The sequence below is a fragment of the Protopterus annectens genome, chromosome 10.part0, assembly GCF_019279795.1.
Source record: "Protopterus annectens isolate FY-2018-M chromosome 10.part0, PAN1.0, whole genome shotgun sequence".
Taxonomy (NCBI): Eukaryota; Metazoa; Chordata; order Ceratodontiformes; family Protopteridae; genus Protopterus; species Protopterus annectens.
This window is the reverse complement of record NC_056744.1, coordinates 674,189,834-674,261,922: the sequence shown is the minus strand read 5'-3', so window position 1 is coordinate 674,261,922 and position 72,089 is coordinate 674,189,834.

Below are 72,089 nucleotides of genomic sequence, written 5' to 3'. Positions count from 1 at the left end.
GTCTTAATATTTGCAGGAGGACTGTATTCATTGTATGTCTGTTCTAAGTTGCTGTGGTCAATTGTTACATTATTTGCAGATGTCCCCTGCAGTCACAGCTTTTGAGTTCTACTCACATGCCTGCCAACTAAGGCATGGCGGCAGTCTAATTTACTTAATGTACACAAACATACCTCTCAACTGTCACAATTTTTTGTAATGTAATTACAACTGCTGAATCTGTCTGTTCCATGATTACCAGATAAATGATTACCTGGAGTGCAATATATTTTCAAATCTATTTACAGAATACCTTGGTATTTATGTAAGTCCACATAATGTGAAACATTTCTGTATTGTTGTGTACCTGGATTTGTTAGTGCCTGGCCCATACTGTCCCATGCTAACAGCTTGAGAGGAATGTATGTGCTACATCAGCTATAGAAGAATAGTAGCCACTGTACTCACAACTGACACTGCACACCTGTAGAAGTATGTAGTAGTACTCTGTGTAGTAATATTACCTGTGAGGTAACTAATGGTATGTTTTTCTCTCTCTCCCCACCCCTTAATATGTATTTAGATTAATAAATAGTATGTTCCATTCTGTTAATACTAACATTGGTTTGGTTATTACTAACCTTAACTTATTGTTATAACTACTTTACTTCTGCATGTCAAGGTCGGCCTGTTGCTCATGATCCAACTGCCTTGCCTCCTCTGGCCATGGCACTGGGTCCCAACACCTCTGGAACACAGCCTTGTGGTGCCCCTCTCCTGCCCTTGCACTCCCTTTGGAGTTGGGTAGTACTGCCCCATGGGATGGAGATGCACCCCCTCTGGGAGTGGTGGTGGAGGTGAAGTTGTCAGCCATGATGAACTTCCAGGTTTGGTGCACAGGATTGTCTACCATGGCTTTGGACAATCCCTGTGTCGAATGGAGAGCATGCTGACCACCCAGGTGGGGCAGGATAACCCTGGAGCCAGCTTCCACCACTGCCATCCTCGGGGCAGTGATGGAGCAGGCCGGCAGTCTCATGGATGGGGATCTGAGTCATGCTGCTACCTCGTGGTGGCACATTGGACTGAGATTCAACAACACCCTCCCCATCCGAGGTGTTCACCCCATCTTTTGTCACCACCGCCCCTGTCTGCTGTCTTGTCTGTCTTGTCTGTCTGCAAAAGCTTCCTCTCTTACAAAACCTACCTCCCCCACACATACCTATGTCCCTTCCCCAACATTCCACTCTCACCTTAAAAAAAAAAATGGGCACCTGTCCCAAAGAAAAAATATTATCCCATACATAGCTCTCCATTTTGCATACAAGTCCACTGGATACACATCATTTGGTCCAATTGGCTTAACAATACAATTATGTTGTCCTCACCCCTGTCTCTGGGGGTGAAAGTCCAAAGTCATCTACAAATTATGTCAAAGTGCACAGTTGTTGCTGTACAAAAAATTGATAGCAATGTTTCTTTCCTACACCCATCCTGCACAAGGCTACCTGCCTTTCACTATGTTCCCCCCCGCTTGCATCCCATTTCACCACTTTACTATCTCCCTATTTTTCCTTTCTTTAAATACATTTAGCATGACTCTGCGTGATGCAACAGGATGCGCAGCTTCACTAAGCTCAGCTAAATGGAGCTATATATATATATATATATATATATATATATATATATATATATATATATGTATATGTGTGTGCGTGTGTGTGTGTGTGTTTTAAATGATAATGAACATGTACAAAATAAACACCTGTCCCCTATTTTGAACCTAAGACCATTGCACCTGTAGACCACTGCATTAACCTGCCACATCACACAGCTGTTAATTAAAACAGATGGTTTAAACAAACCATAATAATTGCAAGTTACAGGATACTGGATGTAAGTAAAGTCTGTAAGAGCAGGTAAATGTCCTCTTTTATCAGCAACATTTACAAATACACCTGCTAAGGCATTACTGGCAAAATACATGCTCAGCTGGGACTCTGGTACAGAAATGCATTCATATAAAGCCATACACGTAATGATGGCTGTAAAAAGAGTATGTCACAGCCTTTATGTGTGTACTTATATCTTGCAAATACACCTGAAGTAACAGCGACTCGGTAACTCAGTCTGTTAAATGCCTTGCAAACAGTACATTTTGCCACACACAGTCCTCATTTCAAATCCAGTGGTGCGTAGCATTTAAATTACATTATTGTGAAGCCAACAATTAATGACTGAGTCATGCATTCTTTAGCCACATAATGCATTACAAATTAAATGTCTGCTTTTCACTGATGGAAGTCACAGGTCTGCAGATAGGAACACACTTCACATATCCCTATAGCAAAACTATAAGTGCATAAAGTGTCACATCATGCATTAATATGCATTTACAGAGGATTTTAACTCAGATAATGCAAATGAGGCCCACTAATATCAGAGTGCAGTACAAAATCTTTTCAAACTCACAGTGCAGCTTGACAGATCTGCACAAATGGCATAGACATATAAAGCCCCTGCTTGTAACAAGGACTGCCAGCATATATTTTCAAAATAAGTACTAGACTGTAACACATGGCCTGACAGTTGCCCAAATGGTGGACATAATGTTATATTTATCCCCTATGTTACTCAAGGACACAAACATGTTGCCTAGTACTCTGTTGATGATACCATTGTCTGACATACTTAGCTTAAATACATGCCTTAATTGGAATGGAATGGGTACCCTCACTCTTGCTCTACCTCTTCAACAAGGCTGACACAGCTCCCACAGTTACTCCTACAGGGTGTTGTCCTCCAAAGTGTTCACACTTTCTGCCTATGCCTATTACCTGCAGCAGTAGCTGCAGCCTGTAGCACACACATCTCTATGTAAACGTAGCTGCTACAGACCTACCCTCTGCAATGATGAAGTCTCTTCACCCTAGTAATGTCCAGCACAACATATCAGAAAGGTCTTCTAATCTACATGAAGGTCTTGTGTCTTGTACAATGCTTGCATGTCATTGGCTGATGATAGTGCAAATTAGTAGTGTTGGCTGCAATTAGCTTTTCAGAACCACAGATTGGTTAAGAGGCAATCACCTGCTAATGAGAAGCATGTTAAAAGGCAAACTTGCTGGCTATGGGGAACCATTCTGCATGAGACTTTCTGCACAAAAACATGTGTTTGCAAAATCTTAAATATCACCACATATCAACAGTGCAGTTTTGCACTCATATCAACAGAGGAGTTTTGCGCTCCAGCAGATATGTAACCTTTTTGTTTACAACAAGATGCAATTGTGTGAGTATACTTGCGAGGAATAGGAATTACAGCATTAAGCCTTTCTTAGAACTCTGATAATGACATGTCACATCAAGGCTGGAATGTTTTTTGTCAATGTGGCACACTGGTCTTGTGGGACTGTCCCTTTATAGTGGCTGTAATAGCGCACTGCTATTTGTTTGGCACTGTTGTTTTTACATATTATCAGGGGGGCTGCCCCTAGGGGGCACACTACAATAGACTCCTGTTTTGGTTGTATGATCATAGAGCAGTATCTGTCATGACACACACAGGAATAACTGACTATTGCTATATCTTAGTTGTATCCAGAAGCTTAGTATGTTTTCACACTGTGGAATATAACATGTGTGATCAAGTAGTGGATACCGCCAGCTATTCTGTTCTTGCTGTATCTCTACATAGTGAATTTCTACATATGTGATCCTGACATGTGTTCCCATTCTGTTGTCTTTCAGGAAACATATACCAAAGATGCTGTGCACCTTTCACAGATGCAGAGAATGATATTATAATTGAAGGCCTCCGCCAACGCCATGAACTCCTACTGTCCAGGGGGAGGAAAAACAGGGAAAAGTGGGCAGAACTGTCGGCTGACCTTGTCCATGGTGTGAATGACACAGGTCATCAGAGCAGGACATATGAGCAGGTTTGATACCATGCAACAGACATAATCAATGCTGCATGCAGAAGAGCAACAGATGTATCCAGGGATTGTGGCATCACCAGTGGAGGGCCTGCAGTGGAACAATCACTCTCAGCCACTGAGGAATTCCTGGAGAACCTAGGCACACACAACAGCTCCCAAGCATCCATCACACTGTAAATTGTGGATGTGGGTGCCACAGTTTTCATGGTAGAGCAGCCTGCAGGTAAGCTTAATTTGAGCACCATTGCAATACTGTGGGATTCAGTGTGTCAGGGTATACATACTATTACATGGGTGTCAGGTCAGTGTTCTTTGGGGGGGGAGGGTTAACTGCAGTTTGACTCTCATGCTCAGATGTTGACCGATATAACAATTAACACAGTAGCTACTGTAAATGTGAGATATATGGGCATATTATCTTGTTGTGGTGCAACATGCAGTGTTACTGACATTACCTCTCCCTCAACTTTTCACAGGTCTGTCAGGTATCGGACAAGGCCATGGTCCTGCTCCTGGTAAGCACGACACTGTTTTGTTATAGATGTAGGTTTACAGCAATGTAATCCCTAAAGTGTCATCTCAGGCCTGCTCCCTGGATTGGTGTACTGTTGGCATGATTGCCAGTTGCACAGATGTTTTCTGACTGTACACGTTAGACTCATACATATGCCTTGTAGGTGTGACCCCTGATAGATGTGACAGTACCGTCACGACTTTGCAGATGTGACAACTGTGCAGAGACTTCACGAATGTCAGTACTGTACTTCATTGTTGCTGATGAGATTGCTGTGTAAAGAGCTTTTATTTACAAGTAACTACAGCTGTTTGTGGGAAAAGTAATGTCTTCTTGTTCTACTGTATGAGGTTGGGGTTTCAACAGATCTTTAATATTGCCAACAGTGTATAGAGCTGTACATATATTGCAACATAGCACTACAAAGCATAATAATGCAGGTATTAATGTACTGATTTTTCCTTTCTTATCACAGATGACCAGGGGATTTGGTCTCTGTCCCCTACACATCCTGATGTTAGTATCCCTTCAGACTCTGATGATAATGGTGGTCACAGTGAGACACAGGTGGGGATTTCAGGGGCTGACTTTGTCCCAGAGGTTGACATCACTCTTCTTCCCTCATTGTCACTGCACACAGTCAGTATGCCTGCACATAAGTAGTCCCCAGAGGCCAGAGATATTGGACAGTCAGAGGGTGGGGACATTGAACAGGAAAGTGTGGCAACTATGGCTCCAGTGAGTGTAGACACAGACCATATCAAAAGAACTTGCAAGGTTCCACACAGGTGGATTGCTAGGGGTGCTTTTAGGAGGCCTACTATCCTTCCACCACCTGTTGCAGGTGTCACATCATGGTTCACTCGGCATATGTTTCAGGCCATCATGGAAGCACAGGCATATTTTGAAAGGAACTCCAGATGTATGCACAGGGTTATGGATGCAGCACAATCTGACATCAGTGACTGCCTCCACTGCTTTGGTGACACCCTGGATTGGTTCATTGATGCAGTGGAAAGAAGGTGAGCTGACACAGTGTCTGTCTTGGAACGCACAGTGTCTGTGCTGGAATGTGTGGTTGGAGCTGACCGTCAGCCTCATGGATGTAGGTCAGCAGTCGCATCTGCTGAGAGTCCATGCGGCTGTGCACAATCACAGTCCATAGTGACAGTACATCCAGTGCTGCCGAGGGGAGTGTGCTGTCCACACAAAGACATGGCAGGCCATGGGCTCATGGTTCTGGGCATTCCCATAGAGGATACAGTCTCATCAAACAGCAGTCACCATCAGGTACAAGCACCACTTCTGACCATGGGCATGGAGGTGCCAGTTTAACTCCTGGCAGAGACAATTCCTGTGTTCAGGGGCAGACACAGCAAACTGTCAGCACTACCATGAATGGTTCAAAGCTGTCCAACATACACACATGTAGGGCTAGCACTGAGCTTGACTGTGTACACTCACACACTGCTGTCAAATGCAGTTTACCTACAGACACACATGGCACATTTCCATGGTCCATCTTGCCCATTTCCCTTCCTGACTCACACACATGCAGTCAATCCTTTGGGTCAGCCTAGGCCTACTGCACCCCCACACAACACCCTGTGCAAGTTATGATACCTGTGCCACATCCCTGTCATCCTTATCATCAATGCAGGGAAATGAAGCTATGTGTTTGATGCACAGGGTGACTATATATATTAACATGTACTTGTGCAATGCATTGTTGTTTTGCCATGCTGCTAGTAGTGGTTACTGACAGATATTGTATGCTGACATTTGTAATGAGTAAGCCACATAATTTTGTGTACTTTATGTTGTATGATGTAGTGGCTGTATACTTACATAATGAAAGGTGCGTCATGGACCTGTTTCTGTTTCAAGCTTCTGTTGGGAACACCTATGGATACACAATGGCAATAAAGCCAAAGACATCACAGCACAGGATGGAATGTCAGCACAGAATAAATATGTCTTCAGCAAGGTACAGCACTATAGGTGCATGGCTGCATATGTCCATATGTGTATAATAGGCTAACGAGGATAATGGCATCATTCAGTCTACTCATGCATCCCTAATCTGTGAAAAGGTCTGATACCCTTGATAAGCATCACCAGGGTTTTGGGAGCTAACACATCTACAAGCTGTGGTGCTGTTGATAACCCATCTGCAAATGTCCTATGTCTAGTACAGACATTTGCCCAACAATAGCTATGATTGTCTTGTTCTGCATCCCCCATTGTGTAACCTGAACATGATGTGTGTCACAGCAGATATGTGCTTGACATGCATGGGGGGCCTGTTACATATAGGGTGTAGTGCCTGTGTTACATACCTGTCTCTCCAGCATGTACTATTTATACCACAGTAATGGTGTAGGTGTGTAGAGCAGGTAAGAAGTGTTAGTCCTGTCATGGATACATGGGAGGTACACGGTAGGATCTGACACCACCATGTATGGCAGCCATACATATCCTCTCCAAAGCATTTAGGAGACAGACTACACATGTATGGTTTTCACACGGACTCCATAGAACGTGTTTTCTGCAATGTGTATTGGTGTACCATGAAACTTGTGTGGCTGCTACAGTTGTAAGGTATGCCTGTGTAGTGATATAGCAAGAGTGTCATTGTACACAATGATACGTGTGATGAGTGCTACATTTAGTATAGCAATGACAGTCTGGGATTTACATCATACACCTTTCTGTTTAGGTTGTACAACATTGAATGCATCTCCACATCTTACCAACCAGTGAAAGTCAAAAGCTACATTACTCTCTGTGTCCATAAGTCCATGAGTAATGGCTCAACTATGTGTAATGTGCAGACACTCCTATATTTTCCAGGGTTGGATGACTTTCCAAAGGATAGTGTTGTGCAATCCTTGAATTTAACATTTGTCAGTGGCTCAGACAATAACTGGATGCATGTTTCAGGCCATCTTCAGTAACTGTTGGTTCTGTGTGGGATTCAGTGACAACTCCTGATACGCTATCACCTGCTAATGCAGTCAGTCAGAGGTCACTGACAGTGGCTTTGACTGCAGAGAAGGAATGGCTAGAAGGGGTACGCCATTAATGATGTCTGGGGAAATCCACTTATCATCTCTCCATTCTGACCCCTTATTCTTATGATGTGAGTGTGGTAGTTAGCAGAGATTAAGGCCCTGAGCTAGTGAGCTGTTTTTTTGTAGTTCAAGATAAAGAGTTGATTTTTTCCACTTCCATTTGATTAATAACCAAACACTCCTTTGAGGAACTACTGCTGTCACAACTTATTTAGTAAATTCGTCTTTTATTGTTAAGACTTCTTCAAAATGAACATCCATTAAAAACATATCTATTTATAGCTCAGTTTACAGTCACATAATCACATGTAAAATCAATACTAGGGTTTATAATTTGGAGCTATACTCTTTAAAAATACAGTGAGTTTTCAAACTGTCATTTAACAATGGACTTGTTTGCTCCTAACCTGAGTTGCCAACTCAGTTCTTTTATTTTAGGCAACCAGTGCTGACTCAAAGGAGTGTTTGGTTATTAATTTGGATTTTCTTTGACATGCACATTGCAAAACTGATGTTTTTGGGTTTAGTAGCATTTGATAGCTTGCTGTGTGACAAGTTTACTAATCAGACAGTGCTACTACATTACACATGAAAAGAGGCATTCCTGTGCAGTGGGCTTACCTGAAATGATTTGTTAGGCATTTGATATGAAAATGTAAAAGATCAATACAAGTACAGAGATGGCACTCTGATGTTGATTTTGTGGAAGACAAGAAATTGTTGGATATACAAGCAGTTTTCAGAGTGCCATCTGTTAGTCAGTGGCTGATGACAATGAAGCATTTGATTTGCAAGGAAATCAAATACAGACAAATACAAACTGTAATTAAATAAAATGGATTGCTCCAATAAGGGGAAGCATAAGAAGAACATGGATTGTGTAGAATACTGGACAGATAGAATCCAGAAACTATACATGTTATCATGTGCTTGATGGCAAGCGTTCTCATAATTTCCAGAAAAAAAAATAATGCAGTTATTTCCAGTCATTGGTCAAGGTGACAGATATCACCAGCAGGCACACAGAAAACATTAAGCTATTTGAAGCTAAATTTTTGCTCGTAGGTGTGTGACTGCATAGCAAATATTTAGAAGGCAACAGACTGAACAAATGCTATTATCAAAACATTAACTGAATTCAGTGCTGCAATAGGAAAATCAAAGGAAAAGCTTTATGAGGAGTGAGTGATTTTTTTTTTTCTGATTAACAAAGACCTAAACAATTATCAGCAACTGCTGCAACCACCATCCATGTTCCCATCTGTGTCCTACAAGTAGGAACACTGCTGTTAATCTTCAATAATGGGACATACTGCATGCACTGACTGTAATATATTCATTAAGTAAAAAGAAGTGTGCACAAATGAGGACTCATTCAATATGAAATTCTATCAAAAAAATTAAAACTGAATGTAACAGTCAAAGCTTAAAGGAGGATAATTTAATTAACAAAATGTAAGCACTTTTACACTCAAAGGCACTTCTTCAGACAATGAAATACATTAAGAACAAGTAATGAAATAATTACAATATGTCACCTCTGTGGCATTGTGAGCTAATAACAATAATCATACACATGCATCTTACTTTAACAAGCTTTCATAGAAAATATCAATCATACGAACCTTTTTATAAAATGTTTGTTGCTTTTGGAATATATTCAGCATACTCCATCGATTACATTATTATTATAATTATTATCATTATTATTATTATTATTATTATTACATTAGAACTAATCACTTATAACAATATAAAACCACATCACAGTGATGCATTAATATGTAATAATAAACAAGACGACTAGGTGATGCATACCCCAGATAGGTCTAAATCGTTTTTATAATTTATTTTATGCATTATAACTTTGCAATCATATAGGATTACTTTTTGACACTGAAAAATAAGAACTATTAAACTGTATATGACATTTCTAATCCAATACACCCACTGTTTGTAAAGAGCAAGAAAAGTCAATTTGAATGCCTAACAACCAAAACTTAACATTATCATTACGAGGTGGTGTGTATAGAGCTCCTATTCTTGTGACCCTAAGCCAGAAGGGTATCACCTGAGGACAAGCCTGGATTAAAGGAAAATAATCAACTTCTTCTTTGTGACACTAACAGCCCTTACTGCTCTCTTTACTTCTTTGCAAGAGTTTAACTGGTGTTAACTGCAAACTATATATAATCATACACAGTGTAAACCAGCATAAGTATTGCTAAAACCCATTTGTTATTCTTTTAATACAGCTGTCACATACCTTTACTGAAATTTCCACATCTAGCCACATTTCTGACATCATTCACAATGCCTCCAACTTCGCTACAGGAAGTTCCAGCATCAGCATGTAAAAAGATCTGAGTTTAATTACTGCTCCGAACCACTACATGAATTCCTCTAAAGAGTAATAGGATTCTTTTCATATCACTAAGGAGGCCTTAATTTGTCCCTTAACTGAAAACTTTGTCACCAAAAAGAGTCACTTGTAGAAAATTAAAAGAAAATACTGTGCAAGAGACTTTCTGTTTATTAGCAACGTCCCATATGCCCCTTACATAGAGAAGCAAGCATGAGTTAATCCTATAATAACTTGAGATGGAATGTTCAGATTTTCTCATAATTAAAAGGATATAAAATAAATAAATGAAGGGATGAATAAGTAGCTAGAGAGAGCAAGAGAGATAGTACTCACTCCATAACAGTAACAACAAATGCCATTAGAAAACACTTGTTACCTCTTAATCTTAATGGTTCGTGTTTGCTACTCTAGACATATGCTTTTGAATTTTTGTCATCCACAAAAATGAAGAAAAACTTTCATATGTATTTGTTAATGAAAAGGTACCCTTTTGCCATGGCATCTTTGCCAAATACAGCTTTATACTGAGCTGCATTAGCTGACTTCTGTGTCATTATTATGATTCCATAAACATACTTAATAAGCATAAAAATATTTATGGAGAAATGTCCAAAGTATGCAGTAAATAAATCATTTATGCACTACGAGTAACAGACATGTGTCCAAGATGTAAGTACAGAGTTTAATAAATGAAGGAGTTTTATGATGATTAACAAAATGGCATTTCTGTAAACATTGCCTATTTTTTCAGCTCAGATGTGACAGAAAGGCAATAAAATAAGAGGTACATAATGATGATACTGAAGCCAGTATCATCAAAGCAAGACTTGCTTTTGTCACCTTAAATCCATTGTGGAGAAACAACAACCTCATTAAGCACACAAAACTGAGGATTTTCAACATCAGTGTCTCAAATCCATATTGATGTACTGCTGCTAGCATTCATACTCCTCCGAGAAAATACAAGTCTTTAGAAAAAGCTACCTTTAGTACATCTTGAGAAGTAAATACAAAACCACAAGATGGAGAAAGATGATGAATTGCAGAAAAGCATATATGATTCAAATAGAGTGACGTGGAGTATGTAATCATCAATGGTAAGGGTGATAGGTTTTGTGTTGATGTTTGCTTAGACTTGGCTAGAATGTCTGGTTCCTGAGATTTTACCTTCGGAAACAAACTTTGCCAGACAAGGGTAAATCCATCCTTGACCCACAATCCACACATAAATTACTGCTTCAGTAAAACACACTCTGGAAAGTCTCATACCTTTAGTACTAAATGACATTTCAAAAGATTACAGGCAGATAGACAGACAGACAAGATCATGCAAACATAAAGTGATTCAATGATATGATAAAAAAAGAAATAATACTAATCTAAACATATAATATACTAACTTGTGTTTGTACATGCAGTCCACTGTTACTGATTGGGATATCTTTTAAATGTGAAATTGCATTTTAGCATGGATTGCATTAAAAAGCCAATGAAAAAAGTGTTTACAATTACAGTCCTACTGGAACAAGATCTCCCTGCTGAATAAAGCATATTCCCTGTCTTGTTACCACATGTTGTTATTTCAGTGTGGGCAGCTGTGAAAGTCATATGCTAACAATAGATGCAGACTTCCTCGATAAGGCTGTATTTTAGTTTTAGAATCCATACATCTGATGGTTGTTACCAACAACAGTGTTTCCCAGACAACCAACTATTCAATAAACAAGCACAAACACTCCATGCCTCCATCCAAGTTCTTATTTTGATAAAACAACTCTGAACACACAGGCTTATCAGGCATATCAGAAAATTTGAGAGAAAAAAAAAACTTTCAGTATGGGTTTGAAACATCCGACATGATTAGCTAATGAAAGGCATAATTTCTACTTACTAGCACTGAGTAAAACATATTCAGGAACAATTCATCAGTTAGCCATGGCTGAAAAGCTTAAACAGGAATCATGCAACAGACTTGCTTACCAAAATTAAATAAAGAGATAACTGGAAAATGCAGATCACACAATGATATCAGTCTTCCAAATGGATTTTATACTTCAGCACTACTTTCGGGGGGTTTTAGAAAGTGTGCATACTGTAGAAGGTGAACTTGATTTGTTCTTATGCACACTATAATTATTTAGGAAGCAATTACAGAGATTATATACACAAAGTAAACATTATCAATATTTTTTAAAGAAAATGAATTCATGAAATATAAATATAAGTGAAATTTAAAATCCTTCAGTGCAATACAAATAAAACTTAATGATAAAAAGGAGAAATAAACATATTAAAGTAAACCTCACATTATAAGACACTCTCATGATTATTAAACAAACAAAAGGATTGTATTTCTAGATACCCATAGCCACTAACTACAACAAAAAGTCAGTTCCAGGGTGTTAGCCACTTAAGCTTTCATTATATAACTCAGGATTCATACCTGTGGACTAACTTGAACATTCATGGGTAACAATGGAAAAACAACACCCTCAGCTGAAAATAATTCATGGTCAGAAGAATGCAAACCTATTTCTGCAGAGATTTCATAACTTGGAGAAATGTATATAAAGCTACTGCAATTTCTGTACCATAACAGTGCATTTTCTTTCAATAATTTCAGGAAATCTGGTTGCTTGAAAGTATGTTTTTGTCTTACTGTTGATATTCATTTTTATTTCCTCTTCATACACACAAATATTTTAGCATGTTTCAGGACAGATAGCAGCTTTAATGAAATGTCATTAGTTCAGCACTGGGTATTAGTTTTAACTTATCATTCTCCACTTTAATCTGTTGTCTTTGAAGAGAGCATGACTGCTTGAAGTTTACTAGATGAGTTATGCCACACAAGCCTGCCATTTAAATTAACATTAATCTGCATATGGACAAGGTCCCATTCTTGAAGAATATAACAAGCATGGCTGCACATAGTTAAAATTATCAAGAAGAATGATCATGTATAGCACATAGCTAATGCATATGAAAAACCTGCCTAAATAAATAGGATTTTTGTCTTACTCAATAAATGCATTCACTGTCTTGCAATAAAAACAATGCTGAAATAGAAAGCAGTACTGATTAACAGATAAATTATGTAGTGTGATAAATGGTGTGACATTTTGTAGCTGGAATACAAATTAGCATCTAATATTATCTTTAGATTGAATATTTTCATCTCTGCCAATGGAAAGGTTTAAAGCTAGCTGACAAGATTTATTTAAAAAGTTGTGCATAAGACATTTCTAGCATACCTCAATTATTATCAAATCACTTTTTACTGACCCAGAACTTCAGCCAAATGAATGCATCTCTATGCAAATTTAGCAAAACAAATTTGAAATTTAAGAGAATGAAACAATTCAGTGAATAATACTGATATATGGTTGTACATTTTTTTACACATTCTTACTGTTCATAGCCATTGCTAAATTATGTCAGGTAGACACCTCACTGACAGTATAATTACACGTTGCACATATCCTATAAAAGTATTTTATAACATTAAGAAACAAAAGTTACTTATACCTCCAGGAGGTGTGATTTTTCCTCTTTAACATCTCCTAAGGCTTACACTAAAAATACAACTTTTTTTATTTTTGCAATTTTCCTTCACTATGCCTATCAAAAAATAAAACTGATACACTAATCATGATATACTACATGATTACTCTTCCCACTTACATTATTAAGTGTGTTATTAGCTGTGTGAATGAATAACTAAGATGACAAGAATTTAACATACCTTCTACAGAGACATATTCTACTTAGTACTAGCTTATTTAAAACTTTTACATGCTGGTCACCAAACTAGCATCTCATATCTCTTTATGTCTGAAACTAAATGCAATAGAGACTGTAAATGAGTATCTTCATTACTGTCTTTCTTAAATATTTTATGAACAGAATGGCATAAGTATAATTTATACTCTGTTGTATATCTCTGTCAACAAACATTTACTGAATTCCTCTTTATATCCTACTATATTGTCACTTACTGACTACTTTATTACACACTTTTCTGAAGAGCTGATGTTAAACTATAGTCTGTAAAAGTCCAGTACTATGACCTGCCTCTGTGGTGCAGGGGGGGGGGGTGGAGCCTTGACGGGTCTATATCACCACATCGAATGGTGATAAGTTTGAATGCCCTTTGTTCAAACCTAAAAGTCCAAAAACCCTAAACAGTGAACTCACACAACAGCGATTTTTTTCCCAGGGAAAAAAAATCACTGCTCCATGAAAAGACAAATCACAACTTTAAAACAAACTACTTAATTAAACCCCTACTTAAATATACCAACTCCGAGATTGCACTACAGTGCAGGAAATAGCAATGCCCCAAAGACGGCCCACCGATTTTTTTCCCTGGGAAAAAAATCGATGTTCCTTAACTTCGCGGTTTAGGGCTTTCAGACTTTTTGGTTCAAACAAAGGGCATTCACACTTATCACCATTCGATGTGGTGCTATAGGCCCAGCCCTGACTACTACCTAGGTGACTGGGGTTTGATTAGCAGCCTTGGAACTGAAGGAGCCAGACCCGGAGGAGGAGGAGTGAAGGGGAATGACCTGTTTGCCTCTCAAGAAGAGAGGTATGGTAACAGGTGCTTGATAATCACACAAGATTTCAGAAATTTCTCCAGTGGAGTCTGAGATGGGCAAACTACCACCCTTGTTCAAGGACTAAAAAGTAATTATACTTGTTGCTAATACACCTTGTGGAAGTGAGGGCTACTCAGCACAGTCAGCACATTGTATGCTTCCTTCATTCACAAACTGAGCAAGAGCAGGGGCTATAGCATGATTAGAATAAATAATAAAATAAATAAAAAATCTTGAACCCCCTCCACTGATGATCCCTCCCAGTCAACACTTACCTTAGTAATACAGAACAAATTGGCTAATTAGCTGGGGGGGGGTTAATGATTTAATGATTGGCAGTGAAGCTAAAAACATCATCAAAACAGTACAGCACTATAACAATTACTTATAGGTTCATATGTAAGTACTTGGCTAGCTGCCCTTTTTGATCATTTTAAGTCTAAGCAATTTTCCCTTCAAAGATGATAATCAAACCTTATGCCTTCTGTGTCTGAGATAAACAACTTAGCAATTGTACCAACACCAAAGAGTGATTCGTTCCCATACTGGGAGTAATGTAATGCATGTGTGTTGGTCAAAGATATAAATTAGTAAATAATAACAGGAACTGAGCAACAGTGAGGAAACCAAAATGATCAAAACAATGCACAAAAAACTCTCAAAAAAATATGGACCAACAAGCGTTAGTTCATAACTTATCTGATGTTATACTCACCTCTGAGGACATTCAGCTTTTGGGTAAAGGCTTGAATTTTATCCCCAAAAATCAGAGCAGATTAGTTGATACTATTGTTGACCTAAGAATTTTTTGTAGAAATGTCATGCTTAAGTTCCTTTATAAGGACTCTAACATTAATGCATCACAGGATAATAATTTTGTTTTTAAGAACTTAAGTGATTTTACACCAGCTCACCATCCCCTTTTGGAAGCTTATCTTAAATTAACAGAAGATGAATTGTATAGTTATTATGGCAGTAGAGATACTAGACAAGCATTTAGAATAAGAGATAATCTCTCACATAAAGAAAGGCTTTGTTTGAATAAATTACAGAATGATCCTAGTATCATTATCAGACCCGCCGACAAAGGTGGTAAAATAGTTATCTTGAATATGTCTGATTACATTAATAGCATGATTACTATGCTGCAAGATGATTCTTATGAAATTGTTTCCCTGGAAAGTGTACATACAGTGATCAAGTATGTGAGACATTCTTTGCATGATATTTTTAAAAGTAATTTAATAGATAAAAATCTCTACGAATATCTGAACATTTTGCATCCAGTCATTCCGATTATTAATGGCCTGCCTAAAATACACAAGGACCCCCTTGATCCACCGATGAGACCTATAGTCTTAGGTCGTGGTTGGCTAACAGAGCACCTTTCTGTTTTTATTGAAAAACATTTAAAACAAGTACTGAGTAACAACATTATAGTACTAAAAGATTCTAGACAGTTTCTCATTGACCTTTATGAATGTATTAAACACATTGGTACAACAATTGGTTATTTATTTGTTATCTTAGATGTACAATTCCTGTTCACTGTCATTCCCAATGACCTAGGGCTGACTTATGTAACTGAATATTTAAAGGAGCATAGTAATTATTCCGTGGTTTTAATAGACTTGGTAGTGTATTTTTTGGAGCTAGTCTTAGAAAATAACTTCTTCATGTTCATGACCACTGTTTATAGGCAAAAGGAGGGCGTAGCAATGGGCACACCATGTGCCAACAGCTACACAAATATGTTCCTTGCATATTGGGAAGAACATGTTCTTTTTCATGAGTAATTATTTAGGCAGCATGTAGTGTTTTATCGACGCTTTGTCGATGATCTTTTCATTCTATGGAATGGATCAATTGAACAACTAGAATCCATGTATTCCATGATGAACAACTTGACGACTTGCCTCAAGTTCGCCATGCTCCATTCCTCATGTAGGATAGAGTTCTTAGATTTATTCATTGAGAGATTACCTAATGATATAATTAATACAGGGGTGCATCGCAAGGTTTGTTACAGTAATACTTTACTTTCCAGATCTAGCATGCATCCCCCTTATGTTTTTAAAAATATTATAAGAGGACAGGCTATTAGGGCCTCAAGATTAAATCCTATGAACGATGGTTTTGAAATTGAGTTAACCAGTCTGAAAAATAGATTGGTTAATAGGGGCTATACCTATACTGAAATTAACTTTCATTTGGATGACATACACGAATTGTGCTCTACCACAGCGGCTCCTTATTTTGGTCCTAGAGAATTTCACAATCCTGTAGGTGGCAACTGCAATAATCAAAGTATTAGATTTTCAACACAGTTCTCTTCTGATTATTTTAAAATTAAGGAAGTCATCAATAAACATTGGGGTATTTTACATGTTGACAGTGATTTGAAACAGGTTGTAGGTGAGACACCTAATTTCCTTTATAGGAATAAGCACAATTTGAAAAGGATGCTCTGTTATCCCAAAATTATAAAAAGTAATAACAAGGGTGGATGTACCAAGCCATGTGGGCATTGTAACTTTTGCCATTTTATTGACAGTAATACTCAGTTTTTTCAACCAGACTTACGGAAAGTTTTTGAGATACAAGTTGATGCCAATTGTATGACATCAGATGTGGTTTATTTGGCTACGTGTCAGTCCTGCCCGTCATTCTATGTAGGCAAGACCAACCGCCCCTTAAGAGATAGGATGAGGGAGCATGTATACCACATGAAGAGAGGTACATTGCATAATGCTCTAGCTAAACATATTGTATCACATAACAATAAACATCACTTTCTATTTAAGGTGCTAGAAGCTATTTTTCCGAATGTGAGGGGAGGTGATATTAGAACTTACACAGAAAGCAAGGAGATGCAATGGATTATTTTATTAAGGGCTGATAAAGGTTTTGGTCTGAATGAGAGAGCTTCTATAAAGCCAAAATTAAAACAACGCAGAAATATTAAATGAAACATCACATACTGACACATCTACATTTTTACATAATAGGTATTAATCTATAATATATATATGTAGCTTTGTGTAATTTTAAAAAATCTCCTAGTTAAAATTTTTAGATAGTATGAATGCAATTCGGTGTTCTTCTGTAATTTATTTTTCAGTAGTGTTATATGATGAATCCTATACATATTTTTGTTTATTGTGTTTATATATTATCTGTTGCTTTAAAAATGATGGGTAGTAGCTTGTATGTTATCTAATTAGGAGTATGAGTCATTACCTGCAGGTATATATATATATATATATATGTATTCAGTATCTGTTTTTTATGGATCTGATGAAGCTACTTGCGAAAGCGCTAATCCTATTATTTTTATATTAAAAGTGAAGATTTTAATTTCTGCATTGTTTTGATCATTTTGGTTTCCTCACTGTCGCTCAGTTCCTGTTATTATTTACTGACTTTAATTCCTTTTACTGTGATTCTGAGCATTTACCTGCCCTAAGTGGACCCTCCTTGCTGTTTAAAGATATAAATTACTTTTGTATAAGTCTTGTGACCATATCTATGCCTCTATGCCATGATGAATGGCTTGCATGAATTTCATCAAAAGGTGACAATGACCAGTGAGTTAAATTTTTTTTACAAGCAACTGAGCAGACACAAAGAATAGTTTGGAACTGACTCATATATGGTATGTATTTTATATATATATATATATATATATATATATATATATATATATATATATTTCAGAATAGTTTAGAAATGACTTAGCTAAGTTTTTGTGCACGTATGTACTGTGAATATGTATGATAGCATTGCCATTTAAAAAAAATGTGTACCACTGTCATTTTAAGAATTACTGTATCCCATAATGCATTGAGTCTGGTTGCTAGTTGCTAGTGTGCTCATGATTCGCAAACTATTAACATAATTCTTACTATGCTGCCATTTCCTACAGTATTAAATTTGATGTTTTTTTTCTACAAATTGTTGCTGTTGTATCTCAACATTAACAGCACTATTTGCCAACATGATTGGATAACCAGATATGTACATTGTAACATTAAATATCACCCTACCAATATCAGTTGGAAAGAAAAGAATAAACAGAATGTTTTATGATTACTGAGAGTGCATGGTTTAGGTTAATTTCAAATTCATGCATGAGGAAACAGAAAATAGAAAAATATTTTTCAGAAACTCAGAATTACTAAGAATTAGAAATATGCTTTTTGGCCATTTTCTGTCTCCTCAAAGATAAATTTCAAATTAAATAATGTTATCCTTCAAATTATCTCAAGTTGACCTTACAGTAGCATTCCATGTAACACTAATATTTCCTAAAATAATGGGTAAGGAATGAATTCACCTCCTCCCAGTATTTACTAATACTTTTGGTCTGTTTACACTCTACAAATCCTTAGTTTCAAGGTAGGTGCATTATATGAAATTTCTGTTGTACATCTAGGAACTTACAAATTATTTTTTTCTATTTTCCATGTAAACATCACACTCTGATATGAATGGAACTGTTCCAGATTCCCCCACAAGACACATTATCTATAGCAAGGATTAGGACTGCTGTAATAGTTGAATAAGCTTGTGAAAAAGAAGCTCCCACTCAAACACCTAATAAACTGATGTGTAATCACTAAGCAATTAATCGGATTACCCTTTGAAAGAAATTAAGTGATTCTCACACAGTCTCTTAGATTTCTGCTGATGCAACAGCTAAACATGAAGGGGTATTCCTGTATTACGCTGTGCAAAAAACTGTACAAATAATAATATAATTAAACAGCCTCTCTGCTCAATCCCATTTAATATTACTCTAATTTTAATGTGTCATAACATGGCATTTCTACCCAACTAATCTAACTGTTAACTCAGTTCTAGGTGTCTCTGAATGCACTGAGGTGCTTGTAGTACTCCAGATGAGATTTATTGGATTTCTAATGACTGTAGGTTTGCTCCCTGATTTTTATTCCCCCTCGTCTCAGTTCACTATATAACTGCAATAAATCTGTTTGCACTCAATCTTGATTTACCAATTTGGGTTCTGCTGCTTCTTTCACAGCCAAATCAGTATTTTGATGTTGCTGAGCTAACCAACTTCTACCATTTAGAGAGAGCAGAGTTGGCTTTCAGGGTGGTGACAGAATGACCAATTAACTTTCTGTTCAAGTGCTAGTATTATAAATGCTTTCACTATACCCTCAATATTTAAAACTATGTATTTTAATATTTCTAGAAGAATAGTTAACTTGAAATAATTATAAAATGGCTATGGAAGTATTTACCAAAGTTGATGATATACAAATAGTTCAGGCCTGCCGGTAGACAAATTGTCACTCTGTCACTGGTGACAAACTCAGTGTGTTGACATCTATGGTTGCCAAGCTCTTAGACCAGGCATGGGCAAACTACGGCCCGGGGGCCACATGCGGCCCGTTAAACATTTTGATTCGGCCCGCCAAACTTGAAAAAATTTAATAAATTAACCTTGTTAATGTTTTATTTCCCCTGCAATTCTGATGTTTCCTCACTAGATGGCGAACTCTAGATATATTGGCTTTGTTGAGGTGAAGCGTAGGCCTATTACTCCACGTTTGCACTTTACCCTTTGACCCACTGCCCCTCTATGAAGATGAGCGGACCCAAGAAAAGGAAAGTGGACAGAGAATGTCGAGTGTTCAATAAGGAGTGGACAACTAAATATTTTTTCATTGAACACCGATCATCTGCTGTTTGCCTGATATGCCAAGAAACTGTGGCGGTTTTTAAAGAGTATAATATTAGCTGTCACTTTGCCACAAAGCACGCTAATTATGCTAGCAAGCTCTCAACAAAAGAACGGGAAGCTGCTGCTGAGAAGGTGGCAGCTAATTTGAAGGCTCAGCAAAGTTTTTCACCGTCAAACTGCCATTCAAGAGTCAAGTACCAAGGCCAGTTTTATGCTTTCATTCAAAATAGCAAAGGCCAGCAAACTACTGTCTGAGGGCGAGTTTTTAAAAGAATGTATGGTAGAGACAGCAGGTATTTTGTGCCCGGAGACCAAAGACAAATTTGAGAAAATCAGTTTATCACGGCAGACAGTGACTCGCCGTGTGGAACTAATAGATGAAGATATCACCAGCAGATTAAACAACAAGGCGAAGTCATTCACTTTTTATTCTTTAGCACTGGATGAAAGCAACGATGTCAAAGACACTGCTCAGTTCCTCATTTTTATCCGAGGAATCAATGAAACTTTTGAAATAACGGAGGAGTTTTTGACAATGGAGTCTCTGAAAGGACAAACACGGGGAGAGGACTTGTTTGAACGGGTGTCTGCTGCCATTTAAAACATGAAGCTTCCCTGGAGTAAGCTTGTTAACGTCACCACAGATGGATCTCCGAATTTAATGGGAAAAAACGTTGGCCTGCTGAGGAGAATCCAGAATAAAGTGAAAGATGAAAACCCTGAAAAGGATGTCATTTTCCTCCACTGCATCATCCACCAGGAATCTCTATGTAAATCAGTGTTACAGCTGAATCATGTTGTGAATCCTGTGGTGAAACTCATCAACTTCATATGCGCACGGGGACTTCAGCACCGTCAGTTCATTGCGTTCCTGGAGGAAACTGATGCGGATCACCAGGACCTACTTTATCACTCCCGTGTCTGCTGGTTGAGTTTGGGCAAAGTGTTTCAACGAGTGTGGGAGCTCAAAGAGGAGATTGGCGTGTTTTTGGAGCGGCAGGGGAAGACTGGTGAATTTCCTGAGCTGAGCAACAAGAGCTGAATGTGTGACTTTGCGTTTGCTACGGACGTATTTTCACACTTGAATGAGCTCAACGTGAAACTGCAGGGGAAGGAGCAGTTTGTGCATGACATGTACACAAATGTGAAAGCCTTCAAATCCAAGCTGGCTTTATTCTCCAGGCAGATTTTGAACAAGTCATTCACTCATTTTCCTAGACTAGCCACGCTGAAAGAGGCCGGAGCAAAAGTAAAGAAATACAGTGAGTCACTGGATGCACTGCATGGAGAATTCTGCCGTCGGTTTTTGGATTTCGACAAAATTGACAAGTCACTTCAATTGGTGGCCTTTCCTCTGTCACAAGACCCCGAAACAGCTCCAGAGGAGCTTCAGCTCGAACTGATCGACCTTCAGTCCGACCCTGCCTTAAAAGAGAAGTTCAGCTCTCTGAAACTAAATGACTTCTATGCTTCACTCAATGATGCCGCGTTTCCAAATCTAAGGCGAAAAGCACAGATGATGTTGGCTTTGTTCGGCTCTACCTTCGTGTGTGAACAGACCTTCAGCGTCATGAACATCAACAAAGCCAGCCACAGATCCAAGTTAACAGACCTACACCTCAGATCCATCCTGAGAATCGCCACAACAAAACTAACTCCAGACTTTGATGCGCTGGCTAAAAAAGGAGACCAACAACACTGCTCCCATTAAAATGTGTGTGTCTCCGTGATACGCACGTTAAAATAAACAGTGCGCGCAGATCAAATATAACGCTTCACAGACTGACTTGCTGCAACTGTTTCGTCCTTGCACTGGTCGTTGTTGACTTTTGGCACTGGGGAAACAAATTGAATAAAAGGAACAGGACAAGTACATCTGCATCTCCTACCGTTTTTGAAAAAAAAGACAGTCAGGAGGAGAGTGATAGTGATATCCTGAAGGATAACAGAACTTTCAGTGCTTTAAAATAAAATGGTCATTTATTTGATTTTCAGTGTTTAAAGACTCATTTCGAAGTCAGAGATTTTATTGTAATGTTTTTCTTCATTTTCATTGGAAATTAAAGCACATGTTTTCTCCATATCCCAAGATGTGTATTTTTCCCCCAATGAGGTGATGTTTTCAAAGCATGCCATCTATCTGCTCCTGTTCCGGCCCCTTTGTCAAATGTTAGAACTCAATGTGGCCCACGAATCAAAAAGTTTGCCCACCCCTGTCTTAGACAATACGTCTGAATTAAACAGCACAAAACAAATAGGAAATTAAACAAGTGAGTGATAAGGTAGACTTTTTTGGAATCAGAAGCTTTGTCTTCTGTTCAGTGACCTCAGTCTAGCCTAAGGATGGTACAGGATCCTCATGGCTGGATTAATGAGTTTACACCCAAAATTATAAATGTGCAAAATCAGTCACATTGGGATAGTCTTTGTCTAGTGGGCTTGAGCAAGTCAAGGGTGAAAACTGATTGTTCTTTTCTAGAGCTTTCCTTACCTGAAGCACTTGGCTGCAAGCATAATATTATCCTAGATAGAGCTCACAATGCTCTATGTACCTCTGCTAAGCTAGAGTAGCCAATTTGTAAGGCCAAGTTCTCAGCAGTACTTATTACCACTTGTTGGCAGAAACACCATTTGTTTGACTCACCTGAGGGGGCTCTGAAATTTGTACCACAAAGACTGTTATTATCATCCATGGTTAAATTACCAAGTCAAGTCAGATAACCTACCTACCATTGCTATGGATGTTCAGTAAGCAGATTTATTTATTTTTTTGCTTTTGTTGACCAGGAAAGATTTCCTCATATGTAAACGAGGGAGAAGCACACAACTGTTCAGGGAAGTTTGCAGCAATTATTGCTAATAAGGCTTCAGGCTCGTAAAGAAAATATGGTTTTTCAGCACCAGGCTGCCATGTCAAGGGCAGAATAGTCCCCACTGATTGTAAAGAAAACAGCAAATCAACAATTATTCTAGCCAAAGATCATTGTGCTACATCAAAGGGACAGGGACATAATAAGGAATATGCAGTTATGCAAACTGTGCAATGAAATCAACAAGGATTGCAAATGAATCAGTTAAAATCTGGAGAGAATAAAAGTATCCATAATTTTTTTAGCAGACCATCACTCATCTTCTGAAGCTATGCACAAGAATAATAAAAAGTGACATTTAAGGATAAACTTTCCAGTCTAGGGGGTGGAAAGACTTGAAGTATATATTTAGTTCAAATCACTAGTACCTGAGCATTATACCTCAGTGAATAATTTAGTAATTAGGTAGCCATACATTTTATAGCCTTTTTGTAGGTGATGGTATATACAACTGTTATTACCTACAATAAGAGATAAGTAATGTAAATACTCAGTTTTGCTTTCTTTTAGTCTTGTTCTCTGATAGTGTATTTTTTTGCTTTATTTTCTGTATTCTGATCTTGAAGTGCATTTTATTTAAGGAGAAAAATATTGTTGTGAATTGTTAGCTTGAACATAAAGGACATAAGGCATGCTTTTAATAAATCTGTACATTTATTAGGAACAGAGGCATTGTAGCTAAGAAACATATTAGATGCTTGCATTTCCATTACTATACTGCCTATTCTAGTTTGGCAAACTCCTCAAATGGGGTGGGTTTGCTATTGGTTTAGTAACAATGTTATGTGGGACACATGGAATATTGGATTTTACTTAAGGTACCAGTGCCCATAAGGATCTCCATTATATGCAGTGTTTATGGACCTAATTAGATCTCTCCACAATGTTTCCTTGATTTGCTTCAGTGGCTAGTATTGTTTATTAGTTAGAATGTACCTATGGTAATGGGGGGGGTTGATTTCAATGTTGTACTTGACTCTGTTCTGGATAGAACTCTCTCTCTCTTTCTGAGAAAAATAGAAAGTCCCAGGGGATAAGACAAAAACAATGATAGATTTCTATCTGTGTGATGTTTGCAGAGTATTAGCTCTATATAATATTGACTTTATTAATCTGTCTCCTAATGGTCTTAACAGTACTATGATTTTCTATAGGATTGTTTCTGGTACTTTATTATCTCATGTTTCTCAAGTCATTTCTCTGCTTTGTGCTTTGTCAGACTAGTTGGCATAATAGTTAAGGTCTTTGCAGCCTATGCACAGGGTACAAGGGCTGATCCTAACCTCAGACCAGTGTCTGTTTGGAGTTTGTATGTTCTCTTTATATATCTGTGGGGTTTCTCCCACCTCCAAACAAATGCTCAGTGTTTCCATCTCAAACTCACTAAAGAATGGAGCTATGAGCAGCAGCAGAAATGGTGCCCTATAGGGGGATATGCCTTGGGCATCTACTATGGTGCACAGTATCCTCAAGATAGGAAATCATAGATCATGGACTGCATGCAGTGGCAGGGCTAGCTATCTGACAGTGTAACATGTAGATTTAGGTGATTTGGTCATGTTGACTAATGTTACCAAATGGGGATGGGTATTTCCTGATGATAAGTGGGTTGATGACCTGGTCTAAACCACTGACCCATGCTAATAGTGGGAGTGGTGCATATTCCCCTATTGGTCAGCATGTACCTGCCTGCTCTAGGTCAATAAATTACTGGCTGGTGTCCAGTTGCCCAGCTTGGGTTACCTGAAAAAAAGCTGGAGATATAAAAGATGAACCAGGTTAAGAAGGAATATTAGCTAGATAACAAAGAAGTGAAGAAAGAAGTTGCAATAGCAAAAAACAAGGCATCAGAGGCACTCAACCAGCTTCTGAAAAATGAGTCAGTAGATGGCACAAATAAACCATATCAGGTTGCAGACAAAGATAGAATGATAATGAAAATAGTCAGACAGCCTTCAGGTGCAAGCAACAACCTGCTCACCAGTCCACAGGACATCAAATCCAGATGGAAGGAGGACTTCCAGCAGCTTATGAATGAGGAAAACCCCACAGAAGGTGCACTGCTCCAGACACAACCTGCAATGAGAGAAGAGGAGGATTCTAGCACAGAAGATGTAAGAACAGCACTAAGGAAAATGAAGTCAGGGAAAGCAGCACGCTCAGATGAGGTCACAGCAGATATGATAAATATGCTGGGTAACATAGGGGAGAAATTGCTCTTGAGGGTACTCATTTGCAGTGTGGAGATAAAGGCATATCTCAGATGACTGGAGAATAAGAATTCTAGTGCCAGTCTTCAAGAACAAAGAGGGCATTCAAACTCCTGCCACATTGTATGAAAGTTCTTGAGAGTAGTTGATAAACAAATACAGAGTAGTAGAAAGTAAGATGGGAGAAGAGCAGCTTGGATTTAGATCAGGATGCAGCACAATTGGTTCAGTGTTTGCGGCGAGATAGTAGAGAAGAAGTTGCAGAGGAGGAAAGAGTCCAACTGGGCATTCCTAGACTCGGAGAAAGCATATGATAAGGTCCCAAGAAAGCTGATTTGGGCAGTCTTGTGATGGTTTGAATTTCTGGAAACATTCATAGAATTAATGTAAGATATGTACAATGACACAGTGACTCAAGTGTGAACAGTGCTCAGGTCTCAGAGAGGGCTTTCCAGTGGAAGTGATTGTGCATCAGGGATCAGCTCTGAGCCCACTGCTGTTCTTACTGGTGACGGAATACATTAGCAAGCATTTTGGAGGGTACAGATCAACAAAGCTGCTGGATGCAGATGATGTGGTATTACAGGCAGACCCTAAGCAAGAACTTCTGCAAAGGACGGGGGAATGGAATGCAAAACTGTAGCACATGGGATAAAACTGAGTACAAAAAAGACAGTTGTAATGACTGCAAAGGGGTAGTCAGAAGAAACTGATAATTGTGATAGAAGGGAAAACAAAGGAACAGTCTAACAGCTTCAAGCATCTGAGGGGGGTTGTTTGGGGGAAGGGAAATCTGAATGAAGAGGTCAAATCTAGAATCAAGGAGGCTGCAGTGAACTGGCACACAGTGCCAGGTGTATTGTATGACAGAAGAATGCCAAAGAAGCCAAAAATTATTGTGTACAACACAGTGGTGTGACCAGTTCTCTTGTATGGTACAGAAACCTTGGCAGTAAAGGCAGAGCAGTTGAGGAAGCTAGAGATGATGGAGTGCCTGAGACTGGTGGGAGGATGCACACTGTGGGACAGACAAAGAAATAAGGACATAAGGGTAGAAGCCAAAGTAGCTCCAATTGCAAAAAAAGGTCAAAGAGAGCAGAGTATGGTGGTTCAGGCACAAATGCAGAAAAACAGAAGACAATCTGGTGAAGAAGATATGGGACAGACAGGAAAAAGACAAGCGGAAATGAGGCCATCCAACAAAGAGGTGGAAAGACTGTGTGAGAGAGGACCTGTGGCAGTCAGGCACAAATGTGGAAGAAGGCAGGAGAATGGAAATGAATAGAGAAAGAAAGCAACAGCTGAAATGACACCCCAACTTTATGAAGAAAATGGGAAAAAGGGAGTCGATTATGATGATGATGATGATGTATATTGTCAGACCATTAGGCTGTCTTATTGGAACTTGACTGACAATTTAGTCATCTATCCCCTAATAAAAAGTAAAAGGTTGACTCATAAATCTTCTCTGACCCTGAATCCCATGAGTATATCTCCTCTGAAGTGGGCAAATATATTGAAAACAATCAGATATGCCAGTTTTTATGGCATGGGATTTCTTTAAGTACAATTGATCCAGAAACTGAAGCTATCATATCTCATCCTGTTTCAGAGACAGATGTTGCATCTACCTTTAAGTCTATGGTTAGTGCTAAGGTCCCATGGCCAGATGGCCTGACATTTGGGCTATGTAAAATCTGGCAAGAAGCCCTATTAAACTACTTACATTGTTGTGCAGAGAATTTTTGCTATCAGGACCTACCACTTCTGCAATGCAAAAGTCACAGAATAGCAGTCCTTATAAGACCTGGCAAAGACCTATTGAAAGCTTAAAATTATAGACCAGTCTCATTACTTAATACTGAAGCTAAGCTATCTATATGAAAAACTTTGGCCCAGCAACTTCCTTTTTTTATTCATGATGCTCAGATGGATTCTGTCAAGGGCAGGTCCTCTTATTAGAACTTTAAATTCCCTGATTCAGAATGAGATTAAATGGTATGAGCCTTCCACAGCCATTTTGATAAAAACTCAAGAAAGCCTTTGATTGTATATTTTGTGATTATTTATGGAATACATTCTTGGTGTATGAGTTTCTTCATGCAGTTATTACAGCTACTAAAACACTTTACTTGAGTCCAAAGACCAAAATACTGGCAGGCTCTACTAGTTTTCACCTTTAAATCTAAATAGACACGCATGTCAGAGCTGTCCCTTAACCACTCTTTTGTTTTTTTTTACAGATTATAGACCATTTGGTTATGAAGAAGATAGTATCTAATACATTAATTTCAGTATGGAAAGTAGACAATACTGAAATTAAAATTCTGATGTTTACTAATGACTGCTTATAATGGGTAATCCAGTACAAGATATTCCCACACTAGTTAAGCTCTTTACTAGATTTCAGGAAAAGCAATTCTCAGAGGTAATATTTCAAAGCCTGATCTTCTTCTTATAAAAATGAATAAAATAATCTAAAAAATAAGGGTCAACAGCTGATGTATACAAGGTGTGATAGATCCCTTAACTATTTACGTATAGAAATGTACTTACCTATAGCCTCCTCCATTTCATCAGACTTGTCTGCATTATGGTCTAAGGTTCAGAAACTGATGTTGAAATATATATCTCAGTCAAGAAGACATAAAATATCCTCTAAAGTATTAGTTACCCCATCAAAAGAAGGTGTGTGAGTTTTCCAGACATAAAAAGTATGCAAGTGCATTCCCTCTGACAAAAGCTTTTTGCAGCATTTGAATTTCATGAGCAGTTGTCAGACTTGAGTCCATTCTTCTAGGCTGCCCTTCTCTTTTAGAAGTTCTAGCATATGGTAAATCATTACATCACTCATTACAGGAGTTGTATCACTTTTAGTTATGCGCCAGGCTATGGTGTCTTTCAGTAAGGTTTGTGAAACCCCCCTCTTTGGTTACTTAGGTGCTTCAAAATGGTCAAGCCCCTTAAACAAGCTTGGGGCAAACCTGTCTAGTTGAAAAGTGGAAATCCTGGCAGAATTGTGGTATTATCATATTATAACAAGTCCTGCAGAGGACTGTTTATGGTATAACTCTTGTTTCATTTGACCAGCTATGCCAACAGTTTCATTTTCCATATGTAGACCAGAGAAAATAATTTCAACTCCATCCTGCTATATTTGCTTCCAGTTTAAAGGATGTTTTTGAGTGTTTCCCTTTATCAATAATTGACAAATTTGGGTTACCAGTATTGTCTGGATTCAAAACTGCCCCTCCCTTCAATACTCTTAAAGTTTGTAACATATATTTAAATGTAATCCAGCGATAAGAGGTCACATGTCAGTAGCCTTTTACAGGTTTCATTTTCATTTTAATCAAATCTACTTCAGAGGCAAACCTTGCAGTTATTCTGACATCCATGTAGTTTCTGTAAAACCTCCTGGCTTTGTTAGGGAATAAATTAAAATTCTGGTATGATGGTTACTGGCCTTATATGACAAGCTTGTAGATGGAGTTCTGCCTGCAAGGTATACATGAGGCCTGTACACATATCACTGCAGATTGTCTTTATACATTTTGGTCATAACCCTTCATCCAATTGGTTTGGATACAGGCTGTTAGTTTACCTGAGAAGATCACAGAGAACTATTATAAGTTCAGTCCACAAACCTGATTAATAATGGATACCAATGACTTTTTTACGAGATTGAGAGTTGTAATAGACCATTTTTACTTTCATTGTCAACAGTATTTAGGCTATAAATAGCCTTTCATTTGAAAACTGCTAATATTTTATAAAAGATAGATTTAAAAGCTCTACTATGCTGAAATCATTTTGGATGGATTAATATGATCTGGGTTTTGTAAGTCTGGTGGGTCTTTTACCAATAGATATTTTGAACACCTTTGGAAAAGTCTTTAATATTTATAGCAATGGTTTAATATGCTTTCCTTGCCTCTAGCAGTATGTTAGGTGTATTTGTGTAGTGCAGTTTATATAATGTATTTAGCTTAAGTGCATTATTGTTCTATTCTGGTCTGAATGTTTTATTCTTTGATTGCTGTTGTTGATGATGATGGTGTTGTGTTGTTAAAAAAACAAAAAACTACACATATTTTAATGAGCTTGAATGTTGATGTCTTACTTCTTTTTGTATCAAAGCCACTTCAATCCAATTCCTGTACTACTTTCTGATTTTTTCACCACTTTTTAATTACACTGTAACATAATTTTTCATCCTCAAGCATTCATACAGTCATATGTGATGCTAAATGCATGTAGACTATTGTTAAAACTATTCATCAGTTTGCTGCTAGCTTTCAGAAGTACTTTACAAAGGTCTGCCAGAACTAACACTGGTGCAGATATGTGTCCTGTCAAAGCAGTGAAACTTCCCCAGTATCTTCTACTACAGCCCATCCTATATGAGGCTGTCCTGCATCAAATTTCCAGGATCTTCTTCTAGAAACAACTGCATGTCAGGATGAGAAAATACCGAGGGGGGAGTTCAATAAACCCTACACATCTTTTTTCATATATGCCTCCTGGCGCGATACGTTAGTGAGCGAGAATAATTTGAGATTCAGTAAGCCTCACTCAGCTGTATACAAATGCGTGCAAAGAAAGAAAGATCTGTGTAATACAAATTCCTGCATAAGCATGTGAATTATATGCAAATTAGGCAGTGGAAGCAATCGAACTACCAGAAAGTCATCTGTGTAAATGTTCATAGTGTATGCGGAAATTTTTCATGTACAGGAGTCTACATGGACCGTACGGGATGAAAATGTCCACAAATATGGACATAACTCCCCTGAAAAGTGTATATCATGAGGAGTTGGGGACAAATACATTGAGGATGTGGAAAAATGCACGGGGAAATGTATAATCAATAATAATTTTTTTTTAATAAATATCCATTTGTTTGCACTATGCACCATGGTGCACAAATGTGCTTAATGCAAAAAAAGAAATGTGATAAAAAAAATTTGATAAATATATGTCACAGAAATGTACTGTAGAACCTTGCATCAGGTCTGTATAATGGTGCTGTTGCCTGGTACACATGGGTATGATCTGTGTAGTTTCCAGGCTGTCAGCAAGACTATGTATGCAAATTAATGAATTTGTTAAATTGCTAAAATGAGCGACTGTGTCCGCAAATCCCTTTCATGTAGGCTTCTACACTGTGTTGAAATTCCCAGTGAATGTGGATACCATCAGGGGGGTTTATCATATTTACTTTTAGCAGATTTTGTGCTACCTGCATGTGTTTGTGTCGCACGACATGTAGCTAAGCATGTTCACTTGACCGACCCCCCCCCCAAGACACACTGCTGACATAGGAAGCTATCAATTAAAACCAGAAGTATTGCATTGAGAATATTTACTTTAGTATGCTAAGCTACGTGCCACGCAGTGCTGTGGCACACAAATAACTAGGGCCTTTAAATCATGTTAATTATATTCCAAATTTGCCAATCCCACATGGTGGACCTGCACCACAACTGTATAAAGTATGCATACACCCTACATTCTGGTTTCCCTCAATGCTCTGAACCAGTGGAATACAGACTTGGGAGTTTTAAGCTGAATAATGCTAAAGGCTGCTGCAGCTATTCTACATCTGCATATGCTAGAGGCTGAAGTCAGTGCTGCTCGTGCTGATGACCATAGGCCTAGGCCAAGGAGGAGAAGAGTGTTCAGCCCCAGGGTAACCTACCAGGAGCTACATGAGCTGGAGATTGTAGAGCACTACAGGATGGACAGGGACATGCTACAACAGCTCACTGAGCTCTGCTGCCCTCAGTTCATAGACAGAGTTAACAGAGGCTAATCCCAGTGGAAACTAAGGTATGTGTAGCCCAAAGGATGCTTTTCAAAGACCAACTGGGGACATGATGGGGGTCTCACAAGCATCTGCATCCAGGATACTCCACCAATTTCTGACTACTATGCTCCCACATGCCAGTAAGCACATATCTTTTCCCCTGAGAAAAGGGACACCACTATGCAAAACTTATACCATATACCACACTACCCTGAAGTACTGGGTGCCATAGATTGCACTCATGTACACATCAAGGCACCATCTGGTGAGCAGGGTAGAATCTACATTAACCAGAAGGGATACCACTACATCAACTGCCAAGTCATGTGCAATGCCCAGGGGATTATCATGAGAGTGTGTGCTGGCAACCCTGGCAGTTATCACAACTCCCATATCTGGCACACATCACAGCTGTACCAGATGTCTGCTGGGGGGACATCTCACAGGGCCATTTACTGGGGGATGTCAGCTAAGCCCTGGGACCATGGATGATGACACCCATCAGAAATGCACACACACCCACAGAAGAATGATGCAATAAGGCACACACACAAACTAGGAACATCACAGAGCATGTGTTTGGGCTTTTGAAGACTTGGTTCTGGTGCTTTGATATAGCTGGTGGAGCCTTACAGTATACTCCAGCCACATGTGCACAGATATTCACAGTATATGCTATGCTACATAATCTGATCCTGCAGAAACAGCTGTAGCAGGATCAGCAAAGGGAAGGGATACACAGCCCTCCATCAGTACCTGGGTCACTACAGCAGGACTTGGAGGAGGAACCCCCTTCTGATGTCCCTGTAGGCATACCCATTACATCCTGGTTTTGGCTAAGAGACAATGCATAGCACATTCACTGACAACCTGGGAACTAACACTTCACTTCTACTCACATACAGATAGTAACAGTGATGCCAGCTAATTCACACATCCTGTACCTATCCACGTATTGGATGTCTACTGCTTGCATCACACAGAATCAGCCCTGAAATACAGTCTTGTCAACTGCTGCACTTGCAAAGTAAGTCCATAATGTACACAGTATTATAGTGGATTGTTATGCTAGGTCTTCATAGCTATGGACTGGGTACAATATGCAGGCTACTATACAGGCATACTTGGACAGACAGTATATCCACATGGAACTACTGACAACCATTCCCCTAACATGTCACCCTTTGAAGTCAGTAGGCCTCATGGGCGCTGGTACCATAAAGTGCAGGGGGAGGGGACCCCCCCCCCACTTCTGCAGATCATCCATACCGCTGCCCTTTCATTTTCCACACCTCCAACTGCCACAATGACATCAATGCACGTATTTCCGGTTGTTTTGCGAGCAGGAATACAGACTTATTCAAGCTGCTGCCTGCAGATTTATTTAGTCTCAGAAGCCTGTAATGGAGCAGGTTAGCATCTGGGCTGCCTGTAGTGGAGTGGGTTAATGTCTGGGCTGCAGAAACAGATTTCATCTGTACTGACAGGATTTAATTGCAGAGTGGAGCAGGAACAGATGGACAGAGGCTCGGTGTGTGTGTGTGTGTGTGTGTGTGTGTGTATGCCCCCAGCAGGATACATCTGGGGGCTAGAGGTACTCAGGCTCAAACCCTGTACCTTGGGTACAGGTAAAAAGAGCCTAAAGTCCCTAGCTACCATCACTTGTGAATTTATGCCTCACATTGTTGTTTTGTTCCTCTGGTTTTGCAGGATTGTTAAAACAAAACCTTTTATTCTAGCAATTTTCTAAGGTTATAAAATCAGTAGTTGAAATGTGTCCCTAAACCTTTTATTCTACCAATTTTCTAAGGTTATAAAATCAGTATTTGAAATGTGTCCCTATTTTGGGGCTGTATTCCCCCATTATTAGTTTTGTTCTGTATTTTTGTGCTAAGAGGTTGAGAGCTATGATGAGAAGTGAGAACTGAATTCACTAAATAATATGATAGCCATTTAAGTTTGTCTTCCTGTTTTTCAAGAAACTGCTGGTTTAGCTTAGTGGTATGTTGCTCTGACTGTAGAGCACACGGTCCTCGGATCAAGACTTGGCAGTGAAATGCATGGTGGTAACAACATTTTATGCAAGCAACCTTTCAAAATTATACACGCAATGTTTAAAATGTATCCCTGGTTTTTGGCTTTTTGCCCCCCCCCCCCCCCCCATTGAAAATAAGTTCAAGAAGCTGTGCAACATGCCTATGGCTTACACTCTACTGTGATTCTGTATTTATATATTGTGTGTAGAAGTAGACTGTTATCATGGAAATGTTCTGAATAGGGCAGTTTTGTCATTATTGGTGCATACATTTTGCTTCACTGCCTACTGAAAAAATGTTCAAACAATAAATTTAAAATGCAGTTGTGTATGGAAGACCTTTATGATGGAAATGTTCTGAATAGGGCAGTTTTGTCATTATTGGTTAATGCATTTTTGTTTCATTGCCTACTGGAAAAATGTTTAAACAATAAATTTAAAATGCACTCTAACTTAAATCTAAGGAATATAATTTAATATAATTAGGAAGGTGAATCAAGGAATGCATACATGTATGCATGGCCCTAAAAAATGTGGTTGAAAACAGCCCAGAGGAAAGTGTGAAAGGCTCAAAATCATGGGCAAATTTTAAGCTTTACTCTTGTTACCAAAGCAATGGATGAAAGTAAAACAGTTCACACCACATTACCTTGACCTGGCCAAGCCTTTTGACACAATCTCCTACTCAGGTGTAGTACAAAAAATGAATAATGTAGGAGCAAACACTTACATCACCAGCTGCATTGCCAACTTGGCTCACAGGATGCAGGAGATCAAAACAGGAGAAGAGACCAGTCACCAATGGAGTCCCTCAGGGTTTGGTGCTAAGACATTTTCTGTTTGGCATATACATCTCAAAAATAAAAGGAAATACAAAAGAGCTTTGGCCAGATAAGTTTGAGATAACTGCAAGCTAGGAGAAGTTATTGAATCCCCAAATGACTTAATCATCATGCAGAAAGGTTTGTCCCAAATAATAACTGGTGTCAAAATCATGACAATGCCCTCTGAGAACTGATCCAATTGTTTGGCATTTGGGAATTTGCATGTACAGTGACCTAACTTTTGCCCAACATGTGCCCAGTGTCATAAGAAAGCCTTTCTATATTGCACAGCTTATAAACAAATTGATTGTGACTATATCTATAGATGGTGTTGTCCTCCTTTACAAAGCTCTCATTATAGCAATCATTTTGTACAATGCCCACTTTGGCATGTATCTGTCCAGCCCCATGCAACAATTGGAATACTTTCAGAGATACCTTACTAAAAGGATACAAGTCCTAAACAATAGGTCTTGCATGGACCACCTCAAAGATTTATTACTATACTCAGTATCCTACAGAGTGCTTAGTGGTGACATGTCCGGCATACAAAGCATCCTCCGACATAATACAGATGGACCTACTGAACATCAGCAAGTCGAATGGCATCAGAAATACTCAGTCCAGGTATTTAAACTGAATGTTGTGGAGAGATGGATATATATCACAGAGGCTACCACTGTTTCAGAACAGACTATCCATAAAAATAAAGCAAAGCTTATCCATCCATATTCAAATGCAACTTGGATCTAAGGATGGGTAATAGAAAATGTACTCCAGGATTTTCCCTCATACCACTAATGGATAGAGGCAGTTCCTAAATGCTGCATCCGTTACATGGCCCCCTTAAATTATCTATGGTATGATCACAGTTCTCACTAGGGCTAATATACAATTATCAGCCATGAGGATAGCTAAGTCCAATCAGAAAATGTTAATTCAAGCACCAAAAGGGAATTGGCTAAGCTTAAAATGTCCTCCAAGTGAACCTATGTTGTGGTAGCAAATAGTTATAAAAAAATGTTCCTTTTTAGTTCACTAAGTGCCCCTGTCACCCACCGCCTCCCCAGTCTTTAACAGCTTCCGGCGCCTATGGTAGGCCTCATGCATGGAATATTCATACAGTCTTACTGCAACAGATTACTGGTACATCATTCAAGGGACATGTTGGAAGAGAGGTTAACTGACAGACTACTGTGTGTCCTGGCAGAACATGTGCACTATTCCCCACCCAGCAAAACAGCACTGTTCCCATGTAACTGCCATAGCACTAAAGTTATGCTGCATGACCTTTCACACAGGAAGTATGGCACACAGCATCAGTACAGTAATGCACAATCTGAACATACTTTTCATGTGTAATTTAGTTGAGAATAACACAGTACATATTTATGCAGGTGATGATGTGATGAATGGCTCCTTGCTCATCTACTAGCCTCTATGGCTCAAAGGAATAAGGCATGTAAGTTTTGTGATGGTGTCCAGGGTTCTAATCCTGACATATCTGATTATTATGCATGTGAAGTAGCAATATGTATACCTTTTTTACAGACTGTCTCTGTGTGTGCTATACTAGTATGATTCTATTTCACATAGTAATTATACATGCACATCTGTGCCAGGGTTCTAAAACCTATTTAAGAAGTACATTGTTACTAATGGATAACTTATTAGCAGAATTGTAAGGGCTGAGATAGAAAAACATATATCAGCATGCATATGTAGAAAACACATCCAGTACCTCCTGTAACATGATGTAGTATAACAATATAATAGCTGTGAATGAAAGATTGTGCTGTGATGTGATTTGTGTGGAAATGACAGACCCATATGCAGCACACTAATCACTACATCAGAACAATTACATATAGATGCACTCTAGAGAAGATGGATAACTGCATGGCTTACATATAAGACATTGCAGGTATCATACAGAAATTGGGCAAGTAATATTTATGGCAATAGTCAGGGTGTCACACAGGGCTCTGTACTAGGCCCAACTTTCATTTCAGTTGACTGAAGACCTATCTTTCATATCAAAGTTGTTCTACAGTATGTATGCTGATGGCTTGAGATTGGGTATATTGTTTAAATGTGTTGCAGATTGGGCATGTCTGCACAAGAACTGGGCCACAGGGTATCAGATCCTGTTAAGTACATCAAAAAGTAAGCATATGACATTTGGAAGACAGAAAGAGAAAGGTGACTACTAAATGCAGCACACAGTGATTGAAACTGTAGATTGAGTGAGGAACTGGGTATGTTGGTAGATCCAGATTGGAGTTTTCCAAGTCATCTCAGACTCCCAGCCTGGAGTACACCTAGGTATGAGATGGAGTCAGTTTATGCAACAGGAATTCTCAGGTGTCAGCAAAGCGCCTCCCATTTGTGAGTTGCTAAGCAATGTGCAAATAAGTCAAAATGACACTGAGCATGCTCACACACTTAGTTAAGCTGAGTTCAAATCTGTTGCCCCACACACTATTCTGTTTAGTAAACAGTATATATATATATATATATATATATATATATATATATATATATATATATATATATATATATATATATATATATATATATATATATATATATATATATATATATATAGATATATATATATATATATATATATATATATAGATATATATATATATATATATATATATATATATATATATATATATATATATATATATATATATATATATATATATATATATATATATATATATATATATATATATATATATATATATATATATATATATATATATTTATAAACATATATATCTATGTATATATGTGAGTGTGTATGTCTGTATTGCCCTACATACAAAACAGTGTAAGAAACTTCTCTGTGTGGAAGATTTTCAGTCCATATATCTCTAGTTAATCATTGTATATTAATCAAATCAGACAACAGTAGTAGAAGTACCAAACTTAAACTCATCTTAAGTAAAAAAATAAATAAAAATAATAAAAAATATATAATTGTACAGAATTACTAAGTATTCAAAAGTAATCCAAGCAAGGCAGGCAGTCTGTTTCCAGTCAAAAATCCTTTATTAAGTACACAGACAAGCAATCTAAGTAAAATAAAAATAGAGTAATAGTTTCCTCACAAGCTTTCTAAATATATACATATATATATATATATATATATATATATATATATATATATATATATATATATACTTTTTATCAGGCAATGGAGTGGTTTATTGTGCTGTAAAACAAAGTGTTATTTACACATGTTAAATTCATATCCCTTCTCCCATCAGTGTGATATTTGAGCTGGTCCTGCCCTACTTAGTAGCTGTCATAATAATATAACTCTTATGTTTTTTAAATAAAATTTATAATGATGTGGTGCCTCTTATTTAACCAGATTATTAAGTAGATTATTAAGTCTGTGATTTTATCCAAGACAATATACTACATGGCTGTAAATATATCAACCTTAGTCCATTTGGCAATCAGAATATATATATAAATATATACATATACACTTTGCATGTAAAAAAATCAATTGTAAAAATCATATTCTATTTTCATAACCTATTCTTAACAAAGATCGCTTTCGTCCTTCTATACTTCTTCAGGTTTGTGTACAAGAACCCTAAAAACTATCTATAAAAATATTATTGTATAATTAGTTAGTATTTACACATCATTTTGAATAAAGTGGAAAAAAGAGAAGCAAAAAAAGAAAAAAATAATAAGAAAAAATGTATGATGTTGGAACCAAAATATACACTTAAATTACAACTAGATTACTTTTTTACTTTTTTTTTCTTTTTTTATTGCCCTACATACACAGATCATGGATATTAAAGCTGCACTATGACACGTAAAATGGAGGAAGGGACACAAGGCAAGGCTCAACATTACATAATGCACTTTCAGACATTTGCAACTGCATAGACTAACATGTGTTGCAATCTTATGACTATTGGGATATTTGAAGTTCACAGTTCTGGCTGTCATCATGCATCATGTGTAAATGATAAGACATGTGACAGCAGAACACAATGTACTTTGAAACAGAAATAACCATGAGTTACACCTGTGTACTTGCAAACAGCTGGCTAGTAATGTCATACCATGTCTCCCTAACAGAACATGTGGAACCCTTGAAATGTATGGCATGGCATAGGAATACACACATACATTGTGAAGTCATATGTATATAGCTACACCAGCAAGAACGCCCACATTCACTACAGCCCTCTGTAACTGCTTCATTTCAACAAACACACATCAATAACTGTCCGACTGCTGTAATGTATTATGTTGTGTGCCCACTCATTGCCTGGGTAAATTTTCTTTTGCCACAGGCCTGTCCATCCACATGCAAGCAGATTCACATGCCCAACGCAAGCTGTTGACACATAGCTGGGCTACAAAACACAGTTGTCTCACTGTTAGGCTACTAGTTGCAGTTGACAGTAAGAAGAAGTGTGATTATGCATCTCTACCAAGCTGTTAAACACAGGGCTTCTTTATGTCTTCTACGATAACATCACCTGGAGTCATTTGCAATGTCATACTTAAGCTGTGGTGTGTGCAAAAAGTACAGTGATCAGTAGTATACAACAATAGATTGGCAGGGGTTCTAATCCCACTTCAGTCCAATTTGTTGGTCTATATTATATGCTCAAATAGTCTTTTCTTTGAACACATAAAGAGCGACATGAAAGCTTTAAACTGCAAATGGACACTTCTGAGAATTTTTTCCTAGGGAAAAAATTCACCTGGCTGTAAACACAAAAACAAACTTTAAAACCCTAATCAAGTGGGGGGCGCCACATACCCTGATGTGGAGGGCTGTTCCCCCCACTAACTAAATATACCAACTCCGAGATCGCTCTACTTTGTAGAAAAGGACAATTACCGACAAAGGTCAAGCAAATTTTTTTCACAGGGGAAAAAATTTGCATAAGTGGCCATTCACGGTTTCCAGCATTCACTCTTTACATGTCAGCGTTTAAGCATTCGATGAAGAGACTCTTCGAGCTTCTAAAATAGACCCCAATTTGTGTGTGTGTGTGTGTGTGTGTGTGTGTGTGTGTGTGTGCGTGTGTGCGTGTGTGCGTGTGTGCGTGTGTGTGTGTATCTGTGTGTGTGCATATACATGCATCTCCCTTCCAAACAAATGTAAATTTAAAACTGCAATCAGTCTGCAGTTTTTGGCCTTTGCACTTGATGCAGGCCCCTAAAGTCTTCTCCCCCACAAGGCCTGCTGATGTTATCTACCATATGAGTACCTAAAGCCATAATAAAGTCAAACTTAAGCCATGGGCTGTGATCTGTAGTGTGTAAGACTAGATAGGTAGGGTTCTAAACTTGCTCAAGGCCACCTACTGTGTGTGTGTGTGTGTGTGTGTGTGTGTGTGTGTGCATTCTGCAATGCTTTAAACAGAGGCATTGTTTTGGATGTAGCAGGTGGTACAGGCCTTTGAACTTCCCCATCACAAGGCTTGCTGATATCTACTACCATAAGAGTACCTAAAGCCATATCACAATCAGACTTAAGCTGTAGAGCATGCAATAAGTAGTGTGATCTGTAATGTATAAGGCTATATAGATAAGGGCTCTAAACTCACTCCAGCCCACTTGCTGTGTGTGTGCTGTCCAGTGTTCTGTATACATAAATATGTAGTAGTAATGGTCTAACAGCATCCATGTTCATGTGTGTGTGGATGTTAGCCAGTGTTTTGCATCAGCCTGTGTTATCATAGAATCATTAGAATGTAGTAGAATAATGGTCCTAGGGCCCTCATATGCCTAGCTACCTTTTATCTGCAGTAACACATTCAACACCTACTGCCCCTGTTCAGGGTGTACACAAGTGGAACCAATGTGGGATAATTATGGTCACTCATCTAATTGTAAAGATTGCATCTGTAAAGGGCTAATGAGATGCTCAGTTTGACATGAAGTAGAAGTGTGTTCCAAAGGTGTGTTAACCTCTGGTAGACAATTCTCGCCCTCCACCAGGTTTTATAAAAGTTACATACCAGGTTAATATTTTAACTGTTAGTAAACTGGTTATCCATGTCACTTACACATGTGCAGGATGTCCAATAAAGCAGGGTCACAGACTGACTCATATGCAAAGCAGAGATTACCTCTGAATACTCTGACACATGCTAAATTGATGGTGATTTCATGCAATCCCCATAGGACAGATGCTGAAGACTTGCATTCCTCTTGTGAGGAACCTTTGTGATTTCCTCAGTCGCTACAGCTGTTTGATGAGTAACCTACCAAAAGGGGCATTACACTCAAATATTGTCCTGAGGAGGGAAGAATACATGGAGGTACTAACTACTTGTACTGGAGACAATGCCCTCGTGTATGACATGAGCATGATATAATTACTTACTCACCACTGTGTAGACATGGTGATCTAAGTTATGGCAGCTGTCAACACGTCTCATCAGGTCTCTCACCCCTGCCTATGTACTTAAGATATAGCTATTTATCTGGTGCTTAGCAGGAACATCACTGCTACCAAAATGAATGATAATACATATATTTGCATTGAGTTCTGTTCATTTAACACTGTAATGTAGGATGTTGCCATACTATGTATATTGTATGACTGCTCACAGTTAGCAGGCATCATCAAACATTGTCAACCATAGTCATTTATGTTGTTCTTGTACTTGAGTGGAATGGCTTCCAAACAGTAGGTGACCCAGGACAGAAGCCTCTGGAACACCACCGGTTACAGATCAGTTATTGGAGTTGTCTTCCCCTATTGGACTACATGACTTGTATCAGTGACGCAGTTAGCAACCCCTATAATGATATAAGAGTTCAAGCTTAGTTGGGTTGTGTTTTTTGATGATGCCTGCATGAGGGATAGTGATAAATGCTTTCTCCTAGTGCAGGTAGGCTGTGTGCACAGATTTCCCATCAGCCAGGTCCTCGGTGACTGTCTCAAAGAAGTCCACCAGGATTAACATGTATGATGTCACTTTGACAAATCCAAACTGAGTAGGGGCAAGTAATTGAATGTTACCTACATTTTAGTTGATAATGTCCATGATGATCTCCTCCATGTTCTTGCAGATATGGGTAATGAGGTTGATATGCATATAGTTTTCAGAGTCAGTGGACACCCTATATATGTGCAATGGAATAACCATGCCTGCTTTCCAGTTAGCTGTCACAAAACCATTGACTACACTATGATTGGGAAGAGTGACCAAGGCACCCAGCATTACTGCAGCACAGGTTAAAGCTGCATTGTCCAAGGCCAAGAATACAACTTCCATGGGACCCGATAATATCCCTGGCTGTGTTCTACATGAACTACAAAGCGAACTGGCACCACACCTGTGTGCCATGTTCAATCACAGCCTCACTTCAGGTTTTGTCCCTAAAGAATGGTGCACTGCTACAGTCATACCTCACCATAAAGAGGGAGCAACTATAGACCCTGAGAATTATCGCCCCATTAGCCTGACAAGTCTGATATGTAAGGCTATGGAGTGCATCATCATGGACATAATTAACAAAGATATAGGGAATCTCCAAACTCTGGATCCCATGCAATTTGGTTTTGTGAAGGGTAGATCATGCCTACTCAACTTGGTTGACTTCTTTGAGTCAGTCACCAGAGCTGTGGATGAGGGCAAGGCAGTTCATAGAGCCTACCTTGATCTGGCCAAGGCCTATGATACCATTCCCCACTCAACAATTGTTGATAGACTCACCAAACTAGGCATCAACCCCTATATCACTAGGTAGGTTGCAAATTAGCTCACAGATAGAACCCACAGTGTGAAAGTAGCAGACTCCAAGTCAGACTGCTGACCAGTCATGAGTGGAGTCCCACAGAGATTGGTCCTGAGTCCTCTCCTGTTTGGCATCTACTTCTCAGAAGTCCAGGCCAACATGGAGGGACTCTGGCTGACCAAGTTCACTGATGATTGCAAGCTGGGGACCGTATTAACTCCCCAAGTGATGTAGACATCCTACATAAAGGCGTCACTGAGACCAACGACTGGTGTCAAAACCATGGCCTTAAGCTTAATGCCAAAAAATGCATTGTCATTCCCTTTGGGAAAAACTCAGTTCCCACTAATTACTACATTGATGGTAGCCCACTGAACACTGAAGGCGTTATAAGAGATTTGGGGGCACAGGCTGACAGCAACCTCTCCTTCAACCACCACATTGCCACTGTGGTCAGAAAGTCTTTCTATGTGGCACATCTCATTACCAAGGGTTTTGCATCCAGGAAGAAAGAGGCCATCATCTCTCTCTACTCTTCCCTCATTAGACCAATCATTGAGTATAATGACCCATTTGGCATGTACCTCACTAAACACCTGCAGCAGCTGGAAAGGCCACAAAAGTACCCCCTGAAGAGGATCATAGGCCTTAAACACATGCTCTACATGGACAGGCTCAAAAAACTCCAACTTTTCTCTGTCTCATATCATCTATTAAGAAGCGATCTCTGCTTGACTTACAAAGCCATATCTGACCCAGCCCTGTTAGAAATGTTACACCTAAAGAAATCTCAATCCCTTTGCACCACATGCTCCAGGAACCCCAACCTCATTACCACAATCGGGTTCAACAAGAACAACGCACACCAGTTATAAAAAATCTTAACGCTTTATTAATTCCACGAAAAGAGCGTTTTCGCCACAGACCTCTCTGATGAAGCCACGGAGGTCCGTGGCGAAAACGCTCTTTTCGTGGAATTAATAAAGCGTTAAGATTTTTTATAACTGGTGTGCGTTGTTCTTGTTGAACAAGGTTCCTCGTTGGTATTTATCAAGTTGGTTTATCTTCTTGTTGGTTGCGCTCATTACCACAATCAACAGAACATGCTGGAGAGACAGGTTCATAAACCAGAGGCTGCCCATGCCCTGGAAAATACTTCCCATAAATGTCAAACAGAGCACCTCACTGGCCCTTTTCAAGAGAAATCTTGATGAGTGGATGGGAAATAGAAAGTTCACTCCGGGGATCACTCCAGTGGCTGTACTTGATAGATGCACTGGGAACTAACGGCGGCATGATGCCAGGGCACTTCTATGGGCTAGGCTTGTAAAGTCTCCAGGGCCGTTGGCCTAGTACACACCTATGATCCTATGAACCTATGAACAAGTACATGTTGAAGCCCATATAGGCCACATCCTCAGATGTTATTAGGTCCCATGAATGCTGTGTTTCTGTCCTTAGGGAGGCCAGTTATAATATGCCTTTCAGAGATACAAGGTCGTGGACAGGTGGTAGGTATGTCATGATGTACATGTGGTGGAGACAGGGAAGTAAGGTTTTTGCAGATCCTTTCAGCTAAAAGATGAGATATGTCTACAGCACCAGTATATGTTGTTTCATGAAGTACAGGTTTGGCACTAACATGGACCTTTCCTTTTAGGTTACATATGTAAGTATAGAATGCCTTGTGGTTGTACTTTGTAGGGGAGGCTCATTTGGAGCATTACTTTGTTTTGGAGGAATTCATAACAACTCTTATTTGCTTGTTCATCCAGATGAGGTAGTGTTTCCATTTCAGGGGGCTCCCTCCCTCCTACTCTTAAAGAGCAATGTCTCCCTCTTATTGTAAAGCCTGTTAATGGCAGTCATCCACCAGGCAGGTTGGCTCTTCCATAATGAGCTTGTGTTGCACATGTCAGGAACAGCCAATTCAACGTTGTTATACAGGAGTTTGTATAAAGCATTGGTGTACAGCTCAGCTTAGTTCTTAGTTCCTTCTGAGTGGGAAGATGCAGTGAAGCTATTGATACCATCCTGTAAGAGGTTCTAATCTGTCTTCATTAAGTTTATTACTCTATCTTCCACAAGGGGTGGGGGTGTCAGGTGTGATATGTACTTTGAGTGAGACCAATAAGTTATCATATCTCACCAGGGAGGGGCACACAGTGGGGGTGCTACAGTGGTCCTCCATATTGGTAAGCACCCTATCCAGTACGTAGGCTCCCCTTGTGGGGGTGTTAACCAGCTGGTCCAGGACATTGTGATTAATGATGTTGGGAATACTTATGCAAGTGGGTTTGAGCATAACTAATATACCCAGTCAGTGGGTACTTAACGTCACCCAAAATACTGGCATCTGGATGTATCTTGATAGCCTCAAGTAGGTGCAAATAGGCAGAATGGTTGTTCTAATTGATGGAGTGGCTCCTGTAGCTGGCAATTACTTGAATAGGTGCCTACAAAAATGCCATACCACCTGAGTTGTCTCCAGGGAATCATATTGTGTAACCAATCTGGATGTGTATGCATCCATAATGAATATTGATACACCGACCCCATTACATTGCATGCAATGAGTTTGAGGTCTGCATATGTGGAAGGAGTTGCAGACTGCTATGGCTGTGTTGCTGTCCACAGCCTTGATCCAGGTGTCTGTGACTGCACAAATATGTGTATCTACCAAGGTAAGGTCTGCTTCCAGTGAGTGGGGTTCTCGTGTTGACACTCCTAGCATGTAGCAGAATAACCTTGAGGTTGTTTGTAGATGGGCTTCTTACATTAGAATTTTGTCCCTGGGACACCACCTAAAAAGGGCACTATGGGGGTGGGGAGAGCCTCGGCCAGTAGCCAAAATTGCACGGGTGACAGAGGAAGACCATCTCTAACAAAATATTAAGGTCTGTTGATTGTGTTATACCAGGGTGACAGATAGTGGAGCCCCTTTGGATGACAACAGATGCTAAGCCAATTATTTACATCACTCATGTTCTTTTTGCATGTAGGCATCATCCCAGGTGAGGTTAAATGAAGCTGAAGGCCAAGGGTATACCTGCCTAAAACACATAGCCCAACAGCTCAGTCATTTTTCCCTTCATACATTCCTAAGAGGTACATCTCACATCATACGCACAAACAGGAACTATGACATAGTCATAACAGTACATGCTGTTGATAGACTGAAGTGCATGTGTGATATGGCATAACAGGGCACCTCACATACAGCTAGCCATGACCCTCCTGTTATATAGCCTGGTAAGTGAGACATCAAAGTGTCTCATGATGTAATCACATATGAGTAATATGTGTGATCCACCATCTTGCATTAAGGTTTTGAGCAGTGATACAGTGGTGCATGAGCTATTATGTGTACTGTTCTGCAGAGGTCTTATTATATGTAGTATGCTTGCATCTGTGTTTGTGAGGTGTCTGGTATGCATGTCTGTTTCTGTTAAGGAGCTTTGTATATGTAGGTATGTGTGATGTGGATTTGGTTGGAGTTGGAGGTGAGGTGTGTATGGTGGCAACCTACTCATTGTCATATGTATCATATGTTTGCATTGAAGATGTGGATGTCCTTGCATGCACAGGCCAATTGTTCAACATTGCAGTCATTACTTTGGCCTTACACATCTACAATGCCTTTTAAACAACCATACAGCAAATGGATGAGTTGTGCAATGATGTGGACACAGTGTTGTGTTCTGGGAACATAAATATACTGTATCACATAATTAGGACATGTGATAGGAACAGCTACATTGCCTAAAGGTGACCACTCCTCTGCAGTAAGCCTCACAGCCATGTCATGCAGATCACCACCATGATGCTGTTGAAGGGCAGGCTGCATGTTGACAAACCCAAGTGGTTAAGTACAAACCAGTATGTCAGCCAGTGGATAGCCAAGTGTGTGACTGACAGGTTCCATGACATTAGCAATAAGGAGTTCCTCTCTACAATGAGGCCAGTCACCAGTGGACTCCCTCACAAACCATTCCTCCCACTGCTTCTTTTAGGCAATAACTTATATGCAGGTGTAGCCACTGTCAGTGGTCTGTGTCTGACTAAATTTGCTGATGACTGCAAATGAGGAGCTGTCATTGCATCCCACACTGACACAAATATTATCCAGGAGGGGTTGATACAGACATACAGTTGCTGTCAGAACCATGGGCCAATAGTAAATGCCAAGAATTGCACAATACTATTCTTTGGGAAGTGATCTAGCCATTGTAACTATTGTATTGACAGCATACTGCCTGCAGCTGACCCAGTAGTCAGGGACTTATGAACACATTGATAGTGATTTAGCCCTTGACTGAAATGTGTCAGTAATATTGGGTAAAGCATTCCATGCAGCTCAAACTGTAAACCAAGGTAGGGCAGATAAATCCAAGGAAGTCATCGTTCCACTGTATTCAACATTCACCAGACCTGTCATTGAGTGCAATGCCACCTTTGTCATGTTTACCAACCAGGCATACCCATCAAATGTAGCAGCCACAGAGGTTTCCAGTAAACCACTACTTGGTGTATGTAACATGTTGAATGGAGACTGTGTTAAGGCCCTATCTGTGTATTCTGTCTCCAACATGCTTTGGAAGGGAGGTATATGGCTGCCATACAGGGCAGTTTCAGACCCCACTGTGGACCTCCTGCATATCCACAAAACAACTACCGTCAGAATTACCTGTTCTCCAAGCCTACACCTTGCCTGTGGTATAAATGGCACATGCATTAGAGACAGGTATATAACCCAGATACTACATCCTATACAGAACAGGCTCCCCATCCATGTGAAGTAGAGTTCCACCCTAATGCAAATCAAGTGCAAGTTACACATTTGGATGTAGAACAGGACAATCACACATGGTTTGATACCAATGTCTGACATGGACACAGATAAAGTGGAGATTGTTCATTTCCCACACCCCAGCCTGTAAATGTTTCAGCACCTAAAACCCTACTTACTCTCTTCCAGGGTATTAGCCCTTGTCACAGTTTAGAGATACATGGCTAAACTTCAAGAAGCCCTCATGTTTGTTCGTGTATTAAGCACACATGAACCCATGTTCCAATGACCCTATAGTTACTTACCTTTATGCTGATATTTTCATCTGTGCTGACATTCAGTCCTGTGCTCTGACATTGATGGTTTGATTGTACATATGTAGGCATAGTTGTGTCCTACAGAATCCTGAAAGACAATTGTAGACATCTCCATGACACATCTTTCATTGTGTGACCAGAAAGCCATTTCTACAGTATCCATGGTAATGTAACCACATGATATGGATCTAGGCTCATTATAAATGGCATTGTGCAATATCTTTAAATGAGCAGTACAAGTAGCATGCAAAAAGACACAATTGATGATAGGTCATAGTGAGGTAGATAGTCACCCTGTGCATCAGACACATAGATTTATTTCCCTGCATCCATGAGAAAGATGACAAAGATGTAGCACAGGTATCATCACTTGCACAGGGTGTTGTGTTGGGATGCAGGAGGCCTAGGATAACTCAATAGGTTGATGTGCATGTGTCTGAGTCAGGAAGGGAAGCAGGCAAGATGGAGCATGGAGATGTGATGTGTGTGTCTGTAGCTGACCTGATTTTGACAGTGGTGCGTTACTGTGTGCGTGAACACAGTCAAGCTCAGTGCTAGCCCTATGTGTCTGTATGTTGGACAGCTGTGAGCCATGCATGGTAGAGCTGAAAGTTCATAATCTCTGCCCCCGAACATGTGAACTGGCTCTGCCAGAAGTTGCACTGGCATCTCCATGCCCAAGGTCAGATGCTATGCTACTATCTGAGTGTGACTGCTGTCTTCTGGGAATGTGTCCTCCACTGGAACATCCAGGACCTTGAGCCCATGTATGCCATGTCTTGATGTGGACAGCACACTTCCCTCTGGAGTGCTGGATGTACAGCACACTTCCCTCTGGAGCGCTGGATGTACTGCCACTACAGAAGCATGATTGTGCATGGCCACGTTGACTGTCAGCAGATGTCATTTCTGGCCTACATCCACGAGGCCAATGCTCAACTCCAACAAGATGTTCCATCACAGACACTGTGCATTCCAAGACTGATAATGTGTAATCTGTCTGAGACCAGTGTCTTTCCACTGTATCAGTCAACCATTCCAGGGTATCGGCAACACAGTGGAGGCAGTCACAGATGTTAGACTGTCCTGCATCCATAACCCTGAGCATTCTATGGGGGTATCTTTCAAAAAGTGCCTGTGCCTGCATAATGGCTGTAAACATTCACCAAGTGACATGTGATGAGATACCTGCAACATGTGGTGGAGGGACAGCAGGCCTCCTATGATCATCCCTATCAATCCACCTTGATGTAACCTCATCCACTGTTTGCCTATGGCCAGTTTTAACACTCCCTGCAGCCTCAGTAGCCACATTCTCCTGTTCAATGTCCCTACCCCCTGACTGTTCAAAATCTTTGGCCACAGGGAACTGGGTATGCGTAGGCATATAGGCTGTGTACGGTGACAATGAGGGCAGATGAGGGATGTCAACCCCTATGTCAGATTCAGACCCTGCAACCCCCAGCTGTGCCTCACTTTGGTCACCATCATCATCAGCATCTGTAGAGACTCCAACATCAGGTTGTGAAGGAGGCAGAGACCAGCCCCCATGGTTACCTGTGAAAAAAAGGGAACAGCATCACATTAATACTCTAACTACTGTGCTATGCATTACTATGTTGCAATATGTGTTATGCTTCATACACTGCTGTCAGTATCACAGAATTGTCTAACCTCTAATAGTAGGACATGAGGACATCATAGTCTAACCCAAATCTGTATTTACCAGCAAATAAAAACTGTTTAAAGATCAATACCTAAATGATGTCCACTGTGGACATTTTGAAAAAGTCTTGCACAGTTGATACATCTGGTAATCTGTACTGTCCTGACAATTCTTGCAAATCTATCACTGTGGGCACACCTACAGAGCATACGTATGAGTGTAAACTGTGTACAGTTAGAATATATCTCTTCAGTTGGCAATCAGGCAGACAGTGCATAAATCCAGCCATCAGGCCTGGAAAGATGGTTAAGCATATACATTTCACTAAATATACATGTGTAACAAAACAGCAGTTGTGCTTACCAGGAGCAGGACCACAGCCTCATCCAATTCCTGACATTCCTGAAAAGATTTGAGGGAGAGGTAATGTAAACAGCTTCACATGTTACATAATAGCAGGGTATACATCAAAATATCTGACATTTACAGTAACTACTATGTAAACTGGTATGTTGGTCATAATCTGGCCTGAGACTCAAAGTACAACTAACCTGTTTTCTTCCCAAAATAAAACCTGACACTTGCTTAAAACTATGTACACAGTGACACTTTGAATGCTACAGTATTCCAATTATGATCCTACTAAGCATACCTGGACGCTGCTCTGGTGTTGAAATAGTGGCACCCACATCCACAAAATACTGTGCAATGGATGCCTTGGAGCTATCCTGTGTACTTAGGTTTGCCACAAATTCCTCAGTGGCCAACAATGGTTGTTCTGCAGCAGACCCTCCACCAATGACACCATGATCCCTGGCCACATCCACTTCTCTTCTGCGTGTGGCATGGAGCATATTGGTGGCACGGTGTCACATCTGTTCATATGTCCAGCTCTGCTGACCAACAGCATTTACATTCCAGAACTGTTCGGTCCACAATGCAGCCCACTCCTGTCTGTTGGGTCTCCCCTGGACAGTAGGATCTCATAATGCTGCAACAAGGCCTCCACAATTACATCATTCTCAGGCTAAGTGAAAGGGGTTCTTTGATGTCTATACATTATTGCTGATCTACAACAAAAAGAGAACACATGTCAGGATCAGACATGTGGGGGTGAAGAAGTTAGAGATACAGCCATGTAGGACAGCTATCAGTATTCACTGTTTGATTACACATCTAGAATTTAAATGAGTGCCCCATCATATGTCTCGATCTCTTAGAGTAAGAAATCTGGACAAATCCATAAATAAAAGTGGGACAAAGGCCAGAAAATAGAGACAATTTCTATGTATTGGTGTTACAAACTTACATGGTTGATGGAATAACAGGTTGTGCTTGACCATGAAATGTCTGCAGAGTATGACGTCTGCAAATCAGATCTCCTTGATTATTGTCTAACTGCAGTCTTTAAAGATTTGCAGCTACTTTGCCAGAAAACCAGATTTATGGTATACCTAAGATTCACAAGTCACTCACTGACACCCCACAGAGGCCTTTTGTCTCAGGGAGGGGATGGATAACTGAGCCAATTTCTATTTATCCCCAAAAAAGGTTGAGTCAATTTTTGCAGTTCTGCCCAAGTCTTATTAAGAATACTTCCGATTTTCTGAAGAAATTAAGGGAGTGGTTTGATAAAAGAGAAATAAGTCATCTTGAAAAAAAGTGATTATACGTTTGTAATGTTAGACATTACATCATTGTTCACAGTAATACCAAATGAACATGGAATTGAGGCTATATGTGATTTTTTGAATAATGAAATATCTCTGTCTGCTAAGGAAATAGAGAATATTTGTATACTGCTTGATGTTATTTTTACTAAAAATGTCTTTCTTTTTGACAATGAGCCCTAGTTACAGTTGGCTGGTGTAGCCATGGGTACACCAGTGGCCAACACATATGCCAACTTGGTACTTCGTCACTGGGATAGGAATTTTATTTATAGTGATACTAATATTCTAAATAAGAAGGTTGAATTTTATCAGAGATTTGTAGATGATTGTTTCCTTATATGGAATGCATATGTAAATGAGTTATCTGATTATATTTCCTATTTGGATAACACCACTAGTTTCCTCAAGTTTAAAATTACATCTTCTGATAGCGATATAGTGTTTTTGGATGTACACCTAGAGAAAAAAAATGGGCAGGATAGAAACAAGTATTTATAAGAAGGATGTGCATGCTGGTCAATATGTACATAAGCAGAGTTTACATGCACCACATGTATTTACAGGAATAATGAAAGCCCAGGTTAGTTGGGTTAGTAAATTAAATATGGATGATTCAAAATGTGTTGAATAGCTAAATGAAATGGCCTCTGAGTTTATAAGCAGTGGATATAAACAGATATACATTTTAAGCATGTGAGGATGTAAAATCCAATAGGGCATGTTCGTTAAGGCCCATTTTTTCAGTAGGTGAGTAAGTTGTTTCTCAAGTAAAACAGCACAATAATAAAATTAGATATTTAACCACTTTCAACATAACGACCAATGACCTTAAGAGAATTATACTAAAGAACTGGGTCATTCCATTAACTTAACCTGAACTGCAGACTATTCTAGATGATAAGCCCTATTTTTCTTGCAGAAATCTTAGAAGCTTAAAAAGGAGGTTGTGTTATAAGAACTTTAAGACAATTGATAAATGTTAAATGGGAATTAAGTATGGAACTTTTTGTTTTTTGAATTGTAGTGATATTTTAACTCATAATAATATATTTACTCATATAGTAACTAATAAAAAATATGTTTTTCATTCTTCAGCTAATTGTAATAGTGTTAATGTGGTCTACCTTGCTACTTGTGTAAAAATGTTTGTCATTTTACGTGGGTAGGACCACTAGAAAACTGAAAGAATGAATCATCGAGGATAAGTCAGATATTTGAAGAAAGAATGATAAGAATGCATTGAGTAAACATGTTATGTGTAATGGTTTAGACCACTTTTTTAAGTTTAGAGTAGTAGATGTAGTAATGAAAGGGACCAGAGGGGGTGATATAAATGACCTTCTTGAGAATAAAGAATATGAATAGATTATTAGGTTGCATGCAGATTTTGAGCCTGGTCTTAATAATTCTGTAAGTATTAAACCAGTTCTAGTAAGACTACAACAACAAAATATTTAGAACTGGATACATTTTACTTGTTTTATAGTTCTAATTAGCAACGTCATGTGATATGCTGGCTGTGGTCATGTGATGCTTGTTTGTACTTATTTAAAGTATGTAATGTTTTGTATAATGATATTAGCATTGTGAAAGAGTGATTTACCCGAAAGCTTTGCTTTGGAATAAAGTTGTGACTTGACATTGGACTTGTGTTTGTATTCTGAGATTATCTTGTGTGTTTCAGTTCCACTGTACCAGCCTTCTTTTAACACATGTACAGTTGGCAGGTATGTCCACAACATACAAAAGTTGTGGGTGCAAGTGATGGATTAGCAATAGTCAAGTATTCCTATCTGTGGCATGACAGATACAGATGTATGATAAGACAGCCAAGACAGGAGTCCAATGTAACATGCTCCGTAGCAGTAAACCCCCCTAAATTCTAAGCAACCAGCAGTGCCAAACAAATAGCGACATTATCCAAGGGACCTCTGTAACTCATAGCATTCTACGCTTGCTGTACTGTAGTTCCTCTGTATGTAACACATGTGGAGCTCAATGACATGTTATCAGTAAAGTTGTACGACAGACTTACTGTCATAATCCCATTCCCCATAACTATATCCCACCATATGCATCATGTTGGTGATAAAATGATTACATACCTGCCACAATGATTACCCTAGCTAGGGGTTTTCCTTTTTAAGGTGTATCTTAGCAGGTGATTGCCTTTGCCTCTGAACCAATCTGTGGTTGAGTAATGCTAACTGAAGCAGACACAGCTGATTTGCAGTGTAATCAGGCACTCCCCTGCAACTATTGAATGGGATATAAGACCTCAGTGTAAAATCCATCCTCTTTCTCATAAGATGGGGTGGAAATGCTGGGTAGAAATACTATGTCAGCACAAGGAGGATATACATTTATGTGTGGGCTACAGGCTGTAGCTGATGCTACTGCTGCAGGCAATAAGCATGGTGAGAGAGGCTGGAAAATGTGGAGGACAGCAGCAGTTATGAGTAAAGGTGTGACCACTGGCAGCTCTGGTGTACAGCTAGAGCCTTAATGGGGGAACCCATCCCACAGGATATTGAGGTATGTGTTTAAGGTAAGTATGTTAGCTGAAGGTATCATTAACAGAGTAATAGGCAACATGTTTGTTGTGTCCTTGAACAACACAGGGGTAAATATACCATTATGTCAACCGTTTGGGTAACTGCCAGGCCATGTGTTACATTATGGTAGTCATTGGGAATGTGTGTGCTGGCAGTCCTTGCTGCTAGCAGGACCTCCATATGTATATATTAGTTACGTAGCTGTGCTAATCTGTAATATCATTATGAAATGACTGTGTGCTGCACTCTGATATTATTGAGCCACCTTTGCATTACCTAAGCTAAATTCCTCTGTCAATGCATACTAATGCATGGCCTAACACTCTATGCACTTTATAATGTTGGTATAGGGATATGTCAACTGTGTTTCTACCTGCAAGCCTTTGACTGCCATCATTGAACAGCAGACATTGCATTTGAAATGCATTGGATGGATAAACAGTGGATGACTTAGTCATTCATTGATAAATGACGCATTTATCATTTATTCTTTATGTATTATTTTTATTATAGTTATGAATTATTTAATCATTCATCATTGACAAATGCTACACACCACTGGATTTGAACCCAGGACCATGTGTGGCAAAAATTACTGTTTGCAAAACATTTAACAGACTGAGCTACTGAGTTACTGGTATAGCAGGTGTATTTGGCAAGATATAAGTGCACACATACAGGCTGTGGCAAACCTCAAGTACATCCATTATTATGTGCATGGTTTTATAGGGATGTATTTCTCCAGCAGAGTGCCAGTTGAATGTATATTTTGCAATTAATGTTTTAGCAGGTATATTTCTAAATGTTGCTGATAAAAGTACACATTTACTGGTTATAAGAGACCTCACTTACATCCATTACTCAGTGTCTGGCTTTTAAGTGGTGTAGTCCTGTACCAGACTCCAAGGTGCACTCCCAGTTTTTCCATTACTCTTTCAGCAATTTTACACAATGCAGAGGGATGCGCAGCTCTGCTTGAGCATGCTTAATGACAGTAACTTGAAATTACTATGTTTTGCTTAAACCACCCGTTTTAATTAACAGCTGTGTGGCAGGTCAGGTTAATGCACTGCTCTGCAGGTGTGATGGTCTTGGGTTCGACATAGTACACAGGTGTACATTTTGTACATGTTTATTATAATTTCAAACACAAATATCACTATAGCACCATTTAGCTGAGCTCAGTAGCACTGCGTGACTTGACACTTCACGCCTCATCATGCAAAATATCTTTAAGGAAAAGAAAAATGGGGAGATAGAACAGTGGTAAAATGGGGTGCAAGCAGGGGGAATAACATAGTGCATGGCATTTAGGGATGTGCAGGAAAGGTGTATGAAAGAACCATAGCTATCCATTTCCTGTACAGCAACAATTGTGCACTTTGACAGAATTTGTAGATGAATTTGGACTGTCACCCCCAGAGAGAGAGAGGGGGAGAGGACAACATAACTGCATTGACAAGCCAGTTGGACCAAATCACATGTGTCCATTAGACATGTGTGCAAAATGGAGAGTTATTATGGGATGATATTTTTTGTGGGACAGGTGCCCATTTTTTTTAAGGTGAGAGGGAATATTGGGGAAGGGACATAGGTACATGTAGGGGAGGTAAGTTGGGAAGCTGAAAATATTTTGCAGACAGACAAGACAGACAAAAGAACAGACAGGGTTGTGGTGTGTGACACAAGAAGGGGGTGAACACCTTGGATGGGGAGAGTAATGTGGAATCCCAGTCTCAGGTGCATCCACAAGGTAGCAGTGCGACTCAAGTCCCCACCCATGGGACTGTCGGCCCTACTTCTCCACTGTCCCTTTGGTGGCAGTGGTGGAGGCTGTCATCTAGGTCAAGGTTGCCCCACAAATGTGATGAACATGCCTTCCATCCAGCGCAAGTGATGTCCAAAAGGTACAAAGAACAACCTGGCCACCATACCTGGCATTTCATGATGGGTGACAAAATCACCCCCTCCACCACTGCTCCCAGAGGGGGATCAGCCCAAGCCCATGGGGTGGAACTACCCAACACCACAGGTAGTGCAGGGAGGGGAAACATAGGAGGCATGACTCTAGATGTGCTGGGCCCAGGTGCCATGGCCGAAGGAGACAAGGTAGGTGGATCACCTGGAACCAGCCTACCTTGTTGCGCTGTAGTAAATTAGATATAAACATAAGTCAAGTTTAGTAATAAACCAATGTTAGTATTAACATAAGGGAACATAATATTGATTAATCCAAATACATATTAAGGTATATTATTGTGGAACACAACAATAAATAACATAACAGTAAGTATGTTAGCAACAAACCAGTATGCAATAACCCATAAGGCAGACATAACAGTTAGTTTAACAGAATATATTAATATTAAACCATAATAATAAATAAAATTAATAAATTAAAGAAGCCAAGGGTTGGGGAGAGAGAGAAAAACATACCATTAGTTAACTCACAGATGCTATTACTACACAGACTACTAATGCATACTTCTACAAGTGTGCAGTGTCCATTGTGATTACAGTGACTCCGATTATTCTATAGATGATGTTGCATGTCGTGTACATTAAGTAGACTTGTCTTAGTTGGCTGGCATGGGAGTGGATCTCAAAAGCTGTGTCTCCAGTGGGCATGTGCACTTAATGTAAAAAATGATCGCAGTCAGATTAGAACACACATGCAATGAATATAGCCCTATTGCAGTTATTTGAACACATTACTTATCAAAGCGCAATCCTGCTTTACACTTTATTGTTATTGTTCTTTAGAATCTGTGAATTATAAACATATCTACCCAGAACATGGACTACCTTACCCATATATGTTGTTCCTGGAATGGGAGGAATAGAGAGCATTATTTGACTCAAACTGGCCTGAAGACAGCCCTGGACTGTACTGTGGGTTGTGCAATACATTTATCAGACAACTACTTCTGTATTCTTTATTAACTTCATTTGTACAGTTAACAGGAGTAACATTACAACACACATGCAGTGAATACAACCCTACTGCAATTATTTTTACACATTACTTATCAAAGCAGAATCCTGCTTTACACTTTATTGTTATTGTTCCTGAGAATCCATAAATTATACACATGACATCTGCCAAGAATGTGGGCTACCTTACCCATATACGTTGTTCCTGCAGTGGGAGGAATATAGAGCATAATTTGACTCAAACTGGCCTGCAGACAGCCCTGAACTGTACTGTGGGTTGTGCAATGCATTTATCAGGCAATTACTTCTGCATTCTTTATTAAATTCACTTGTACAGTTGACTGGAGTCACATTAGAAAACATATGCAGTGAATACAGCCCTAGTGCAGTTATTTGCACATGTTACTTATCAAAGCACAATCCTGCTTTAAATCATATTGTTTATTGGTATTGATATTGTTTATTGTTTATTGCACTACAGTTATAAGAAATTATCTGTACTTACCACATTCCCTGCACATCCTGGCCAGGCGCCCTGTGTGAGACTGGACATTGCAAGCCCATTCAGCTGCAACTGCTGGAAGAGAAGCAAACCATTATGCATACCAGTTTTGCATGGATTAAGCTTGTATATTAGTAAAGTAGCAGCAAACATACTTACATATCTGTGGGGCATACCCAGCCCTAACCTCTTGGACCCAGGTGTCAAAGGTTTCCCTCTTCCTTCATTTCAGGTTGTAATAGCGGTGATGACACTGCTCACGAGTGCAGGGGATACCAGTAGCACTGGTAAGATCCCTGGCCAACCAATCACAGGCTTCAGCTTTACATTCTGAGCCCTAGTAATCACCCTGCAACAGCAGGGGCTCATAGTTTTGGACCAGGAGTCCAACAAGCCCTCTAGACTCCTGTACACCCCACTTCTATGCCCAGAGGTGAGCTCCCTCACCAACACCACCAGGCATATTGACAATTTACTATGGACTCCAATGAATGCTGTGAATTTCCACCTATTGGCCTTAATATAGGTTGCACTCCCACCCTTACACATCATAGTGTAACATTCCAAAAAAGAACCACATTGCTTAGCATCACACAAACCAGTTTAGCGGAGCTGAGTACCGAGTAAACTCGCACAACCATGTTTTAGTGGAGCTTAGCAATGATCATGTTTAAGCAGTGCTGAGCATCATGTGACTTTTCAAAATGTAACAATTTTGGTTTTGAATTGAACCACCCTCTAGGTCACTTCACACATTACAGCAATAAATATAAAAATGTATGATTGCTCAGGACTCAAACCAGGGACCCCCTACACTTTAGGCCATGACACCACCTATTTAGCTACTTGGATAGTGAGAAAATCAGAATACCATCACATATACTACTAAGCTACCTGTTAGCAGTGCTAAGCACCATGTCACACTGTGCAAATGGTCATTCAAAAAAAATAAGATTAAAAAGTAAACAAAAATAAATAATTAATTATATCTGGCTTCTATTAATAGATGTCTGGCAGGTGTCACCTTGGTATGTGTAAGTACAGGATGGCACTGCTGCGCTCTGTACCACACTGAAAATGGGCATTAAAAGAAAGTAAAATTATTAATTACATACGGTTTCTATTTTTAGATGTCTGGCAGGTGTCAGCTGTGTATGTGCAAGTGGAGCTCAGCACTGCATTGGGCATTGAAGATGTGCATAACATCTGTCCAGGAATTTCCTGGACAATGCACAACTATGGGACAGCCTCTACACTACTGCTTACATGGATTAAATATCCATGTTACTGTGATCTCCCTCTGCAGCTTGCCATGATTAACATCCATGGTGCGCTGTCGAAGTGGAACTGTGGCCATGTACATTGGTACATTCCATGTAGGCTCCAATTTTATTGAATTATGGGGCATGTCTAATGTGTCTGCAAGTCTCCTGAGTTTGTATTTGACATAAGTATTACTCTCCTCTGATTACAGTGTCAGCAGCTAGATTTTACCCAGTGCTTTAAATAGCAACAAAACTTTCAGGCGTGCCCCTTTTGCTTCATACACAATAAAGTCGCTCCATGATAAACAGATACATGAAATTATTTGAGTATGCAGAGTAAGTTTTAAACAGACATTCCAAACTTCCAAATCATCAACATTCTTAAGACTGTCATAAACAGAATTTACACATATTATGACTAAACTATGATGGCTACAGACCAGATTTCGAAATAGTTTATAATTGGGGCAGATTGCTACACAAAGCTTTGTCGAATCTTCTAAATCCAAATAATTCCAAAAGAGGAATTTCAAAATGTTTCCTTACCCAGTATATAATGTAGCTTTTGTACAAGTCCTCTAGAGTAGTGATGATGGTACCCCCCCACATCATTAACTTTCATTACTATAAACTGAAAGATAAATATTGTTCCACCTTGGCATTGTCCTACTGTATAGGATTCTGACAGTAACTTCAGAATTCCTGTTAACATCATCATACCTCTCAACTGTCCAGGATTTTGCAGAATGCCTAGGTTTTTGTGTCATACTTTTTGTGGGTTCCTCATAAAATGTGTTTTTAATGAATATCACTGAGGATTGAAATCACTAAACAATGATGTATGTTATAGTTTCAGACTTCCTATTCTTCAGAAAATAAATGCTAATGTAAAACATTTTATTGCAGCAACTTGTATTAATATGGATGACATCAGGTAGAGCAGTACTGTCTGACAGCCAACCAATGTATAAGAAGAGCACAATACTGACTCCATGGTGGGCTCAGCATATGTTGGCCTTAGCAAGGAAGGGATTATATGTTTCATTAGGCATTTCCCATTCCTGAAGTAGTGACTACTATCCGTTGACACTGTCATGTCTATTTGTGTTTGGAGAGCACACCAGTCACAATGTGGACATTGGTAAAGACATGCCACTCAGGAAATGATGGCCCATGTACATTGGGTGAGGCATGGAGACACACTGTGGAGGGTGTGCAGTGAATTTCAGGCTTCAAATATGCAGACATTCAGGAAGAGGTGACTTGATGCCTGCTGCTAGCTGTGGTTCATATCAGAAAGGGGGAAGTGCCACAGCAAAACATGGTACAAATATGTTCAATCATGTGGGATTGGGGGAAAATTATAGTCATATATGACAGCCATCCATATCCTTGCATACACAGTGAGTGGCATGTGTTTTACACAGGTATGCACATTTTGTAATGGACCCATGACAGAAGTAACCTCTGGAAAAGTTTATTGCTTACAGCTTTGAGGTATTACTGAAGACCCTGTGCACATATGGCACATAAATCATAGACAAAGACAATGCAGGCAGACTTTTTGGAGCAGTTGTGGGATAGAACTGAACAAGATATCACAGTTGCTGGAGGCCAACGGGAGTCTTGTCTACATATTCAGTGATAGATAATAGATATGATATTGAATTCAAAACTAAGGCATGGGATAATGCTAACGAAACCACCAGCACAGAGGCAGCTCACAGAAGTGGAGCAGTTCCAGGGATCTCTGACTGAGGATATGTTGGGGCAGCATACCCGGCTGTGGCCTGAATATGAGAGCTGAGAAGGTGATTACTGAATGAGTGTCTGAAAGAGATAAACTGGGTTCATATAAGCTATTGGATTGCCATATTATACATTATACTCCAGGATATGCAGGATGTATTCAGCAAGAGGCTTCTACAAATCTGTCTTGCAGCCATCACCAGTTTAAAAGTGTAAAATCCTACTCAACAAAGTCTGAGAAGCAGATTATAAAGGAAAAGTCCAGATAAAATCACTTTAGCTAGCAGATCTAGACTCTCTCTCTCTCTCTCTCTCTCTCTCTCTCTCTCATTCTCTCTCTCTGATACCCTCCCTGTGAGAGGAATAAAGACACCTTGTTGAAGTTTCCAGTAGTTTATAAAGTTAAGCTGGTAGATAGATGAGTGTTCTTGTTCTAACTCAACAAAGTCTGCTGAGATCCATATGACATTCACAGATTCTGTCATCTAATAGTATACCTAGCACATGAGGCTTAGCAATTTATTTCAGTGTATCCACACATATCTTGTTCATATGCTTTCACAGTTACTACTGATGGAGGATCAGACAAAATGAGACAACACATGCCTAATGTCAGCAGTTCAGCTTTTGCTGATAATGATAGTGGACAGACTAAAACTTCATCCTCACCAGGGTATGGAAGATGTCCTGTAAACTGTCAGGGCTATGCAGGCTACACAGATGTCCTCTGAATTGTTGATATCATTGAGCTGAGCTGCCTCTGATATTCACAAACACCCCATGGTGAAGGCAGCATGGTGGTCTCTAATGCTGCCATGACTCCAGGTCTTCCCATGACCTTGGTGCAACAATTGGCATTAATTAGAGGATGTGCAGGCCAGCAATCCTGGCATAGTCAGCTGCTACTCACACCACTGGGGAGATGGAAAATGCACTGTGTGCCCTGTTGGATAATGTCCAACATCAGTATGGTCTTTGGATGAAATCCAGCACCTTCACAGTAACTTAGACTATAAGGACAGGGAGAAGACAATACTTATCAGGCCAGTGGTGATAAGCACTGCATATGCTGGTATGCCCATGATGCTGGCAGTATCTGTCCTTTAGTCTGCTTCTGCAAATTCTATTGAATGACCATGGAGAAGGTCCACAAGGCTGGGCATATCCAGATGACACAGATTACTCCTGTTATATCATCACTGTCAGCTCTGGCCACAGAGGTTACCACATCTGATCTGACTATGTCTGGTCTCACATACATGGTCATCAATGGTATTCAGGCTCGAACGCATTGATTCCTCACTAGGTTGCACTCTTTTGCTCCTGTAGCTCTACACTATCAATATCCCTGTAGGCAAATGAAACAATCCTCTTAATTGCGACTGTCATTGGAGTTGTAAGCTCAATTTATGTGATCATCCCATACACATGCTCCCGCAGTTCTATGCAATCACTGGTGAGACTGCATCAAGCCCCAATACTGCAGGTCACTGCAGTACACATCATAAAAGGTCACACTCAGCAGCTTCACTCCATCACTGCAGGATGTGATCCCTGACTCCCCAAAACCTGCTGCTAGAGTGCATGGTTGCCACATCCATCTCCCGTGACCCTGACGCATATAACAGCATTATTCTCACCTTTCAATATGTCCCCTCCAGCTGTACAAATGATGACACCTATGGTCTGCCCCCCCCATAACCTGTGTGGGTGAGGTAATGTCTGAAACACAGCAATACCAGTCCATGTACTGTATTGCATATGTTAGATTTAATAATGCATGCATCATTTTATTCTTTGTTGTCTGTGCAATGGCCTATAGTTGTAGACTAGATGCTCCCTCTTTTCCAGCATTGCAATATATTGTGTCCACCTTTGCCTCACATGGGTCCCTTCTGCTGATTGTGCTTCCTTAAACTGGATATCATGTTCCTTGATCACTGATCTTAGAGGTATACTGGACCCATGATAGGATGTTTCCCTGCAGATGGGGAAATTTCTGCAGAACCATCTTATGTAACATGGTATCTGATTGCAGGTCTCAGGTGAATACTGAGGTTTCCGACAGGATGCATTAAGGCAGTGAAAGCATACCTTAGTCTGAAAAATAACATATTCTGCCATTCTTGTTGTCTGGGTATGCATGCAATATTATATAAATTCTCTGTCATGGTCTGACAATTAATGGTGGGGGTTATCATCCATGGTATTTGCATGCATAGTCTACACTCCCTGCAACACAAAATGGTGACACCATTATATATGGCCTGGTACCTGCTTGAATAGGAGCTGTATTTACTGGCCTATGTTGCTGCTCACATTTTCACTTCCCGAGTACATGAGCCTGTGGAAAATCATCCAAATGAAATACTAGGCTGAATGACAGATATGACAATAATGGGAACTGCCTGTGTGATGCATCAAAACATTATAGATGAAGTCATGGTCATTGTAAACCACCTGGCCAGTCAGAGAGTGGAAGCCTCCTCTGTTGTGCACCAACAACTCCCTGCATTCAGAAAAAGTGAATGTTATACAGAAACATGACAACATTATAGATTTCTGAATTGCTTATTTATATATTCACTGTTCCTAATTTGCATCTGAAAACACATTTCTATATCATTATGCAGTCATTTGTATATGGTGAGTACTGCAATATTTTTACCCATATTCAGACATGCAGTCCCTGAATGTCAGCACAGCACAGTGTTCAATTGTCTATGAATTCCGGCGTCTGTCTTTTCTACTGTGTTACTATGCAACCTAAGTAATCTTGGATACAATGCCTCAATGTTGATGAGCATAAAATATTGATGGCAGTTGGTGCATGATTCAAACAGGAGCAGAACATTTGCTTAGCAATGTTCTTCATAGAACATTTCTGCACCAACAATTAGTGCTATTTCCTATGAAAGATCTGATTGTGCTTTTACAGTGTTGAAATATACTCATCTGACCCCAACACGCATCAGAATATGTCAAAATAATCATTTTCAACAAGGTTTCCCAGAAATCAAACTGTAAGTAAATAAAGTATGGAGTTTTAACCATGTCAAGTTTATATCTGCATAAGTCGGTATGGGCAGATATATACCTACATATGCAGAAATCCAGTTAGGGAAATGTTGTTAAAATGCTGACTTCTTAAGACTGATGGTGATCTCACATGTAACGTTGCTTAAGCATTGTTTCTGAAGTGCCTATAATGCATACCACCAAACACCTTCAGTGTCAACAGCCAATCATGCAGCTGTAAACTGGAACAATGGCCAATCATGCAGATGTAAATTGGAGGCTGCTGACATCATTCTACTACATACTACAGCATAGGGAGATGCAATCATGTACTCTACAAAGGCAAAGGGAATGAGGCATGGTAATGAACTTCTGTTTATGAATCTTTTTCTTGTAAATCTAAGCAAGTTAATGTTCCCAGTTAGATTACTGTAAACCACCATGTGCCTCTAAGACACAAATGGCAGGTTTACCACTGTAATATGGCAACAAAATTCTACAAAGGATAGTGTAGCTTGAGTACATAGATTTGAAACTAACAGGGCATTTAGGATAACAGAAAACTCAGCTGTGAAATATAACAAATATGACTGTGGAAAATAGGAAATAGATTTCCAAAAACAAGACATGCACGTAATCACCCATTCTTGCACAGGAAGATATACTATACTATGAAGCCATAGTGCCAGCATCCCTTCATGAATGTGTTAACCCACATACCATCTACATGGGCACATGCCAAGATAATACTATGTGCACCTAGTGTAATCATTTCCAGCTCTGACCTCCTATGTTTGATTGCAATACATATCAAGCAAGTTACAGGGTCTTCCGGATGATAACATGCTGGATGATAAATGTCCGACTGTATTACAGCACCATATGCCACCATATAAAGTAAATGGTAAGAATGGTACACAGTTTAATGGTACAATATATCTATGTTGTTCATCATATTGATCACTACTGCAGTAAACTTAGCTATATGGGTTATATTCTGCACAGGATATAACAGCAAATCAGCTTCCAAAGCTTCATGGGCATGATCCACATGCCCAAACCATTATTCAGCTTGAGCTGAGCTGAAGAAGAAGAGTGTCTTGGGCACCAAGCCTTTCAGAGCTTTCCTAACACCAAACAGTGTTCCTGTTGCTGGCTTGTCAGGGTTGACAGATGACTAATGTTTTCCATTGCTGAGCAGATAAGTTCCCCTTGGTGAAAAAGCATCCACATTTTATGTTTGTGAAAGAAAATTTACTTTTTCTGTGAAATTCAGAATATTAAGGTAGGATAAAATATTTTAAATACCACATTACTTTAGCAACTTTTAGACAAGAGCATCACTTTTTACTTTTATGGGAAAAAGTTGCTAAAAATTGATTTAAAACTACTTTTTTCTTGGTAAAATTTGTGTAATTCTACTTTAGGTTAGTGACTAAGTGATTAAAGTGCTTTTTAATTTGTATTACGGTAGTAAAAGTAATTTTTTTACTAATTACCTGTTTTCCCAACTACTGCTGCCTGACTTCTCCTAGGAATCAAGCATCCTTTTTAGCTTTACCATGGAAGATCCTAATGGTTCTTTGGTTCTTCCTTCTATCAATCACAAAAATAAGAACATTTATAAATAGCTTTTGCCACCATAACTGTCTCAAGTGCCTTGTCACTGATGAATGACTCTGCTATGACTATTTCTGGTTCCTCAAATCGTTCATTTTTTCCCTTGGATCCCTCTGGTCAGTCCCTACATCTGCCGTGGACTGGGGATTAGACATTTCCTCTGTGGCTGTTGCCGTGCCATTGCTAGTCATGGGAGAACCACTCTTCTCAGTCCTGGGAGAAGAATCAGAAAATTCTTCTCTGCCTAGCCAGAATGGACTACCTTGACCTAGGGAGGTTTTACCTGGCAAAAGCGGATCTGCTTCTTTATAAATTCCTGTAATGTATAATGTATGTAAATTAAACTGTTAATACGGTTTGTTTTCATTTCTATTAATGTATGTGTGCCCATATCTTAAGTGATAGTTTAATAAAGGTGTTAAAAAAAGAAGCAAAACTTTCAAAATGTCTTCTCCTATCTCAGTTACTCAGAAAGGAGTGATTTGTTGGGCTTAGCTCATGGTTTAATTCAGGCCATTGATGCGTCCAGTTCAGCTATTTCTGGCAACAGAATATTTATTTTCTGAAGTGCTTCAAGATTTTGAATCACAAAGGGACAAGCCTTATGTTTTTCTCTTCATGTTTTTGATTCATAGTCTGAGGAAAGTGTGGTTTCTGTCAGTCCTTTTGTAGGATTTGTCTTTTTGGAAACTATTTTCAGAATTAATAGGCTGTTTCACTAATAACATAATGATATCCCTCTCTCTCTCAGGAAGTATTATGGTTTTTTGGGGGGGTTGAATTTTCCTGAACCTACATCAGTTCTTCCTTTTCTTTCAACATTGGAGGATGTATTTATGACAGCATGCAACTAGCCTGATAGCCAGCCTGATGCGCCCAAAAAAAGCAGATAGAATGTATAATGTTCCCCAGTGTTATATGTTTTTGTATACTAATCCCAGATTAGACTCAGCAGTTATTTTCTGGTGAACCCAACCACCGCAGAAATGTGGTTAGTGCCAATCCATCACCTTCTGATAAGAAGCAAAAATTTTAATAGATTTGGAGGGAAAAGTGCATTCTTCTGCAGCACTAATTTTTAGAATTCTCAACTGTTAAGCTTTGTATGCTAAAGTTAATGCTTGCCTCTTTTGCAAACATGAAGAATATTATGGTATCTGTTTCTTATTCGGAGGAAAAAAGCATACTTTTGTAACCTGGTTGCTTCTATGTCTCAAGTGGCTAGCAAATGTTTAAAATCTGCTTATTATGCTGCCGATGCTGCATTCAAGGTTGTTGCCAATGGGACTGTTATGAGGAGGTTGGCTTAGTTGCATTGTAAAAACCTTCCTGAGGATGTCAAAGCTGAAATTTTGAATTCTATCTTTGCAGACAGGCAATTTTTGGACCATTTGATCCAGAGGTCTTTAAAAAGTGTGATGAGAGAGGTAAGCTTATTCTGGAAATTTTTCAGATTTTTTAGCCTTTCCTCTCCAAGTTTGTCAAGGGTTTTTATGCTACCTCTACACCTTATGTCAAGAAACCACATAGACAAACACAGCAAGCTGCTGGCAAGCAAACATTTAAAAAGCAGTAACAAGGAAGTTCCAAAAAGAAAGGAGGAATGCCTAAGAATAAATGACTATCTATAAGACTCCCCACTTCAAATTCTGCCAACCTTTAATCCTTCCAGAAAGTATGAACTTTCATGTATCTTTTTGGTAACAGTTTTAGACGAATGGGTTCTGAAAGCAAACCATCAGAGTTACAGATGGCAGTGGGAGTCTCTCCTTCCTCTCCAAGTGATTCCCGTCATCCATTCATCAAAGTCCTATGTTTCCTCCTGTCATTCAGCACCTGCTGACTCAGGGGATGATATAAGTGGTTACTCCTCTTCCTCATCTAGAAAAGAGTTTTAATCAAGAATGTTTCTGGTCCCAAAGAAAGAAGATTCACAGAGACCAGTTCTGGGTCTTTCCTTTCCAAACCAGTTTGTGATAGTGCCCAAGTCCAAAATGTTATCCCTTCACGTCTTGTAACTTCTCATTCCCCATTTGAGTTTAGAGTTTTCTTGTGACTTTATATTTAAAATATGCTTATTATCATGTTCCTATAGATCCAAATTTCAGATGTTTCTTTTGGTTTTCTGTGTTTGGATCATATTATCATTTTCTGCATTACACTTTGGTCTATCCACTACTCCAAGGATATTTCCATGAGAATACACAAAATCTTCTTTAACTCCTCATTGGATTGCTTTCCTGGAGTGTCTCCTAGATATCTTGGATCACGAGCTATTCTTCCCCATGAAAATGTAGATCTGTATCTAGATGTAGTCATTAGTTTTTAAATTCAGACTTCTGTCTCAGTTCAGGAATTTCTCAAGATTCTAAATGTCACTGCATCTATAATTCTCACAATTCCTCTGCCAAGACTCCACTTGCAAAGAATTCCATGGTACTTAAAATTCATATAGTCCCCATAGCATCCCCTAACTTCACAGATTCTTTGGTGGTGAGACTTTGTCAGAACCTAGTTCTCACATTTTCCCTTCCAGCTTCAGCACAGTTTGTAACAACAGATACCTCAGATTTTTCTTGGGGAGCAGTATCTATGGGGGATAAAAGTGCAGGGTCTTTGAAACAGAAAAAGCAGACCAAATGCATTAATGTAAAAGGTATGCTAGCACCTTTTAATGCTTTTAACAGTCTCAGTTATCTATAATCTCCAAGGCCACTGCAAGTGCTTACAGACATAACCACAGTGATGTGGTACACAAAATAAAACAAGGGAAAACCAGATCTTACCCTCTGTGAAGACTTGCCACATTAACCTGTGATATAGCTTTTCAGCACAACCTCACTCTACAGGCATCTTGCATACTGTCAGAGCAAAATTTTGTGACAGACAAACTGAACAGGGCCAGAACAAACCATTATTTATGGAAATTGAATCAAGGGGTCTTCTAGAAATTGATCCCGCTGTGGAGAACACCTCAGGTAGATTTTTTGCCTCCAGTTACAACAATCAGGTGGCAAAATTCTGTTCCAAGACTCCATGGTAGAGGGCCTGCAAAACTACGTATTCTCTTTTTCTTGGTTTGGAATGTTTAGGTGTACTTTCCACCCTTTCAATTAATATTCAGGATCATTCTGAAGATTCAGAAGTACTCTTCAGAGATTATTGTGGTGACTAAGGCTAAGAGCAGTTACCACTTTTCCTGACAGACTGGTTTAACTCACATAGAAAAAGTGGTGTATGATACAGTGTGACCCCAAACAACAGCAAATAACTGCCTGGATCATATAATCTTAATACCTTTTAGGCAACAATTTTCTAAAGACATGCAGCAGACATTAATGAAGGGAAAAAGCTGTTGGTAGAAAATCAAGTGTTAGTAAATGGAAACGATTTTCTAATCATTGGCAAGACAAGAACAAGAACCATTATCCTTTCAGGGTTAGTGTATCTCTGGTTGTACATTATTTGCATGAGTTACTGTCCTGAAGCCTGTCTTGTTCCTCTGATAATGTTCATTTGTTGACATTTCAGCATGTCTTCCCATGGATCCCCCTCTTTCTATGCAATTTCATGTGAAAATGTTTTTGGAACAGGTGTTGCATACCATGCTTCCTAGAAAACATAACTGTGCATAACTGTCATTAATGTCAGGAATTTATCCAAAGGATGGATGCCTGTCTGCTTTACAATATCATTGGATGCTATTACCAGAAAATGCTTGAGGGTAGTGTTCTGTGCTTTGGATGCACTGTGGGGAGAATACCACAGCACTTTTTCTATAACACAAATTCATGTGATTCTTTTCTGAGTTGTGCACTAGGTTTTCCATAGACTAAACTGGCTCAAAGAGGTATAGATTGTGTCACAAACCTGGATCCCACCCTGTATCATTTCAAGAAAATTACATTTTTAAAAATACCACATTTTTGAAATACAATTAAAATTCAAATGTTTAAGGTGGCACACTATTGATTTTCTTACTGAATACGTGTGTGTGTGTGTGTGTGTGTGTGTGTGTGTGTGTGTGTGTGTGTGTGTGTGTGTGCTTATGTGTATGTGTGTGTGTTTGTGAGTGTGCATGCGTGTGCGTGTGTTTGTGTGTGTGTGTGTGTGTGTGTGTGTGTGTGTGTGTGTGTGTGTGTGTGTGTGTGTGTGCGTGTGTGTGTGTGTTTGTGTGTGCATATCGGAGTCTGTGTATATGTGTATGCTTGTGCATGTATGTACTTCTGTGTGTTTGTTTCCAAATGAATGTGGCAAAATCCCATCCAGGATTTGTTTATTTTACTTCCATCCATCAAGTACCAGGAAGGACAGCAGATGCACTGTGACCCAAAATAAATTGTAGAATAAATGAAACAATGACTGAGTTCAGCTTCTCAGCTTATGTTGTTGTTGTTTTGTCATTTGTTGTAATCCAGCTCTTTATGACCTCAAGGACTTTAGCACACTAGGCCTGTCTGTCAAAAACTGCTTCTTTAAGATCTTGGAAATTCATTTTAATTACTTCAGTAATGATGTGTATCCACCTTAGCTTCTGCTATCCCCGTCTTTTGCCACTGATTTTCCCAGTATCATCATCTTGTGTAGTGAATGTTATTTGTTACTTTATGTGGTCAAATATTTAAGTTTTATCTTTATTAGCAGGCTATGAGATCAGAATTTGAAATACATTCTGGTCTGGAAACAGTGTCTGATTCATTCTCAGGTTTAGGATTTGCATCATAGAAGCAATGTTGTGACTGCAATTATGATGATGATGATTCTGGTGTAGGAAGAAGATGTCTGATTCCTGCCATACTCCACACATTTGGAGTTTACCAAGTGTGATCTCAGCTCTGCACAGTTGCCTGTAATCTGTCCTGTTTGATCAAAACCTTTTGTTGTCTGTATTAGTACCATCTCTTGTTCCCTCAACAGATGAAGTAATCTGCTCAATCTGTCATAGCTAGTTTTCTGGTTACTATGCTGCTTAAACAATTAGCCTTGATGGTTTTATTGTTCTTGGAATTAGGCAGCAACAAACTTGAAGAAATAGATAACATAGTTCTAGTTTGCCTGGAAAACAGTCTTTGAGCAGGTGAGCCAAGAATAACATCACAGGGTATGTTTCTGAGATTAAGTAAATTCCAGAACACATCGGTATTGTCATGCTTTGACCTTTCAAGTAACTGCTTTGCACTCTGCACTGCATGTTCAGCTAGACCATTGGACTGATGATATTCAGGACTACTAGTGATATGTATAAAGTCCCATTCTTTCACAAATTTCTGAAACAACTGGCTAGTAAATTGAGTATCATTGTCAGAAAAAAGTTTGTGTGGACTACCATGTACTGAGAAATGATGTTTTAACTTAGTAATAACAGTAGTTGATGTGATTTTAGGTAGTAAATCAATCTCAAACCAATTTGAATAAGAGTCTACCAAAACTAAGTAGTGTTGATTGTTCCACTCAGAGATATCAGTTGCTACAGTAGATCAAGGTAGTTTAGGAATTGGACTTAGCTAAAGCAGTTCTGTTTGAAAATGCGATCTAGTACTATCGCATACTGAACAAGAAGAAAGAACTCTATCAATGTCTTTTGATAATGAAGGCCAAAATACAAATTCTCTTGCTCTTTTCTTAGTGGATGTGGATCCTGGGTGACAACGATGCAAAATCTGAATATATCCTTGTAAGTAAACAGGAACAACAATTTTAGGACATTTGAAAATAATGCCATCTTCCATCAACAATTCATTTCTGTAAGGAAAATACGCTTACACTTCAGGTGATACACTAGATTTGCTTTCATGGCCACCTGACATTAATATAAAGATTGAGCTTCTGTGAAATTGGATCAATCTGTGTGTGATCTCTTAACTAATCAAGTTTAGTGGTTGAAAAAATATGTACTGATATCACATCAAATTCAAAATTCTCTGCATCAAGCTGTTCTGATGTATTTCTGGTCAATCTGGTTAAGGTATCAGCCAGATAGAGCAATTTGCCTTCGGTGTAGACCAATTTGAAATTGCACTTTTGCAGTTTGAGCCTCATTCTTTGTAATCTCGCTGGAGCAGAATGCCTAGTCTTCTTTAGAACAGTAACTACATGTTAATGATCAGTTTCAGTCTGAATAGCTCTGTGAAGGCTGCCAGCCTAGCCAGATAGAATTTTATAGATAATTCTATCATTTGTAAATATGAATGTTGAACTACAGACTTGTTTTCTTAATTGAAAGGAAATACTGTGAAATGTTGAAATACAAGCTTGTTTTCTTAAATGAAAGAATATGCTGTGAAATGGTGACCTTAAAACCATGTAGCAAAAAGAAATACTGACTGAAATAGTAGCCAGTTTCATGTCAGACCTTCTGGCTTGTCTGTGGTAGTCCTGTGGGGTGAAGCACATGAAGACCACCCCCTACCATCCCCAGACTAATGGTCTTGTTGAGAGGTTAAACTCTACAATCAAGTCCATGCTACAGGCATTTGCAGATCAGTTTAAGAGGGAGTGGGAAATATTTGCCCCATCTGTTGTTTGCTTACAGAGAGGTTCCCCAGGACTCCACAGGTTTTTCACCCTTTGAGTTGTTGTATGGGCATAGAGTGAGGGGCCCTCTAGATTTAATTTAAGATGAGTGGGAAGGTGAGTGCAAGTCTCACAAGGAGTCTGTTTTGGCATACATCCTAAACCTCAGGACAAGCCTCAGGGAACTCATGGGCTTGGCCAAGGAGAACCTGGCAGAAGCACAACAATAGAAAAAGGTGTGGTATGACAGGAATGCCTGAGCTAGAGAGTATGCTGTGGGGCAGCAGTTAGTGGTTCTCATTCCTGTCAGACACAACAAGCTGCAAGCAGCTTGGGTAGGGCCCTACAAGGTGGTAAGAAAGGTAGGTGATGTTAACTACATGGAGGAATTGCTATGCAGATGGCAGGGGCACAAATTGCACCATGTTAACATTATGAAACCTTACCATAATAGGGAGGCCCTTGTGCTGAGCATTTGGAGTGGATTGCAGGAGGAGTCTGTGGGAGATCTGTGGACTGATCTCCTCAGCGAGACTCGGGCTGAAACCTCAGTGGAAATGGTAGCAATGTCCCAGCAGCTATCTCCTACCCAGGTTCAAGAAAGCTGAGCAGTGTTTCAGGAATTTGAGGACATGTTCACTGGGAAACCAGGATGCACCCACCTGGTGCAGCACCGGGTGGATACAGGACCCTAAAGACCTACTAGGCAGGCCCCTTATAGAGTTCCTGAGAGAATCAAGCAGACTCTGAGGGAGGAGGTACAGGAGATGTTGGAACTAGGGGGGATTCAAGAGTCCAACAGTCCCTGGGCCTCCTCAGTGGTGCTGGTGCCAAAAAAAGATGGCAACACCAGGTTCTGTGTGGACTACAGGAAATTAAATAGTCACACAGAGTTGGATGTTTACCAAATGCCTAGGACACATGAGGCCCTAGAGCAGCTGGGTTGAGCTAAGTATCTTACAACCATTGATCTTACCAAGATTTACTGGCAGGTGCCCTTGACTCCCAGTGCTAGAGATAAGTCAGCCTTTGTGAATCCTTTTGGCTTGTATGAGTTCACAAAGATGCCCTTTGGGATGAAGAATGCCCCAGCAACTTTCCAGAGGCTGGTAGATTGTATCCTAGCAGGAGCAGGAGGGTTTGTCCTTGCTTACCTAGATGATATTGCCATCTACAGCCATTCCTGACCAGAGCACCTTCAGCATGTCATGGAGGTGGTGGGCAGACTACAAAGGGCAGAGTTGACCATTAAGCCGAGCAAATGTCAGGTGGGTCTGGCAGAGGTCTCCTACCTAGGACATAGAGTGGGGAGTGTTAAGATAAGGCCAGAACCTGCCAAAGTGGAAGCCATTCAGGCATGGCCTGCACCTTTTACTAAAAAGCAGATGAGGGCATTTTTAGGGAGAGCAGGGTACTACAGAAAGTTCCTCCCCAGTTATAGTACCATAGCTGCTCCCCTCACAGACCTGACAAGGAAGAACAGGCCAGGTAAGATAGTGTGGACCCCAGCATATGAGCAGGCATTCTAGAAGCTTAAAGAAGCTTTGGGAGGACCCCCTGTGTTAGCCAGTCCAGATTACAGCAAAGAATTTGTTGTGCAAGCGGATGCTTGACACCATGGGGTGGGGGCTGTAATTAGCCAGATTTCTTCAGACGGGTAAGAGCTCCCAGTGGTTTATCTCAGTTGTAGGCTACAACCCAGGGAGGAATGCTATGCAGCTGTAGAAAAGAAATGTCTAGCCATAGTGTTGGCATTGCAGAAACTTCAACTTTATCTGTATAGAAGGAACTTCACTGTTATGAC